At 42.7% G+C, this 69,953-nt stretch overlaps 2 protein-coding genes across 4 annotated transcripts in view; one reads left to right on the top strand and one right to left on the bottom strand.

Annotated features, from left to right (window-relative positions):
* Nucleotides 1–15,311: 15,311 nt before the first annotated feature.
* Nucleotides 15,312–40,960, top strand: LOC124545410 (fatty acid-binding protein, muscle-like). Of its 2 annotated transcripts, XM_047124327.1 has the most exons (3): nt 15,312–15,395; nt 26,538–26,809; nt 40,663–40,960. In XM_047124327.1, the coding sequence occupies exons 1-3, from the start codon at nt 15,317–15,319 to the stop codon at nt 40,774–40,776; spliced, it is 465 nt and encodes a 154-aa protein (XP_046980283.1). In that variant the 5' UTR covers nt 15,312–15,316; the 3' UTR covers nt 40,777–40,960. The 2 variants fall into 2 exon arrangements, with proteins under 2 accessions (XP_046980283.1, XP_046980281.1); XM_047124325.1 differs by lacking the exon at nt 15,312–15,395 and having other exon boundaries at nt 25,644–26,809.
* An 11,393-nt stretch (nt 40,961–52,353) lies between these two features.
* Nucleotides 52,354–69,953, bottom strand: part of LOC124544982 (fatty acid-binding protein, muscle-like) — a 98,905-nt gene continuing 81,305 nt past the window's right edge. For both annotated transcript variants that reach the window (XM_047123731.1, XM_047123730.1), the window contains exon 3: nt 52,354–53,015. In XM_047123731.1, coding sequence (XP_046979687.1) covers nt 52,970–53,015 — 46 coding nt within the window. In that variant the 3' untranslated portion in view covers nt 52,354–52,969. The remainder of the gene's footprint in view (nt 53,016–69,953) is intronic.

Here is a 69,953-nt window from a genome sequence, read left to right as displayed (position 1 = left end):
CGGTGGCGCGGTTCCAGACTGTAGCGCCTAGAACCACTCGGCCACTCCGGCCGGCCGAATGACTTCCCAACCCACATCTTGTATGGCGTTTTTGTCAGTCTAGATTCTAAAAATAACCCCAAATGTTTTTGGCCCCTACGTAAAATCTATGAACGCTACAAATAATTGAATAGCTTCTCCTGCTGACAGTACGGGTAATGTAACGGATGATGATAAACAGAAGGCCGAAATTCTAAACCTAGCTTACAAAAACTCGTTTACGGTACAGGGCTGCTGACCATTCCCCATTTCAATTATCGAACAAACGCAAGGATGACTGACGCAGAGTTTAGTGTATCTGGGATTGTAAAACAGTTAAGATCCTTAGACGCCAGGAAGGCATCTGGCCCAGACGGTATCCCCGTAATATTATATGTTGACTATGCTACAAACATAGCAGTACTCTTCTCCATCATCTATCACAGATCATCGGAACAGCGGGAAGTTCTACGGGACTGGAAGAAGGCCCAGGTCATAGCAATCTTTAAAAAGGGTAGAAAATCGGATGCACATAATTACCGGCCATTTTCACTGACATCGATTTATTGTAGAATCATGGAACATATTTTATGTTCAGACATAATGATCTTTTTAGACTCTGAGAAGCTCATCTGCAGAAAGCAGCACTGTTTTAGGCCTTCTTTGTGCATGATATACAACAGGACCTAGATACCGGCTCCCGGGTTGATGCCATATTTCTCGTCTTTCGAAAGGCGTTCTACTCAGTTCCGCACTGTCGCTTGCTCCAAAAAGTGCGCGCTTATGGTCTATCCGATGACATATGCGGCTGGATAAAAAGTTTTCTAACAGACAGAGAGCAGTGTGTCGTCCTGAATGGAGTGACTTCAACGGAAACAAGCGTAACTTCAGATGTGCCCCAGGGCAGCGTAATAGGTCCTCTGCTTTTTACGATTTACATGTACGATCTGGTTGATGGTATTGACAGCGGCATTAGACTGCCGATAATGCTTTAGTCTACGGGAAAGTAGTATCACACGAAAGTTGTGAACAAATCAATGAGGATTTGCTGAAAACAAATGCGTGGTGTACTGACAGGCAGTTATTTCTCAATATTAGTAAGTGTAACCTACTGCGTATAACAAGGCGAAAATCCCCATTAAAATAAATGCCCAGTCTTTGGAAGCGATAACATCCGTGATGTGTCTGGGTGTGACTATGCGAAATGATCTCGAATGGAATGATCAGATTACACAAGTAACGTGCAAGGCCAACTCTAGATTGCGGTTTATTGGTAGAATCCTGAAGCGATGCAGTTCTTCAACAAAGGAAATTGCTTGCAATACGTTAGTTGGCCCAGTCTTACAGTATGTATGGGGTCTGTTGGGTCTCATTCAAGAGATTGAAGAGGTCCAAAGAAGAGCGGCAAGATTCGTGACTGGTAAATTTAGCCATCGCGAGAGCGTTACAGATCTCATAGAAAGTTTGAAGTGGGATACACTTGCAGATGGACGACGCGCTAAACGGAAGGGGCTCCTCACTAAATTCCTAAATCCGAACATCGCCGAGGATGTAGAGCATATATTATTTCCCCCAACTTTCAAATCGTGCAGTTATCACCATTCAGAGATAAGGGAAATTAGAGGTCGTACGGAGGAGTTCAGACAGTCGTTTTCCTTTGTGCGATCCGCGAGTGGAACAGAGGGGGTGGAAATATGACTTTGACGCGAATTGTGCCCTTCGCCACATATCGCTTGGTGGCTAGCGGAGTATATATGTAGATGTACACCACTGGACATTAAAATTGGTACACCACGAAGATGACGTGCTACAGACGCGAAATTTAACCGACAGGAAGAAGATGCTGTGATATGCAAATGATTAGCTTTTCAGAGCATTCACACAAGGTTGGCACCGATGGCGACACCTAAGACTTGCTGACATGAGGAAAGTTTCCAACCGATTTCTCATACACAAACAGCAGTTGACCGGCGTTGCCTGGTGAAACGTTGTTGTGATGCCTCGTGTAAGAATGAGAAATGCTTACCAACACGTTTCCGACTTTGATAAAGGTCGGATTGTAGCCTATCGACGTTGCGGTTTATCGTATCGCGACACTGTTGCTCGCGTTGTTCGAGATCCAATGACATAGCAGAATATGGAATCGGTGGGTACAGGAGGGTAATACGGAACGCCGTGCTGGACCCCAACGGCCTCGTATCACTAGCAGTCGAGATGACAGGCATCTTATCCGCATGGCTGTAACGGATCTTGCAGCCACGTCTCGATCCCTGAGTTAACAGATGGGGACGTTTGCAAGGCAACAACTATCTGCACCAACAGTTTGACGACGTTTGCAGCAGCATGGACTATCAGCTTGGAGACCATGGTTGCGGTTATCCTTGACGCTGCATCACAGACAGGAGCACCTGAGATGGTGTACTCAACGACGAACCTGGGTGCACGAATGGCAAAACGTCATTTTTTCTGATGAATCCAGGTTCTGGTTACAGCATCATGATGGTCGCATCTGCGTTTGGCGGTGAACGCACATTGGAAGCGTGTATTCGTCATCGCCATACTGGCGTATCACCCGGTATGGAGTGCCATCGGGTACACATCTCGGTCACCTCTCGTTCGCATTGACGGCACTCTGAACAGTGGACGTTACATTTCAGATGTGTAGGGTTTCGCAGGGATCGAATTAAGGGTAAAGCCACGGGTCATAACACATCTGAAATGTAACGTCCACTGTTCAGAGTACCGTCAATGCGATCGAGAGGTGACCGAGACGTGTAACCAATGGCACCCCATACCATCACGCCGGGTGATACGCCAGTATGGCAATGACGAATGCACGCTTCCAATGTGCGTTCGCCGCGATGTAGCCAACCACGGATGCGACCATCATGATGCTGTAATCAGAACCTGGATTCATCCGAAAAAAATGAAGTTTTGCCATTCGTGCACGCAGGTTCTTCGTGGAGTACACCATCGCAGGGGCTCCTGTCTGTGATGCAGCGTCATGGGTAACCGCAGCCACGGTCTCCGAGCTGATAGTCCATTCTGCTGCAAACGTCGTCGAACTGTTCGTGCAGATGCAAACGTCCCCATCTGTTGACTCAGGGATCGAGTCGTGGTTGCACATTCCGTTACAGCCACTGTCATCTCGACTGTTAGTGATACGAAGCCGTTGGGATCCAGCATGGCGTTCCGTATTACCCTCCTGAACCCACCGATTCCATATTGTGCTAACAGTCATTGGATCTCGACCAACGCGAGTAACAATGTCGCGATACGATAAGCCGCAATCGAAATAGGCTACAAACCGACCTTTATCAAAATCGGAAACGTGATGGTACGCATTTCTCCTCTTTACACGAGGCGTCACAACAACGTTTCACCAGGCAATGCCGGTCAACTGCTGTTTGTGTATAAGAAATCGGTTGGAAACTTTCCTCATGTCAGCACGTTGTAGGTGTCGCCACCGGCGCCAACCTTGTGTGAATGCTCTGCGAAGCTAATCATTTGCATATCACAGCATCTTCTTCCTGTCGGTTAAAATTCGCGTCTGTAGCACGTCATGTTCGTGGTGTAGCAATTGTAATGGCTAGTAGTGTATCTACGTCGTGTGGTTGTGGTGGAATCTAGTAGTTTGTACGAGTATATCCAGACATGGAGCAGACATCATGGCTGCTTGACGTTTAGTGGATAATGTCTTCAAACGCTGCTGCAGTTTTAAGGTCAGCAGTGTAGATAAGAATGACAACATCATTTTCACAGACACCATCGTGGATAATACATCCATTTAGACTTATTTTAGGTGTTACTTAACTTGTCGCAGTATAAATGTCAGTTTCTCTATAGAGGCTCATCACTCAATTTATTTTGTGCTTTTCATCTACAAATACATCTTTATGCCTAAACTGCAATTCACATTTAAGTGCATGGTATATGGTTCACAGAACTACCTCTCCATCTACACACATACTCAGCAATCCACTGTACCTTGCGGCACGGAGGGTGCCTCGTACTACTACCAGCTATTTGCTGTCCTGCTCCATTCACAAGTAGAACGAGGGAAAAACGACAGTCTATGAGCTTCCATACGAGCCTTAGTTTCTCTAATCTTAATCCCTCCGTCAAATGTACACCGTCGGCTGTAGAGTCGTTCTGCTGTCAGTTTCATATGGCGGTTTCCTAAACTTTCTCAAGAGTGTTCCTCGAAAAGAATGTCGCGTTCCCTGAAGGTAGTCACGTTTGAATTCCCAAAATATCTCCGTAATATCTGCCTGTAAAACATTATTAGAATCTCAATTTGAGATTAATTCCAGCATTTCTTCTACATACACATCAATTGTTGATACCTTCCTTCCAAATATATCGACATCATTAAGTGTGTGGAATGCACCATAATCAGTCGTCTTGCTGTTTATGTAGTCCATCCTACTGCACCGATAGCTCCATGCGTACCAAGTATACTGCACTCTAGCACGAACAAACCGAAAATTCTCTTTTTTAATTACTACATCAAAGTCACTGTCTAGTGCTAGAGTGGGCCATTCACACGCTTAGATCTGCTGGCCCCAGATTGCAGAGTGAAAATCGCATTCTAAAAATATTTAATGATTAATACTTACTTTGAAATCTAACAATTTCCTCTTTATTCTGCTTAGGCGTGCTTGCTGATAACTGCTGCTGCTGCTAATGCTTCATGGCAATCATTTCACCATGTAAAGCACACCTTGAATGATGGTGCTCACGCAGTCGGATTTTTGTCATAAAAATGGGGAGCGAAGGGGGAACTAGAGTCCTATTGGTCCAGAGGTGACTGACTTTTCTTAAGCATTCTTATTGGTTCGGGGATAAAGGAGGGTGAGGAGGACAGGGGGGTGACCTTGAATGTACCACATAGAACTGCCTCATGCCAGGGAGCCCCAGTCACCTTTGGGTGGGAAGGGTGTTGAGGGGGGGGGGGGAAGGGGGAGAGGGGGCTGATCTTAGGCAGCTCTAACATGATTCCTTTATCTTATCACCGGAATTCTGATTTCAAGGCTAAGGTCATCTTCCGCAGTGCTCTGCTACTAATGAATTGAAAAGAAAGAAGAAAAGAAACGTTGATACCAGAAACGAGCTATGTAACAGAAAATTTAAAAGAAGATAAAGTGAGAAAACATCTGCAATGAATGGATTTTGAAAGATTGCTACAAGTAAAGAAATGCAAACCATAAGGGAAACGAATTGCTGGAAGAACAAGGAAAGATCGGAACTGTAACAGGTGACAAGTATAAGGGCTGTACAATACCTGCTTAAGTTAGGATTGAAGACACCAGTTCTTTTAAAATACTATTTACATTCTTAACTCTGGAAACTTCCTTTTGGTCACATAAGAAGCGTGAGGTAGTGCTGGAGTTTTGCCGAATATTATTTTATTCTCTTTAGAAATTAAATGACATTCGAAGCTATATAGTTTGTTTGCTCGTCTCATTTTAAGTTTGAACTGCAACTGCTCGCATCATTACATCTTAGTTGGACACGTTGGGTGACCAGCGCTGTCCAAGTTTAACGGGCCGGTAAAGCTGCTCTCCCGCATTATCGCTCAGTCTTGGTGTGTGCATCCTTTCGTACTTGACTGTACCGGACACAGCTCCACGTGAAACGAAATCCAATGAGATTCAGGCGCAACGATACATGGCGTTAATGTTTACACCAGATTTATTTTTATGATGAACAGAGTATAGTCATAGGGTGAAGCCGCGCACGTCTGCCTTCACGGCCAGCAGTTAACTCGCTGCAGATAATAATCTGTACCTGTGATCTGTAGTCAAATAGCCTGTATATTGGCTGAAATTGCTACTTAATGAAATACACAGGAACAGTAAATAATAGATAAATGTATAATAAATAAAAATATTATGTTCTAACGCAGGAAAGTGGTCCTACGATATTCAATTAAAATACGGACAGAAAATAACCTTATCGAATGCAATAAAGTTGTGAGAACGTTTTGACAATGGTAGCAGGATAGCCAAGCTAGGTAGAGCGTGTTTTGATGAACAAATTAAGGCTAAAGCTCCATGTATGTGAAGGTCATCCAGCGACGCTGCCACACGGCCAGCGTATGCCACTAACCACCCCTTCAGCAGTAAACATGGATTTGTACGCTGACGGACCGTGCTCGGAACTTCTCTTGTTTGCTATTCAGTGATCGCGACTGAATGCCACGATCGCCAATGGAGAAGTGCTCAAGAATAGGTCGCCCAAGTGTTTTGTAAGTGGTCTGCTTTACCGATGAACCAGCAGAGAAACCTGGCGCCGCGTTTTCCAGGTATTTATTTATCTCTGTGCATACCACGCAGCGTCTCACCTATGTGTCGTACAACGATATAATTTTGTAGGTACATTCAGCGGCATATGTGAATACTATCTTCACAGTGTGTTGCGGATGGAGTTAGTAGCAACGAAATAATAAATTTAAAAAGTCGTGCATGATGACTGAGCGAGGTGACGCAGTGGTTAGCACACTGGACTCGGGAGGACGACGGTTCAAACCCGCCTCCGGCCATCACGATTTAGGTTTTCCGTGATTTCCCTAAATCGCTTCAGGCAAACGCCGGGTTGGTTCCTTTGAAAGAGTACGGCCGACTTCCTTTCCCATTCTTGTCTAACCCGATGGGACCGATGACCTCGCTGTTTGGTCCCCTCCCCAAAATCAACCAACCACGTATAATGTGACAGTTTTCCACGCATCTCATTGTTTATAACATCATATGTCCCGAACTATGTGTAGCGCAATGGTGTATATTATACGTACATTCGGAGACCCATGTGGATACTGTCTGCAGAATTTATTGCGAACAGAGTTAGTATCGAAGAAGAAATAAATTTCAACGTCATTCACGATGCAGCTGTTTTTCACGCAGCTCATTGTTTATGACGTCATGTCTACTAAACTCTGTCGTATTATGATATAACCTTGCAGTTCCCTTCAGTGGTCTATGTGCATTCTGTTTGCAGAATATAGCATTAATAGTGTGAGTAGCAAAGAAGCAATAAATTATAACTTCATGCCTCATGCGATACGTTTACTCCTTTACAAATACACTAAGTACACGTTACACACTTTTCACATTACTTCCGATTCATATTCTGCCACTGTATCACTTGGCTGTTTGGTTTCATTCACTCACTGCACTATTTCTTTGGTTCCTCCGTTCGTCATTGATAAGAAACTGACGTTCGAACCCATGACTTGTCTTGCTTTATATACCCCTATACCAGTGGCTAGTCCCATCAGTCGTGAATTCCAGAACATATTAAAAAGGCTTACAATGGTCCATAATGTTCCGGAACATCGTACAACATTCTAGAGTATTTGGGAATGTCCCACAATGATCTGGGATGTTCCAGGATGTTCCACAACATTCTGGAATCTTTCCGAATGTTCTAGACTGTTCCCGAATGGTCCAGACTGTCTCGGATCATTGCGGAACATTCCGTAACAATCTGGAATGCTGTGGAATACTCTCGAATACTCTTCAATGTTCTGGAATGTATTCGAATACTCTTGAATGTTCCAGAAATTTCTAGAGGGCAAAACTTCCCAGCCGTTGTATTTCCAAAATCACGTCCTTCAGGTAAAAGCGGGAACCTTCTTCATGGGTGGGGGTTGAGGACTACCACACCGTATAACGGCCTTGATCGTACCGGGACCCATTTCTGAATTTTAGTGGCTCACGCAATGTGCACTTACTTTTATAATATGTATTATTACACTTTCCTAGAATTCTCCTAATAGACTGAAGTCGGTCACTCGCCTTCCATACTGCTCTGTTCATTTCATATCGCTTTGCGACGTTACGACTAGATGTTTAATCGGCGTCATATCAAGTAAAACACCTCTAGTACTCCATCTTCACTTTATAGAATTGTTTTTCGTACTCATGATACTCTTGTCTCTGATGAATACTAGCCATGTAGATCAAGGAACTGGGTTCTATTATTTAAGGATTCGATCCATTGACGTATTTGAGCCGTGGCTGGATCGAGTTATGATTGTCTTCGGTTAAACCTTGGTTGCAGTCTTGTGGTTTTATATCTCCTGCGGATATCGCGATAATGTTGCTGTCCTCTCCGTGAGTGGCAGCAGCAGCGTGTACCGCTACTAGTACTGCTGCACGGTCTTTGGAGTGGCGGATATAGTTTCTGGCAGGGTGGTGTGTGGCCAGTCGGTCGGTTGGTGTGGAGCAGCGAGGAAGTCTCCGTCGCGTGGATTCGAGCTGGAGCTGCTGGTGGCGTGCACACGGGGTTGGAGTGTGAGGTGCTGCCTGCGGGTGTTAGGAAGTTCGTCGCCCACCGATCTTGGACATGAGAGTTGAGTCCTCACTTAAGCTACTATCGAGCCTCAGCTGTTTACATTTCTTCGTTTGATCCTGGTTGCCGCTTTTGGGACATTCCCTCGACCAACAAATGGTTCAAATGGCTCTGAGCACTATGGGACTTAACTGCTGAGGTCATCAGTCCCCTAGAACTTAGAACTACTTAAACCTAACTAACCTAAGGGCAACACACACATCCATGCCCGAGGCAGGATTCGAACCTGCGACCGTAGCGGTCGCGCGGCTCCAGACCGTAGGGCCTAGAACCACTCGGCCACTTCGGCCGGTGCGAGCAACAACGTGTGTGTTTTCAAGTCGGTTAAGATTCCAGCCGTCTTTCTGTGGAGTTGAAATTATTCCCTATTATTGAAGTTGACCAGCGGTATCTTCTACCTTGTGGCCGTTGACGTTCCGGTTACCTGCCCTGGTCGTTGACGTAATTTTAGGCAGTGTCTTTTCCTCGTCGTGTTGTTGCTGTCCAGCTCGGCGTGTAGTTCGACAGCTGAGGTGTAGTTGGATGTTGTGGGCGCCAATATTCTGGGTGTCGTGTATTGAAATCTTGTGGTCGTTTTGCTAGTTGCGTGGAGCGGAACTGATCTTGTTCATCGGTGAGTCGGCTGTCTGTCGGTTGGGTTGCCTCCAGATTAAGAGGTCGTTGCACAGGCTGCCTGTCCCACCTAAATGAGCGTTAGTGTTACAATCCCAGGCCGACCCTTGGAAACTTCTGAGCGCCATTCCTTGTGTGTTATGTAGCAATTTCCCTGTTTGGGTTTTAGTTATTTGGTTGATATGTGGCCTTCAGCCGAGTATCAGTATCTCTTAAATTAATGTTCTTGTCTTGCCCTTAAGGCATGAGATTGTTTTTCTTTTATATGGGGCCTTTAGCCCAATTTTACATGAGATGTTTTAAGATAAGGCTTTCTGCCTTTTAAATTGAAACTCTTTTCTAGGCCTTAAGCCGTTAAACATATTTTGTCGGTATGTGGCCATCAGCCGAGTATTAATATCTCTTAAATTAAAATTCTTGTCTTCCCATAAGGCATGAGATTGTTATTCTTTATAGAGGCCTTCAACCGAATTTAATATGAAATGTTTTAAGATATGGCCTCCTGCCTTAAAATTGAAACTTTTCTTTCCAGGTCTTATGCCGTTAAATTATTTGTTGATGTGCGGCTTTTAGCCGAGTTTTACTGTCTCTTAAATTAATGTTCTTGTCTTGCCCCTAAGGCATAAGATTGTCATGCTTTTGCTGTAAGATAAGGCCTTCTGCCTTTTGATTGAAACTCTTCATATTGCTTAATATGCGGCCTCCTGCCGAGTTCCATTAAAATTAAATTGCTGAGGCCTTCAGCCTGTTTAGATTGAAGATTTAGAAAATATTCTAGGGTGAAACCTCCAGAAGAACCTTGTATTTCAATTTCTTGCTTAGGCCTTGTGGCTTGGATTTTGAATGTGGCCTTCAGCCGATATAAGGTTAATCAAAGGAGGTCGATTAAAGTTTCGAGTGTTTTGCATTCTTGTTGTAATATTGTGTGTTGATGAATAAAGTTTGTATGTTGAGAGAAACTGACAGTAACTTATTTTGGCCCCTTTCCACAACCCAATGCGCTCTATCCTTCCATCCAAGGCATTTCTGTATCTGACACCCTGTTCCGTATGATAGATTTTGCGTTAACAGTCTACCGTGGGACCCTGTGTCGAGCACTTTCCAGAAATCCGAGCGCTTCGTCCATTCTTATTGTTCTCTGTGGAGTCTTGTACAGTCATACTCAAAAGTATCCGAACGACCTGAATTGCATTTCGCCTGATTCGCATGCAACCGGCATAACGCAGCTGTCTAGCAGGTCCTCTAATCGCTCCTTGGTGCAGTCGTTTGGCTATTGAAAATGGTTCCAACAAGTCACCACTAGAAAACACTGCTCTCTATCGCAGTAACTCATGATGTAAAGTAATACCACGATGCTACAAATATCAGGGAACGCCTTATCACAGATAAGACTGTCCTTAAGGCTTGTAAGCTCACATTTATTACAATAAATGACATACCTGCAATGTTACCACTCTCATTATTACGACAGATAGGTAGTGCACGTAGTAAGTTCGCCGTATTCATGATTTCCTCTTCAAAGTAACATACAGTACTTATTATTTAACACAAAATGATGTTAAAAATTTAAGTTATCCACGACCAGCTAGTTGAGAATATGTACGAACTTCAAATGACACGACGAACCGTCTCGTTCTTCATATGGATTAAAACCCAGGTCAGGCAGACAAAGCAAAGATTTCGTGACTGACGCAAACTAACAGTCATTCCTGATTAGGCATACAGAGAGTGATATACCTCGATTTTAGACAGTATCAGTTAGCAAATATCAACTTTAAATTACATAACAAAAACATTTTAAACGGACGCGAATTCCTCCCCAGCATCTCTTGTCCCTGTTAATGAACTACGAGAGATGTTAAATATTGCTTCTTCACAAGTAACTTACTTGGAATGCCGTGAGGTAAAGCTTTGTGTTGGACAGGGATTCGAACCCAGAACCTAATCGGATTGATATTGAAACACAACCAACTGTGACATATCGGATTTCCTTGCCAGTAGTTAGATGTTTTAACTGATTTTTTCCTTCCCAGGACTCCAACCCGGCACCTATCGCTGTTATATTCTAGAGAAAACGAACGTTAAATATGGGTTTGTTGCACCAGCAGCGACATGTGAGCATGTTTGAACTAGAAATAATATGACGAAGAGTTCAGTGCTCACTGAACATATCGTTGTTGACTACACACAAAGAGGAGTCAGCTACCGAATTTTTCTCCACCAGCAGCCCGGAATAACATCTTGAACTTACAGTGATCTCACAAATAGTTCTGTGTCCCACTTGGAGTCAAAAACGTCAGATATCGTTAGTGTTGACAACGAATGAAAAAACATTAAAAATCAAAATTATTATCCACCTGCAGATAGGTGTTCTCATGCTAGAGCTTGATAATACATAATGAAATCTTTAGTGATGGGCCAGGATTCGAACCCATTCACACGTAATCTGCAGTTTTGAACAAACAACAAATTGTAGCCGAGCTATATTACCACGAAGGGATCAGATTCCGCATTAAGGGCGGTCTGGTTCGAGTAAAATCAAGGAAGTACTTGTCAGTGGAACGGATAGAAGACAGATGAAAGGTAAAATGTTTTCCGTGTAGATAGCTATACAGACTCATTTTCTATTAGGCTTACGAACCACGGATCTGCTATCAAGAGGAGACTGTTTGTTAGAGACAAAGCAGAACCGATACCATTTACACGTTTCGCTTCAACATTCCATAGTTATTCAGAAAGTGTGCGTAGAATTTGTTTGTGCAGACTGAGCCCTCGTGCCCCACTTTAACTGTAAGTTATTTTTCATGATATATAAATGAATATTTTGTGCCGAATTGGCCTGAAAAATCAACCAGGTAGTAATCTGTTTTTTATTTACGAGAAATTCTGTTTCCGACTTCGTGGTTAAGTATAACTAGGTTCAAGAATCTAATTGAGCTTAGGTTCTACTTCCATCGAAGTTGTTCGTGGTGCAACGTTATATGGTCTGTATCTGACCCTATCTATCTGTGAGTCAACAAATACTGGCAAAGACAGTTATGTCCTGTTTCTCAGACTGGGTATGGTAATGCGCAAATAGTAGTTAACGCAGCTGATATCAATTTTAGTCGGATTAACAACATTGTCATTACGAAAGCCACACTGCGGCTCAGTTGTTGTTGAATTCCGGATTTTCATGTCCCGTGTGCTAACATTAACATAACTGATTACATTTAAATGAAACGAAACACATGAACTTAGAGGGCAGTTAGCTGCACCGTAGTACACACTTTGACTGTCTTCGTCGCAAACAGAACGACAAAGTAGATACTGTAAATTTAGAAGAACCGACGATTTCAATAAGACATTCTTCTGTTGAAGCACTTCATTATTTTCTTTTTCTTACTTTTTTGTTACTTCACCGATAGTAGCTATTACACAAGAAGTCACATAAATATTGACAAAATCGCTAATATAAAACAACAGTTTTCCATAGAGGCAATTATTTTTGAAAATATTAACATTAATTTTATAACAGTTGAATGATCAAGAAGGTGACATATATCTTACTAATATGTTTCTTACATTTTTCATGCAAAATTATTGTTTTATTGTCATTGCTTCCTGAACAGAAGCTACAGCGAGCTCACATAGTAGGCTTCTTTTGTTGTTACTGATTCTGACACACTTGCCACACCTTGTGTTCTGCTGCCGGTGGTTTTCCTTGTAGTGAATTTTCTAACTTTCCAATTCGGGTCAATCGAAGTCCACAAGATACATGTATTATGAGCAGAAACGACAAAAATACTGTCGGAAACAATCGTGGGGCACCTATTGGTTTTTCGTTTTCACGTATATGTGCCTGTTAGTTGATCAGCCTTTTGACGGCGCAGGAAGGTGCGTTCGTAATAGTTTCGACAGACAACTATCATTTGCGAAAGCACCGTCTCTGACCTATTGCCACGAACGCCGTATTCGTTTCGATAGGCTGATTGTTTGCTATCAGTTTCCGCGATAATGTCCTTTATGGACAATTACCTGCAGTTACCTACTAAAAAAACAGTCATGGTCATTGGTTGATCTTTCTGAAATGTTTCCAAGACTAAATTCCTATTGACTTCCATTATTTTAATTCTGTTCTGATAGATAAAGTGTGTAAGAAAAACAAAGAAGAGTAACTTTCATTTTTGATGTATCTGAATGTTTTCACCAGAGGCGAAATAAATTTTTTGTGCCAATTAAATAGACACAAACAGTCTAACGGATCAACTGAACTTAGGAATGGTAGTGATACACCTGACCACACAGAAGTGCAAACATTTGCGAATATAAAGATAGGTTACTCCAGTTGTGCTGTGTTCGGCACTACAATTGTGTTGGCTCTACTCTCTGTCAATGCTAAGGTGACCTCTGACTGGAGTGAGGTTTTATCTGTGCCAGCATAGCGGTAGAAGGAAGGGGGTGACTTCGTACAGTGACGGCGAATAAGCAACAAGTGCGTGTCTCGATGCATCCACGGTCAGCGTGCACAACTTGTTTACTTGGCTATAGATGGAAGGCGTCAGGAACTGTGTTATTGGATATCGTCATTGAGTGTATTGGTCACGAGCATTCTGAGCACTGAAGTTTGTGAATGAGTAAGACGTGTAGATATTGTCTGCCTTAACTGTGTTACAGACTCAGTGTTTTTAGGGACTGTGTAAGTTACGCTTCTTGCTGTCAAATACTGTAATTGTTCTTGAAATAGCTGCTAGATTCGAAGCCCCTCATGAGACATGGATGTACACTTGAATTGCAGACATATTCTTTTTCTTAATGTGCTGTAGTCGTAATCACCTCCGGCTTGTGTTGCTAATCTAATTGAAATCGATAAACATTGCGTTAACTTGACTACTGTGGTCTTTTTTTCCTATTTATTCAGTGGTAGCCATTGCCAGTATCACATTAAAAATATGTACTATGTATTTACTTGATTCCGCTGTTTTATGCTAAACTTGCCCTGGGTTTGTATTGCCCATTCTAACACTGCGTTGCTTCAGGTGTACTACAAAATATTTTGTATACTGTATGAAGGACTTTGAAACAGATCATATGAGTATATGTATGTAACGAATGGCGCCTGGAAACTGAAAGAGCATTGCAAAAAGAAAGAAATCGTATCTGATAATTTCTGTGGATAATAATTTCTTGCTGCCAGATGATGTAGGCAGAATTTACTCAATGTACGATTCTGCTCATTGTTGGTTAGTGTTCTGAGTAGAACCAGTGTAAGATACTGATGGTTGAAATCTGTTTTGTGATATCATTGCCTACGTTTATGGTGGAGTCTTTCTTTTAAAACTGCAACCTTACTAGAATTATCAGGTGTACAGTACGTTACCCAAAGGCTGGGACTTGTGAACATTCCGACATTTATAATGTAATTTCAATTCAGACGAATTACTTGATGCTCTTGTTTATTGATTTCATTCGATTTTTAATTTGGTCAACTTCTTTGTTGTTAAGAGCGGTTTCAGAATTTTTAAGCTAACGCTGGTTTGAATAATTATCATGTTTCCGTATAATAATTTGTTCTTATGAGATGTTTGGCAATGAAATACAATTGTTCCATGCAACACACAATTGCAATTTGCTGATCTGTGAGATTTTTACAAATCTGCCTTATGTAATGTATCTGTGGCTCAATCAATCATTTTCACCTTTTCATTCTTTATGAGAACCAATGCTTCTGCATATTTCTTTCAAATGTATCCCCACCGTTAAGGTAGACATTTCTGCACGTCCTGTTAGGTTCAGTGCTCAGTATGCTCGCAACCAATATACAAAATGACGGCGTCCAGTAAGACATGCACGACGTCTTCCGTCTAGAACCAAGTAAACAAGTTGTCTACGTTGACCGTGAATGCATCGAGACGCGCACTTTTTGCTCACCCGAATTACTCTCCTCCTTCCACCGCCTCGCTGGGATAGGTAAAACCTCAGCCTCGATGGAGACTACAACCAACGTAATTATTGGCCATCTTATACGCATTCTCATTTAGTGGGAAAGATGCTGACGTCCAAACGTCGCTTCGATAGTACGCCACTGAAAAGTAAATACGAATGAACTGGCCACGCGAGTAATATCTCATGAAGGTGTTTGGCGTCAAACCGTGTAGCCGAACTGATAACGTCTCTTACGACGATAAAATTCACATGCTATCATTCAGCGTATCAGATCGCTTCCTGTGCACGCTATCACGGGAAAGTTGCAGGACCAGCGTCCGTAAGCATCCGCATTCAGTCACCGTAGCGTTGTGTTTGTACACCGTGGACTTTTGCAGCTCGTCTTCAAAGTGTATATACCATAACAGCGATGTCTCTGGAAGAATGTCTGGGTCGCAGGTACAAGTTAGTGAAGAGTGAAAACTTCAACGAATACATGAAAGCAGTCGGTAAATAACGAAATTTGTTTTTTATCTGTGAGAGGAGAACCAATTGCTTGCACAGCTGTTTTGAAATAACTGATTTTTGTTGTTTGACTTTTTATTGGTTTGTCCTTGCAAATCTATTCACATAAATTAAATGCCTGTTTCGAGCTCGTTGGTGACGCTTGCACACGCAGTTACCAAGCTTTACCTGTATACAGAGTTAGACAGCTAAGAAAGAATACCCAGAAAAAGTAATTATATCGAGGTGCGATTTTAACCAAGTTATCTACCTTCTCTTTAATCTTTCTCTCTACAATATCACATGAACGCTTTAATTTGTTTGGTTTCTTTTTTTCACTGCTGTATCCAACACCTTCTGAGGTTTCTTACGCTATTGTAGTTTTCATGTTGCCCAGTTGTTGTTGTGATTCTTTACTCTCTTTTATTTCGTCATCATACTTATTTTGTCGGCGGTCGTATAATTTTCTAACGGAGGTTTCTTTAACGAGGTGGGTTTCTCACTGCTTCTTGTACCTTATTTCTTAAACATCTAGCTTTCATACCTGCTATTCTCATTAGCACATACGTACAAATCAACATCAACGAAAGCTTTGCATCTCTTCTTTACTTCGAGATTCATTGCATACGCCAAAAAAGCCTCTAAGACAATCTTATATATTTGTTTGAAATGTGACAGTATAAAAACTACAAAATCGTCTGTTTTCCATGTGAGGTTTTCCACAACAGTCCTGAGCAACGTCAGTATGTGGTGGAACCCAGGCTTGAATCGATCGCGTCATAGAATCGATGAGATGATCAAGCCAGTCCTGGTCCAATTTTTCCCACTCTTCAATGGCGATTCTGCGTAAGGCACGCGGAGTATGTATCGTTGTCGACGTCCAACAACAGCTCGTTTCAATCGGTCCCACACAACTGCAAATGGATTCATGCCCGTGAAGCAGGTAACCCACTCCATTCATGTAATGTTAGCAGTCTGAAGGAAAGCGTCCACAGGAGGAGCACTATGAGCAGTCGAGTTATTATTCATCAGTGTGGCACTGTAACCAAAATGTTGGCGTTACAGCCCCACTATTCAGGCAGAGTCCCGTCCTTTTGCCATGAGAACAGTGAGGCTGTGCTCAATAACCACGAGAGGTGTGCGGTGGTTACGTGTAACGCTAACCAGAACTTCACTCCACCACCTCCTTGCTGCTCATGTAGGACATAGTGCTGGAGGCGTTTCATATTATTGTGGTGTCTCCAAACACGTTGCCTGCGGTTATCAGGAAACAAACAGATATGAATTTCGTCTGTAAACAACAGCCGATGCCAAATCTAGGGTATCCATTCTGTATGATTTGTTGCCCATTCGTAACAGAGTCAATGGAATCCTGGTGTAGGACCTCGTGTTTACCACGGTCGTCGGGAATGGAAGCTCGCATCGTACAATCGTATCCTGACAGTATGATGCGAAACAAATAGCTTCTTAGAAGGCAGAATATAGTTCAGGAGCACTGAGCCCGCCGTGCCTTTGACTCAAAAGTCGTAGATATCGATGTTGTGGCCAGAAAAAAAACTACAGTCATCCGGCGACGACTGTGCGTTCTTTGATTGCTTGGTGAGGTGACACATTGAACTAGAACACGCGAAATTTTAATTCACTTTATTACTGTTATTGACAGAGCACCACTTGATGCATAGATTAACAAACTGTTCTGCTGCAGTACAGTATTCCACATTTCAAAGAACAAGTACGTCAGAAGCTTTAACTGTCGTGTTGGTCCTCTTCCATAATATTTGACTCCTTCAGATGGTGTCACGAACTGGGCCTGGGCTCTTGCATGTTCGACACTACTTTGACTTGAGTGCGACGGGCTACGGTCGCAGGTTCGAATCCTGCCTCGGGCATGGGTGTGTGTGATGTCCTTAGGTTAGTTAGGTTTAAGTAGTTCTAAGTTCTAGGGGACTTATGACCTAAGATGTTGAGTCCCATAGTGCTCAGAGCCATTTGAACCATTTTAGTGCGAGGGCTGTCGTTACTGACAAGGGAACCTCCCATCGCATCTCCCTCAGATTTAGTGGTAAGATGACCCAGAGGACAGCCCATCAAAAACTGAACACAGATCAAGCATGAGAACAGGAAGAAGGTACATTGAACTATGAAAAAAAAAGCAAAATAGAAACAATGGACGGTCGAAGCTCGACAAGTGCAACATTGAGTAGAGGAGTAACAGCTGTGGTGTCGTGTTTAAGTGGTCGTGGTCTTGGGCTACAAAGCGGGCGAGCCGTTGTAAACCCTCTGGTGTCTTTCTTATTTGTTTCAGAACTTTGTGGAAGACCGTTCGGTCACAGGAATGTTTGTTTTCTTTCTGTAGTCTTGGCAGTTGTCATACTATATATTGGTTATAGAATGTAAGTCATGTGGTAAGAATACATTACCGTCGCAAGTAAATGTGACGAAGAGTGAGAGCAGGCGAGATACCACGTAGTCGTCTCACAGAAATGAAAACAACAAACAAACGGACGTGAACTATTTTACAACAAAGAAATTCAAGAGTCAAAATTTCCCAAACGAGACGAAACGAGACGCATCGTCAAAAACCTTAAAAATCATATGTTCTGACAGAGCGCAGAGAAACTGTGTGATTGTGAAACTGTTACGTTCATTTGTTGCAGCTTGTGTGACAAACTGCTATGTTTTCATTATTTCCTTGGGAGTGATCACATTCACATTCACATTCAAACGAACTCCTAAATCGGGCAAGGAGGTATATCTCACTTACTCACTAGGCGTACAAATTAGGTCCGGTCATATAGCACACCTACTGTAACTAATGCCGCGTATGACACACCAGAACGTGTTTACCAGAGGAAGATTCGGTTGACTTACCGCCCTGTCATCCCACTTCCTTTCTTTTTCTAACAGACTAGTTGTGCAGAATCAATTTTCATTACAGGTCCCTTCTTTACGGCTCGCTGTTGCAAACGGACGTTACACCACGACACAGACACAGATCTGAATACAGCGAACAACGAAAAACAAATAAAATAAGGGTACGAGGGAGCTTTGAACACTGCTCACCCGCTTGACAGTCAAACCACAACTTCGTCACTTCCGTTTTTCGCTTGGTGTTGCACTTGTTGAGCTTGGACAGTTCACTGCCGCGCGGGAGCAGCCGAGCGGTTTAAGGCGCTGCAGACATGGACTGTGCGGCTGGTCCAGGCGGAGGTTCGAGCTCTCCCTCGGGCATGGGTGTGTGTGTTTGTCCCTAGGATAACTTAGGTTAAGTAGTGTGTAAGATTAGGGAGCTGCGAAGAAACCATGGGTAACAGAAGAAATACTTCAGTTCATTGATGAAAGGAGGAAGTACAAACATGTTCCGGGAAAATCAGGAATACAGAAACACAAGTCGCTGAGGCATGAAATAAATAGGAAGTGCAGTGAAGCTAAGACGAAATGGCTGCAGGAAAAATGTGAAGACATCGAAAAAGATTTGATTGTCGGAAGGACAGAATCAGCATACAGGAAAGTCAAAGCAACCTTTGGTGACATTAAAAGCAACGGTGGTAACATTAACAGTGCAACGGAAATTGCACTGTTAAATGCAGAGGAGAGAGCAGATAGGTGGAAAGAATACATTGAAAGCCTCTATGAGGGTGAAGATTTGTCTGATGTGATAGAAGAAGAAACAGGAGTCGATTTAGAAGAGATAGGGGATCCAGTATTGGAATCGGAATTTAAAAGAGCTTTGGAGGACTTATGGTCAAATAAGGCAGAAGGGATAGATAACATTCCATCAGAATTTCTAAAATCATTGGGGGAAGTGGCAACAAAACGACTATTCACGTTGGTGTGTAGAATATATGACTCTGACGACATACCATATGACTTTCGGAAATGCATCATCCACACAATTCCGAAGACGGCAAGAGCTGACAAGTGCGAGAATTATCGCACAATCAGCTTAACAGCTCATGCATCGAAGCTGCTTACAAGAATAATATACAGAAGAATGGAAAAGAAAATTGAGAATGCGCTAGGTGACAATCAGTTTGGCTTTAGGAAACGTAAAGGCACGATAGAGGCAATTCTGACGTTACGGCTAGTAATGAAAGCAAGGCTAAAGAAAAATCAAGACACTTTCATAGGATTTGTCGACCTGGAAAAAGCGTTCGACAATATAAAATGGTGCAAACTGTTCGAGATTCTGAAAAAAGTAGGGGTAAGCTATAGGGAGAGACGGGTCATATACGATATGCACAGCAACCAAGAGGGAATAATAAGAGTGGACGATCAAGAACGAAGTGCTCGTATTAAGAAGGGTGTAAGACAAGGCTGTAACCTTTCGCCCCTACTCTTCAATCTGTACATCGAGGAAGCAATGATGGAAATAAAAGAAAGGTTCAGGAGTGGAATAAAAATACAAGGTGAAAGGATATCAATGATACGATTCGCTGATGACATTGCTATCCTGAGTGAATGTGAAGAAGAATTAAATGACCTGCTGAACGGAATGAACAGTCTAATGAGTACACAGTATGGTTTGAGAGTAAATCGGAGAAAGACGAAGGTAATGAGGAGTAGTAGAAATGAGAACAGCGAGAAACTTAACATCATGATTGATGTTCACGAAGTCAATGAAGTTAAGGAATTCTGCTACCTAGGCAGTAAAATAACCAATGACGGACGGAGCAAGGAGGACATCAAAAGCAGACTCGCTATGGCAAAAAAGGCATTTCTGGCCAAGAGAAGTCTACTAATATCAAATACCGGCCTTAATTTGAGGAAGAAATTTCTGAGGATGTACGTGTGGAGTACAGCATTGTATGGTAGTGAAACATGGACTGTGGGAAAACCGGAACAGAAGAGAATCGAAGCATTTGAGATGTGGTGCTATAGACGAATGTTGAAAATTAGGTGGACTGATGAGGTAAGGAATGAGGAGGTTCTACGCAGAATCGGAGAGGAATATGTGGAAAACACTGATTAGGAGAAGGGACAGGATGATAGGACATCTGCTAAGACATGAGGGAATGACTTCCATGGTACTAGAGGGAGCTGTAGAGGGCAAAAACTGTAGAGGAAGACAGAGTTTGGAATACGTCAAGCAAATAATTGAGGACGTAGGTTGCAAGTGCTACTCTGAGATGAAGAGGTTAGCACAGGAAAGGAATTTGTGGCGGGCCGCGTCAATCCAGTCAGTAGACTGATGACCAAAAAAAAAAAAAAGCTTAGGGACTGATGACCTTAGCAGTAAAGTCCCATACGACTTCACATACATTTGAACATTTTTTTGACAGTTCACTGTTTCGATTTGCTTTTTTTTCACAATTCAGTACACTTTCTTCCAGTTTTCATGCTTGATCTGCGATCAATTTTGACGGACTATCCACTGAGACCTCTTATTACTAAATCTGAGAAAGTTGGAATGGGGAGTTTCCCTTGTGAGAGTGGAGTCGTGGTCTTCTGGAGCGCCTCCTATACGGCGCTGCGGATTGCAGCGAGGCCTCGCTAATTACTCTGCTATCGATTCGCGTTGCTGACTGGCGTGGCACCGCGATCTCCGTATGACGGAACTATCGATTATCCTGTGCACTTGTCGAACGTGGTCGACCTGTGCGGTGTAAGTCCTGAACAGTATTTGTTAATTGAAACCATTTCCATGTGTGCACCATATTACCTAGACTCCAGTGCAGACGGCGAATATCTTTCCTCGTTGACAAGCATTATGTTCATAACGTGATGACATGGACCTAGTCATTGCTTCGATCGTCCTTCGTGTCATGATGGAAGTTAACTCCGCTGTTCCACAGAAGTCCCTAATCCGTCCATACTGCTGCTTCGCCTTCAACTGAAATATCTGCAATCCATTCGAGTTCAGCGTTCCAACCGCAGGTAGCGCTCGTGGTTACTGTGCGTATTGTATATTTACGAACAACGCCAGGGGTGGCCGCCTAATTGATACAGGAACAGTCACAATAGCATAACACATGCACGATATATGGGGATGTTCAACACATTTGTTGATGTATGTAAGTCTGTATTTTGTTGTGCTACTTTTTATACTGTTCCATCCGCAAACATTAAGGCTGTTTATGATTGACCAGAAAGAACTCTGATTGCCACACTCTCTCTACTTAGGTTATTTTGTGTGTTTCTGTTTGCCTTAAATATGTATTAATGATGCGTAAGTTACTGAAGTATGCAAAATCTCTCAGGATTTTCCCGTTGTTATTTATACGAGTAATATTCTCGATTATTCCCCATAATGTTATCTAGTGCCACATTTCCCACTCTCCCAGTCATGTCGCTCCAATGACGATAATTTAAAATAATATGTACATTAATTCAAAGAATGAAATATTCATGGTAGATTACGTCTACGAATACACTTCGCAGGCCCTTCTACAGTTCTCTCGAAACACTTTTTGCTAAATTTAGAGAATGGAAAGGACAGAAAAAGGATTATTTTTCTCTCCGCGTATTGTACGATGGGAAACATGACTTTCTGAATGCCTCTGTACTCACCCTAATCCCTCTTATGATCTCTGGACGCAATATACAACAGTGTCAGTAGAATGGTCGTAAAATCAGGCGAACACATGTTGTCTAAATTTGTGCAACAGGCTTTCTAAAAAACTTCGTCGCCTTTCTTCCACTGACTCTCATTCAGTTTCCTCCGATATTTCTGTTAAACTTCCGTACAGCCGACAGATCTGATCATACCAGCGCATCTATGAATACTTTAGACGTCTGTTTCCATACATCTCAGACAAGTATTCCAAATACAGAACAGTTCTTTAGAATTGGTTGCACTGGTGCCTTGTATGCGACTACATTTACACACACACACACACACACACACACACACACACACACACACACACACACACTATTTCGCCAGAACCCATCCCAAAAATCCAAATCTTCCATTCACTTTTTATAATACTCATTTTACGTGTTCGTAGCATTTCACAGCTCTCCTTAGTATAGCTACACGATATTATGTACTTGGAGTGTACATCACGAATGTTGTAATCGGATACTTTCAGATTTTTTTTTTTTTTTTTTATAGAAAGTACCTTACATTTACCCAGATTTAAAGAGAGCTGGAATTCGTTCCACCAATTGGAAGTTTTGTCCAAGGTTTTCTGCAGTTCCATGCAATCATCCAACAACGATACTTTGCTCAACGCAACAGCATCGTCAGCGCAGAGTCTAATAGGGCTGCTGATTGTATCTAATAAATCGTTCATTTGTATATACGCACATTTTGTCACCACTCACGATGACGCGCATGTCATCATTTGCCTTAACTGATTCAGCAGGGCTACGGATAAACTGAATCTGGACGGCCCGACGTAGTTTCGAGTCCCATGCTACCGGAGAGTGAATCCAGTAAATCTTAGGCCACATCGTATTGTTTTTCAAAAAGCATTGATTGTGTTCAAGCGTGGCGCCAGGGTGAAATAACCGTTGAGCAGAAAACAAGCTCCTTTTAAGCCATACCAGTAAACGCAGGCTCTGCTTCCACAAGTTATCTACTACTGTGTTTGCCACGAGCTAAATTTTGTTTGTCGGGACTGTCTTACGTCTTACTTAACAAAATACTGTGCAGCCTCCCTTTGAGTTCGCTGAAACCATAGACCATATTGTGGGAGGGTATTCTATCTTTAGTTTAACTGCGTTCGTCCATCTTTAGTTTGCGATAAATCTCAATGCGAAAGATCGTAAGTGGCGAAGAAATAGATCAATATACATCCAAAATGGTTTTAGACCCAGCAGAAACTCACGTAAAGCAACATAGAATCAAATATTCTGCTACTCTTCTGTAATACAAATTAATGAAAATGCCTTGTTACCTGCGGGAAATGGACGGTTTTCAAATGAACAATAGTTTACTGCATAAATAAATAAATCGATTTACATAAAAACAGAGGTTAACATCTTCTATTTGATCTATGCGGTGATTACAAATATTATCATCCGAGTGTTGGCCATTCTCTCAAATTCAATTTTCAACCTCCTGCCGTAAGTTGCTCCGAATTCGGGGAAACAATCGTTGTCAATAAAACAATATTCTTCTGTAATGACAGTTTTGCAGTTTAACATACAAGCTCATCTACATCACACTCCGCAAACCACCTAACAGAGTGTGGCGAAGGATACTTTTGGTACCACTAACTGATCTCCATTACCCTGTTCCACTCGCTAATGGCGCGTAGGAAGAATTACTGCACTAGCTCTATTTTCTTTTCGATTTTTCTAGTAGTGGTCATTTCGAGAGAAGTACCTGGGTGGAAGTAACATGCCGTCAGACTCCTCCAGGCAAGCGTTCTCTCGAAGTTTTAGTAGCAAACCTCTCCGTCATGCGCAACACCTACCTTGTAACATATGCCACCGGAGTTCGTTGAGCGTCCCTGTGACGCTCTCGCATCGACTAAACGATTCCGTGACAAACTGCGCCGCTCTTCTTTGGATCCTCTCTGTTCTTCGAGACCTACTTGGTAAGTATCCCAGACTGATAAACAATGCTCAAGAGTTGGGCAAACAAGCCCCTTATAAAACACTTCCTTCGTGGATGAGTTACATTTCCCTATGATTCTTTCTATAAATTTTAGTCTGGTATCTGCTTTCTCTAAGATTTTTTTACGTGGTCTTTCCACTAACGTCGCTCTGGATAGTTGAGCCTACATATTTTACGGTAGATACTGTTTGCAGCAATTTGTCAAAAATACACTCCTGGAAATTGAAATAAGAACACCGTGAATTCATTGTCCCAGGAAGGGGAAACTTTATTGACACATTCCTGGGGTCAGATACATCACATGATCACACTGACAGAACCACAGGCACATAGACACAGGCAACAGAGCATGCACAATGTCGGCACTAGTACAGTGTATATCCACCTTTCGCAGCAATGCAGGCTGCTAGTCTCCCATGGAGATGATCGTAGAGATGCTGGATGTAGTCCTGTGGAACGGCTTGCCATGCCATTTCCACCTGGCGCCTCAGTTGGACCAGCGTTCGTGCTGGACGTGCAGACCGCGTGAGACGACGCTTCATCCAGTCCCAAACATGCTCAATGGGGGACAGATCCGGAGATCTTGCTGGCCAGGGTAGTTGACTTACACCTTCTAGAGCACGTTGGGTGGTACGGGATACATGCGGACGTGCATTGTCCTGTTGGAACAGCAAGTTCCCTTGCCGGTCTAGGAATGGTAGAACGATGGGTTCGATGACGGTTTGGATGTACCGTGCACTATTCAGTGTCCCCTCGACGATCACCAGTGGTGTACGGCCAGTGTAGGAGATCGCTCCCCACACCATGATGCCGGGTGTTGGCCCTGTGTGCCTCGGTCGTATGCAGTCCTGATTGTGGCGCTCACCTGCACGGCGCCAAACACGCATACGACCATCGTTGGCACCAAGGCAGAAGCGACTCTCATCGCTGAAGACGACACGTCTCCATTCGTCCCTCCATTCACGCCTGTCGCGACACCACTGGAGGCGGGCTGCACGCTGTTGGGGCGTGAGCAGAAGACGGCGTAACGGTGTGCAGGACCGTAGCCCAGCTTCATGGAGACGGTTGCGAATGGTCCTCGCCGATACCCCAGGAGCAACAGTGTCTCTAATTTGCTGGGAAGTGGCGGTGCGGTCCCCTACGGCACTGCGTAGGATCCTACGGTCTTGGCGTGCATCCGTTCGTCGCTGCGGTCCGGTCCCAGGTCGACGGGCACGTGCACCTTCCGCCGACCACTGGCGACAACATCGATGTACTGTGGAGACCTCACGCCCCACGTGTTGAGCAATTCGGCGGTACGTCCACCCGGCCTCCCGCATGCCCACTATACGTCCTCGCTCAAAGCCCGTCAACTGCACATACGGTTCACGTCCACGCTGTCGCGGCATGCTACCAGTGTTAAAGATTGCGATGGAGCTCCGTATGCCACGGCAAACTGGCTGACACTGACGGCGGCGGTGCACAAATGCTGCGCAGCTAGCGCCATTCGACGGCCAACACCGCGGTTCCTGGTGTGTCCGCTGTGCCGTGCGTGTGATCATTGCTTGTACAGCCCTCTCGCAGTGTTCGGAGCAAGTATGGTGGGTCTGACACCCCGGTGTCAATGTGTTCTTTTTTCCATTTCCAGGAGTGTAGTTTAGTTGTACAGTACGGATTTCTTTTCCTATGAACACGCAACATGCTAGACTTATTCGCATTCACTGTGTCTACTGCTAGAGCTTGTAGGTTCATCAATCCTCTGGAGGTCATTCTGCAACATCGATGCTGCCTTCTGGCGTTGCTACTTTGTTATGGGGAACTGCGTCGTCTGCAAACAGCTCCTAAAGAGCTACAGATTCTTTCTACTAGAGCACACACTCCTTCAAATACACCACAAGGAAAAGTCAAGAGCGGTGAAGTTTGCCGATTTGGTGGCCACAGCACGTCACCTACACGATAAATGAGGCATTCAGGGGAAATGTTCCTCACAACAGAAACGGATACTTTTGCACGGTGAGATGTTGCAGCATCTTGTCAAAAATGAAACTCCTCGTGTTTATCCGTCGTCTCCACGATTCTGGCAGAAAAATCGTGTTCTGCAAATTTACGTAATATGGGGCGTTCACTGTTACTGTTAAGCCAGACTCCTAAAACAAAAAAAAAGGTCCAATTACACCGTCGCACCACGCAGTCACACGTGAGGAATGAAGAGATGTTTCAAGAAGCAGAAAAGGCTTTTAATGGCCCAAAAACAACAGCTGTTAACTGATCATTTAAGTGAAAATACGCATCATAGACCATAAATATTATTGCATTTGGGTCACCTTTGAAGATCAATTGCATACAAACAACAAAGAGCTTTCATTGTCTGAAGTCCCTGTCTTTGGTATGCTGAGCCACCAGCATTTTATATGGTTGGAATTTTAAATCCAAGAGTAACATGTTTCTCAGAGACTCCAAGCTCATCTGTAGACAATGTCAATATTTCCAGGTGACCTCTCTCTTTCATCAGTATTTGAGAACTTCTTAAGGCTGTTTCGTGTTGTTATAAAAGCTTTATCCTATCGTATGATCGTATTGGAACTTGGAACTGTTCGATTAAAATGGTGTAATATCTGCTGTGTTGTGTGTTCGATACGACGATACCATTCTCTTTCAGGCATTGGCTTCTTGTCGCGGAAGATCGGCAACAGTGTGCGTCCTGCCATGATCCTGACGAGGGCTGGAAACGAGTACACGATGATATCGGCGACGGGCATCTTCACGACGTCCAACACATTCCGGCTGGGTGAAGAGAAGTGGGTGAAGACCGAGGACGGCCGGCGAGTCATCCGTACCTGTACGCTAGAGGGCAACACTCTTACCTGGGTGGAGAGGGGGCACAAACTCGTCACTTACGTGTTCGAGTTCACTACAGAAGAGCTCAAGATGGTGAGTGAAGTGCACATCTGTCTCAACTAAGAACAGCAGATACGGATCAGATATATCGCTCGTAAAAGGCGAGTACAAAGGTTGATAGGGAGGGGACAGACAGAGATAGGAGAATGAGGAGAGAGTGGGAGCCACGAGAGGGGTTGGAGCGGAGGAGGACGAGATGTATAGGGAGGGAGGAGATTATGAGAGAGACAGGAAGAGATAGAAGGAGTAGATGAATAGGGTCCGGTGGGAAGAAGAATTAAGGAGAGGAGGGAGAGCAGGCTCTAAGAAATTCCTGGCTTTCACTTCAAGAATAAATTCTCCCTTCCCCGCAGCTACCTGACTGATTTTTTTTTTTTTTTGTCATCAATCTACTGACTGGTTTGATGCGGCCCGCCACGAATTCCTTTCCTGTGCTAACCTCTTCATCTCAGAGTAGCACTTGACCCGTACGTCCTCAATTATTTGCTTGACGTATTCCAATCTCTGTCTTCCTCTACAGTTTTTTCCCTCTACAGCTCCCTCTAGTACCATGGAAGTCATTCCTTCATGTCTTAGCAGATGTCCTATCATCCTGTCCCTTCTCCTTATCAGTGTTTTCCACATATTCCTTTCCTCTCCGATTCTGCGTAGAACTTCCTCATTCCTTACCTTATCAGTCCACCTAATTATCAACATTCGTCTATAGCACCACATCTCAAATGCTTCGCTTCTCTTCTGTTCCGGTTTTCCCACAGTCCATGTTTCACTACCATACAATGCTGTACTCCACACGTACATCCTCAGAAATTTCTTCCTCAAATTAAGGCCGGTATTTGATATTAGTAGACTTCTCTTGGCCAGAAATGCCTTTTTTGCCATAGCGAGTCTGCTTTTGATGTCCTCCTTTCCCCGTCCGTCATCGGTTATTTTACTGCCTAGGTAGCAGAATCCTTAACTTCATTGACTTCGTGACCATCAATTGCCTCTCTCGTCCCTTTGCTTTTCCTAAAGCCAAACTGATCGTCACCTAGCGCATTCTCAATTTTCTTTTCCATTCTTCTGTATATTATTCTCGTAAGCAGCTTCGATGCATGAGCTGTTAAGCTGACTGTGCGATAATTCTCGCACCTGTCAGCTCTTGCCGTTTTCAGAATTGTGTGGATGATGCTTTTCCCAAAGTCAGATGGTATGTCGCCAGACTCGTATATTCTACACACCAACGTGAATAGTCGTTTTGTTGCCACTTCCCCCAATGATTTTAGAAATTATGATGGAATGTTATCTATCCCTTCTGCCTTATTTGACCGTAAGTCCTCCAAAGCTCTTTTAAATTCCGATTCTAATTCTGGATCCCCTATCTCTTCTAAATCGACTCCTGTTTCTTCTTCTATCGCATCAGACAAATCTTCACTCTCATAGAGGCTTTCAATGTATTCTTTCCACCTATCTGCTCTCTCCTCTGCATTTAACAGTGGAATTCCCGTTGCACTGTTATTGTTACCACCGTTGCTTTTAATGCCACCAAAGGTTGTTTTGACTTTCCTGTATGCTGATTCTGTCCTTCCGACAATCATATCTTTTTCGATGTCTTCACATTTTTCCTGCAGCCATTTCGTCTTAGCTTTACTGCACTTCCTATTTATTTCATTCCTCAGCGACTTGTATTTCTGTATTCCTGATTTTCCCGGAACATGTTTGTACTTCCTCCTTTCATCAATGAACTGAAGTATTTCTTCTGTTACCCATGGTTTCTTCGCAGCTACCTTCTTTGTACCTATGTTTTCCTTCCCAACTTCTGTGATGGCCCTTTTTAGAGATGTCCATTCCTTTTCAACTGTACTGCCTACTGCGCTATTCCTTATTGCTGTATCCATAGCGTTAGAGAACTTCAAACGTACCTCGTCATTCCTTAGTTCTTCCGTATCCCACTTATTTGCGTATTGATTCTTCCTGACTAATGTCTTGAACTTCAGCCTACTCTTCATCACTACTATATTGTGATCTGAGTCTATATCTGCTCCTGGGTACGCCTTATAATCCAGTATCTGATTTCGAAATCTCTGTCTGACCATGATGTAATCTAATTGAAATCTTCCCGTCTCTCCCGGCCTTTTCCAAGTATACCTCCTCCTCTTGTGATTCTTGAACTGGGTATTCGCTATTACTAGCTGAAACTTGTTACAGAACTCAATTAGTCTTTCTTCTCTTTCACTCCTTGTCCCAAGCCCATATTCTCCTGTAACCTTTTCTTCTACTCCTTCCCCTACAACAGCATTCCAGTCGCCCATGACTATTAGATTTTCGTCCCCCTTTACATACTGCATTACCCTTTCAATATCCTCATACACTTTCTCTATCTGTTCATCTTCAGCTTGGGACGTCGTCATGTATACCTGAACTATCGTTGTCGGTGTTGGTCTGCTGTCGATTCTGATTAGAACAACCCGGTCACTGAACTGTTCACAGTAACACACCCTCTGCCCTACCTTCCTATTCATAACGAATCCTACACCTGTTATACCATTTTCTGCTGCTGTTGATATTACCCGATACTCATCTAACCAGAAATCTTTGTCTTCCTTCCACTTCACTTCACTGACCCCTACTATATCTAGATTGAGCCTTTGCATTTCCCTTTTCAGATTTTTTAGTTTCCCTACCACGTTCAAGCTTCTGACATTCCACGCCACGACTCGTAGAACGTTATCCTTTCGTTGATTATTCAACCTCCCCCTTGGCAGTCCCCTCCCGGAGATCCGAATGGGGGACTATTCCGGAATCTTTTGCCAATGGAGAGATCATCATGACACTTCTTCAATTACAGGCCACATGTCCTGTGGATATACGTTACGTGTCTTTAATGCAGTGGTTTCCATTGCCTTCTGCATCCTCATGTCGTTGATCATTGCTGATTCTTCCGCCTTTAGGGGCAATTTCCCACCCCTAGGACAAGAGAGTGCCCTGAACCTCTATCCGCTCCTCCGCCCTCTTTGACAAGGCTGTTGGCAGAATGAGGCTGACTTCTTATGCCGGAAGTCTTCGGCCGCCAATGCTGATTATTTATCAAAATTTAGGCAGTGGCGGGGATCGAACCCGGGACCGAAGACGTTTTGATTATCAGTGTTGCAGTTTTTAGAATCCATTAAAGATTATTCTTTATTTTCCTGTCTCCTTTAAATCTAAGCACACATACTTTCGCAAATATACAAAAAGTGTAAAACTTTTTTTCAGTGGTTTTATAACTTCCTGCTATCAGAGCTTCAAGTTTGTAGGCGAAGAGGCAAAGAACTGTTTAACTGTGCTGTCTACAGTGACTGCAAATGGTCAAATGAAATGATTCCTTTGCAAAAATGAATCATTCCGAGTTACATCAATATTCTAAGTTCAGTATGAGGGCTATTGGAGTGACAAAATGAAAGTTTTTTTTTCCGCCATCTTTAATCACCATTTTGATTCAGTACATGTAAATTAGGTTCTGTAATGACCTGTATGAACAGGCATCCAAATGCAGTACTCTAACTCTCATAACTGTAGATCCTAATGTGAAAATAATCAAATCAGTGAGCGTTATCCAATACAAACCTGGAACTTTATCAAAAACTTAATGACTGCCAAGTCGATTTGTGTTCTTGAGCTGCGATATTATGCTGATCGGATATTCTCTGTGCACATGCCCCACATCTCATGGACTCATACACTGACACCTTACTGTACGTGCCGAAAGTGGATACATTCCTGAAACTCTGTGTGCAATGGATACATGTTGTAATAAAGGGACATGGGACATTGTTACCTTGGCAACGATAGGGCAGGAAATATGGAAATTAGATTTCCAGTCTTTTCCCTGTGGTTTCATCTGTGAATGTCTTCGATATACATATTACACACATTACGTCCTCCTCCCGCTCTTGATCCATCTTCTCTTGCCCTCACTCTGTATATCTCCTTCTCCCTGTCTCTCTCCCTGACCATCTCCTCCCTCCCAAATCTCTATTCATCTCTTTCTGCCCCCTCTCTAGCTGACTGTCTCCTCCTCGCCACCTCCCTGCTTTTCTCCTTCTCCCCATCTCTGCTCGCTTCCTCCTGCCCCTCTCCCCCCCTTCCTCTCCCACCCCCTCTCTCTATCACTTTCCTCCTGCCTTCCTCACCTTACACATTCTTCTCCCCACCTGACCCTATTCTTCTGCCTCTCCCTATCTCTCTCCTATTCTCCTCTCTCCCTATGCATTTCCTCCTCCCCTTGTCCAACCCATCTCTTGCCTCTCACACTCTCCCTCTCCTCATTCCCTCAGTCTGTCTCCTCCCCCCTACCTTTTGGTTCACCATCTCCTGCCCCCTCTCTCCATCCCCTCTCTATCCATCTCAAATTTCCTCCAGCCATACCCAACTGCACATATAGCTTCTGCAAAACAGGTCGATAAAGCAGGTCAACACTACTGTCACAACATACCTCTCATGTTCGGCAACCCATATGGCAGAGGCTGAAAAAACGTGTGTGTGCCTGTATCTCCACTCCTACTGGAGCTGAGCAGTTATAAACACCATAGTGTTGATACATGTGAAGTTTCCTGTCTCTGTGCTAAATTTGGTTGAAACTGATCAACGGATTTTGGAGGAGATCCTGGACATATATCCACATGCGCAGTCTGCTATGTATATGTATATATACTGGTCTTTTAGGTGCAGGCTTGCCTACATATGTATGTGTCACATATAATGCACATGTATATCATACAACGCTGTGTTACTTCAGTTTAAAAAATCATAAGTTCAAAATGGCCAAGCCAAATATCATACCACATCATGTTATTTCAGTTCAAAAACCAGAGTTCATATTTCATCATCCCTTGGACCATTTCCTCTTGTCACCTCTTTGTTCATCATCTCCTCGCCACCTATCTGTCCATTTCACCTTTCAGCCCATCTCTTTTGTCTTTCTGTCCATCTCCTCCACCCCCTCGCACTGTTCATCTCATCCTCCCCTCTCTTTCTCCCCCTCTCTGTCTGTCAGTCTTCTCCTCTCCCCTTACAGTCTTTGGTCTCCTGTCCCTCTCTCTGTACCCACCGTCTCCAGCCACCTCTTTATCTGTGCCTGTAGCTCCTGCAAAACAGGCCCCTAAAGCAGGCTGGTACCTCTACTACAGGCTGGTACTACTACTACTAGTACTACTACTACTACTACTGCTACCACTACCATACAAATTTCATGTAGGACAACTTATATGCCAAGGGCCTGAAAACTCTTTTTTTTCCTATTATGTGCAGGCTGCAAAACAAACCAATAAAGCAGGCCAAGACTACTCCAAAACAATATGTCTGTTGTGGTGGGCAGTCTACATGTTGGGGCCTGAAAAACTGTTTCCTGAACCTGATGTGTAGGCTGCACTGCAAATCAGGTCGATAATGCAGGTCGATACTGTTCTCATACAACACATCTGTCGTGCAGGGGACTCTATAGGCAGTGTCTTAAAAAGCACACCACAAATATTAGAGCAAGAGCATTATAAGCCACTGTCTGTTTGTCCTCTCAGCAAGGAGTTTGTGTGTAAGATTTGTCACACTTTGGTCCAGGGAAATGGAAGGAGATCATACATGTATATTCATATGCTCTCTCTCTCTCTCTCTCTCTCTCTCTCCTCCTCCTCCTCCTCCTCCTCCTCCTCCTCCCCCTTCTCACCATCCTTTTATGTCTTTACATTCCCTCTTGCCCACACTCTCCACACACATCCTATCCCAGACATAACACATGGGCACCTCCAGTTAAAAGAGGGTGACACAAATCGATCTGTAAGAGAAGTAGCATCTGTGGTCTAGGGGTAGCGACTTCGATTAGTAATCAAAATGTTCTGGTTCCCTGGCACGAAACCTGCCACCAATTAAATTTTGATTAATAATCAACATTGGTAGCTGAAGACTTTGGACACAAAAAGTACCCTCATTCTGCCAACAGCTTTGTCGAAGAGGGTGGAGTAGTGGTCAGAGGTTCAGGGCACTCTCTTGTCCTTGGGGTGGGAAAATGCCCTTAAAGGTGGAACAATCAGCAATGATCAACGGTATCAAGATGCAGAAGGCCATGGGAACCACTGCATTAAAGACACATGATATATACACACAGGATATGTGGCTTGTAAGTAAAAAAATATCATGATGATCACTCAATTGGCGAAAGATTGCGGAATGGTCACCCATTCTGATCTCTGGGAGGAGACTGCCAAGGGGGAGGTGACCACAAAAAAGAGATTGAATAATGAACGAGAGACAACCTCCTACGAGTCAGGCCATGGAATACCAAAAGCTTGAATGTGGTAGGGAAAAGTTAGGCCATGGAATGCCAGAAACATGAACGTGGTAGAGAAAATAGAAAATCTGAAAAGGGAAATTCAAAGGCTCAATCTAGATGTAATAGGGGTTAGTGAAGTGAAATGGAAAGAAGACAAGGATTTCTGGTCAGATGAGTGTAGGGTGATATCAACAGCAGCAGAAAATTGTATAATGGGGGTAGGATTCGTTATGAATAGGAAGGTAAGGCAGAGAGTGTGTTACTGTGAACAGTTCAGTGATACGGTGGTTCTCATCAGAATCGACAGAAAAACAAATACCGACAACAATAGTTCAGGTATACATGCTGACGTCACAAGCTGAAGATGGAGAGACAGAGAAAGAATATGAGAATACTGATAATGTGATACAGTACATGAGGAGAAACGAAAATCTGATATTCATGGGGGATTGGAATGCAGTTGTAGCAGAAAGAGTAGAAGAAAAGGTCACAGGAGAATGTGGGCTTGGGACAAGGAATGATAGAGAAGAAAGACTAATTGAGTTCTGTAATAAACTTCAGCTAGTAATAGCTAATACTCTGTTCAAGGATCACAAGAGGAGGAGGTACACTTGGAAAATGCCAGGTGACACAGGAAGATTGGAGCTAGAGTGCTCTTTCACAGAACCCAAAGAAATTGTGGTCACATGAAAATGCTGTTAGGGCACACAATTTAGTGAGCAGTCCCTAGCGAATGAGACTGGAACTGAAATTAAGGAGTAACAAAACAAAAGCTGAAATGCTTAACTCCGTTTTCAAATGTTACTTTACAAAGGGAAACCCCAGAGATTTGCCTTATTTAATCATCATACCACTGAAAAGATCACTGAAACAAGTATTAGTGTCAACGCCATCGAGAAACAGCTGAAATCGTTAAAACTGAACAAAGCTCTAGGCCCTGATGGAATCCCTGTCAGATTCTCTACTGAATTTGTGGCTGAGAGATCCCCTCTTCTAACTGTAATCCATAATAGAGCCCTCGAGCGAAAAACTGTGCCCAGTTCTTAGGAAAAGGCATGTCACATCCACCTACAAGAAAGGTATTAGACACGATCCACAGGACTACCGACCAATATCACTGACATCAATTTGTTGTAGAATCTTAGAACATATTCTGATCTCAAATACAGGGAGGTATCTAGAACAGAATGACCTCGGTTTTAACCAGAATGTATTTCAAAACATCGATTATCTGAAGCCTAACTCGCACTTTTCTCTCATGATATATTGAAAGCTTTGGATCAAAGTTTTGACTCAGTACTGCACCTACGCTTATTGTCAAAAGTGCGATGAAATGGAATATCAAGTGAAATTTCTTATTGGATTGAAGGCTTTTTGGTAGGGAGGACATAGCATGCTATCTTGGAGGATCATCGTCAGATGTAGAAACAACTTCGAGTGTGCCCAGGGACCTTTCAGAGAATATAAATAGTAAAATCAGGCTTCTTGCAGATACTGCAGTTATATACAATAAACCACTAACTGAAAGAAACTGCATATATATATTCAGTCAGATCTTGATAAGATTTCAGCGTGATGCAGAGATTGACAATTTGCCCTAAATGTTCAGAAATGTAAAATTTTGCACTTCACCAAACGAAAAAAACCTAGCATTCTATGACTATAAAAACAATGAGTCAATGTTGGAATCGGCCAGCTCATACAAATACCTGAGTGTAACACTTTGCAGGGATATGAAATGAAGTTATCGGATATGTTCAGTCATGGGTAAAGCAGGTGGCAGACTGCTGTTTATTGGTAGAATACTGGGGAAGTGCAATTAGTCTGCAAGCGACATTGCTTACAAATCACTCATGTGACTGGTTCTAGAATATTGTTCAAGTGTGTGGCATCCGTACTAGGAATGACAGGGGATACTGACTGTATACAGAGAAGAGCAGCACGAATGGTCACAGGTCTATTTGAACCATGGGAGAGTGTCACAGAGATATTGAAGAAACTGAGCTGGAAGATTCTTGAAGAGCGACATCACTGTTCTATGGAAGTCTGTTAACAAAGTTTCAAGAACTCCCTTCAAATGATTACTCTAGAAATATACTACAATCCCCAACATATCACTCACATAGGGATCATGAGGATTAGATTACAATAATCACTGCATGCACACAGGAATTCAAACAATCATTCTTTCTGCACTCTATACATGATGGCACAGGAAGAAACCCTAACAATTGGTACAAAGGGACATATCCTCTGCTGTGCACCTTATGGTGGTTTGCAGAGTACAGATGTAGATATAGACATAGAAACCTCTCTCTCTGTCCATTCTCTCCTGCTCCCTCTCCCATTACCCATCACCTCTCTCTTTATTTATTCTTTCCGGCCCCCCTCTCTATCAATCTCTTCTATCCATTTCTTCCCCCAGGCTATAGCGATCTGCATGTGTAGTCTCATTAAAGAGGATGCTAAAGCAGGCCTGTAATACTCCAAAACAATACATGTGTTGTGCGGGTTAGCCTACATGTTGGGGCTGGAAAATTGTTTTGTGCCCCTGACATGTAGGCGGCCCTGCAGAGTGAGTCTATAATGCAAGGTCAATACTACACCCACACAACACACTTGCCAGGAAGGGCAGCCTATATGGCTGTGGCTTAAAACATATTGCATGTCTGTATCTCCAAGAAAATTAGAGTTACACTGCTGTAAATCACCTACCTGAATTGTCTCAGGACAAGGAGTCTGTGTGCCAAATATGATCCACTCCAGTTGAGGGATCTAGACAGATATGCTTATACTCAGCTTTATATACACAGATATACCAGCCTTTTCCCCATGGCTTCACCCACATATGTATTTGACACATATATTGAACACATCTTTTCTTCCTTCCCCTCTTGGTTGATCACCTTCTCGTGACACCTGCCCATCTCCTCCCCCCTTCCTTTGTTCATTTCCTCATTTCTTCCAATCTGCTCCTCATCCTCCTCTCTGTCTCCTCCCTATCTCTCTCTCCCCATTTCTTCCTGCCCAACTTTCTGCACATCTGCTCCTCTCACGTTCTCTTCCCCCATTGTCAGTCCATTCATCATTCTCACTTCCCTTTCCATCTCATTCTTCTACCCTTCTCTCTTTATTCATCTCCTCCTATCCCCTTCTCCCAAGAACTCCTCCTTCCTCACTTCATTCTACATCTACATCCATATTCCGCAAGCCACATGACGGTGTGTGGCAGATGGTACCCTGAGTACCTCTATCAGTTCTCCCTTCTATTCCAGTCTCGTATTGTTCGTGGAAAGAAGGATTGTCGGTATGCTTCTGTGTGGGCTCTAATCTCTCTGATTTTATCCTCATGGTCTCTTCGCGAGATATACGTAGGAGGGAGCAATATACTGCTTGATTCTTCGGTGAAGGTATGTTCTCGAAACTTTAACAAAAGCCAGTACCGAGCTAATGAGCGTCTCTCCTACCGAGTCTTCCACTGGAGTTTATCTATTATCTCCGTAACGCTTTCGCGATTACTAAATGACCCTGTAACGAAGCGCGCTACTCTCCGTTGGATCTTCTCTATCACTTCTATCAACCCTATCTGGTACGGATCCCACACTGGTGAGCAGTATTCAAGCAGTGGGCGAACAAGTGAACTGTAACCTACTTCCTTTGTTTTCGGATTGCATTTCCTTAGGATTCTTCCAATGAATCTGTCTGGCATCTGCTTTACCGACGATCAACTTTATATGATCATTCCATTTTAAATCACTCCTAATGCGTACTCCCAGATAATTTACGGAATTAACTGCATCCAGTTGCTGACCTGCTATTTTGTAGCTAAATGATAAGGGAACTATCTTTCTATGTATTCGCAGCACATTACACTTGTCTACATTGAGATTCAATTGCCATTCCCTGCACCATGTGTCAATTCGCTGCAGATCCTCCTGCATTTCAGTACAATTTTCCATTGTTACAACCTCTCCATATACCACAGCATCATCTGCAAAAAGCCTCAGTGAACTTCCGATGTCATCCACGAGGTCATTTATGTATATTGTGAATAGCAACGGTCCTATGACACTCCCCTGCGGCACACCTGAAATCACTCTTACTTCGGAAGACTTCTCTCCATTGAGAATGACATTCTGCGTTCTGTTATCTAGGAACTCTTCAATCCAATCACACGATTGGTCTGATAGTCCATATGCTCTTACTTTGTTCATGAAACGACTGTGGGGAACTGTATCGAACGCCTTGCGGAAGCCAAGAAACACGGCATCTACCTGTGAACCCGTGTCTATGGCTTTCTGAGTGTCGTGGACGAATAGGGCGAGCTGGGTTTCACACGACCGTCTTTTTCGAAACCCATGTTAATTCCTACAGAGTAGATTTCTAGTCTCCAGAAAAGTCATTATACTCGAACATAATACGTGTTCCAAAATTCTACAACTGATCGACGTTAGAGATACAGGTCTATAGTTCTGCACATCTGTTCGACGTCCCTTCTTGAAAACGGGGATGACCTGTGCCCTTTTCCAATCCTATGGAACGCTATGCTCTTCTAGAGACCTACGGTACACCCCTGCAAGAAGTGGGGGGGGGGGGGGGGGGGGAGGGGGCAAGTTCCTTCGCGTACTCTGTGTAAAATCGAACTGGTATCCCATCAGGTCCAGCGGCCTTTCCTCTTTTGAGCGATTTTAATTGTTTCTCTATCCCTCTGTCGTCTATTTCGATATCTACCATTTTGTCATCTGTGCGACAATGTAGAGAAGAAACTACAGTGCAGTATTGCTCTGTGAAACAGCTTTGGAAAAAGACAATTAGTATTTCGGCCTTTAGTCTGTCATCCTCTGTTTCAGTACCATTTTGGTCACAGAGTGTCTGTACATTTTGTTTTGATCCACCTACCGCTTTGACATAAGACCAAAATTTCTTAGGATTTTCTGCCAAATCAGTACATAGAACTTTACTTTCGAATTCATTGAACGCCTCTCGCATAGCCCTCCTCACACTACATTTCGCTTCGCGTAATTTTTGTTTGTCTGCACGGCTTTGGCTATGTTTATGTTTGCTGTGAAGTTCCCTTTGCTTCCGCTGCGGTTTCCTAACTCGATTGTTGTACTACGGTGGCTCTTTTCCATCTCTTACGATCTTGCTTGGCACATACTCATCTAACGCATATTGTACGATGGTTTTGAACTTTGTTCACTGATCCTCAACACTATCTGTACTTGAGACAAAACTTTTGTGTTGAGTCGTCAGGTACTCTGTAATCTGCCTTTTGTCACTTCTGCTAAACAGAAAAATCTTCCTACCTTTTTTAATATTTCTATTTACGGCTGAAATCATCGATGCAGTAACCGCTTTATGATCGCTGATTCCCTGTTCTGCGTTAACTGTTTCAAATAGTTCGGGTCTGTTTGTCACCAGAGGGTCTAATATGTTATCGCCACGAGTCGATTCTCTGTTTAACTGCTCAAAGTAGTTTTCAGATAAAGCACTTTAAAAAATTTCACTGGATTCTTTGTCCCTGCCACCCGTTGTGAACGTTTGAGTCTCCCAGTCTATATCCGGCAAATTAAAATCTCCACCCAGAACTATAACATGGTGGGGAAACCTACGCGAAATATTAACCAAATTATCCTTCAGGTGCTCAGCCACAACAGCTGCTGAGCCAGGGGGCCTATAGAGACGTCCAATTACCATGTCTGAGCCTGCTTTAACCGTGACCTTCACCCAAATTATTTCACATTTCGGATCTCCGTCAATTTCCTTCGATACTATTGCACTTCTTATCGCTACAAACACGCCTCCCCCTTCACTGTCCAGCCTGTCTCTGCGGTATACATTCCAATCTGAGTTTAGGATTTCATTAGTGTTTACGTCTGGTTTCAGCCAACTTTCTGTCCCTAGTACTATATGGGCGTTGTGACCGTTTATTAATGAGAGCAGTTCTGGGACCTTTCTGTAGACGCTCCTGTTCAACCCCTTCTCCCCTCTCTCCCTATCCATCTACTCCTGTCCACCTCTTCCTGTCCATCTTCTCCTCCCCCTCTTGCTATCTATCTCTCTGTTCTCCCTCTTCTCCTGCCCCTCCCTGTCCATCCAATCCTCCCCCCTTTCAGTCCATCCTCTGCTGCTCCCCTCTGTTCATACCTTTCTGCTTCCTCTCTTGCTATCCATTCTTCCCTGCCTATGGTGCTGGGTAGCTTGCACATCAGAGGCTTGAAAACTGTTTTGTCCCTGATGGATGGGCTAAAAATCAGGTCGATAAAGCTAGCCAATAACACTACCAAAAAAACACCCCCCATGTAGTGTATCCTACGCACAGATGTGACACAGATGCTGGAAAACCGTTTTTGCCCTTGACATGTAGCCTACCTGCAAATTGGATTGATAAAGCAGGTGACACTACTCCAAAACAATACCTGTCATGCAGGAAGGTCTATGTCTTGGGACCTAGCAATCCTTTTCGTGCCTCTGCCATTTAGATTCCTCTGAAAGAATGTCGATAAAGGAGGCTGATGGTATTTTCACACAACACACCTGTCCTTCAGGGCAGACTATATGCCAGGCCTGAAAAGGCAGATGTATCTCGTATCTCCGACCCTACTTGAGCTAGGAGCTTATAAATCCCACAGTGCTGGCACCCATGAAGCTTTTTATTTGTGTAGAAAATTTGGTTGAAATGGATCCTGGGGCATTATAGGAGACCTCAGATGTACATACTTTCTCTGCATTAAAAATGTCAGTTACCATTTTCCTTGTGCTCATCAGCATTTATGTATTAATTTTCCTTTTGGGGTTTCGCACTTTTTTTGAAAGGTGTATGGTAAAACATGAAATGTTATCTCTGCTGCATTTCAAAACAGTTAAAGACCGTAAATGTACTGAAGAATTTTGTAAGTAAATAATTTTAACTTTCTAAAGTGACGATAATTTCTTTTTAAAACCACTATGGAGCCCGCCGCTGTGACCGAGCAGTTCTAGGCGCTTCAGTCCGCTGCTACGGTCGCAGGTTCGAATCCAGCCTCGGGCATGGATGTGTGTGATGTCCTTAGGTTAGTTAGGTTTAAGTAGTTCTCAGTCTAGGAGACTGATGACCTCAAATGTTAAGTCCCATAGTGCTTAGAGCCATTTGAACCATTTTTACACTGTGGACTTGCATTCTTGCACACAACAAATAATTGCACACTGTTTATACGTGTAAACTTCCTCATAAGGAGTGAGATTGAATACAATTACACCTGAATTGTGAGAAACAATAGTGTAAAATAACCATAACTTTCGGTCATGTTACTGAAATACTGAAATATTTTACACTGTGATATGGTCTCATATCAAGGCTAAGTTTACTGAAATTGATATTTATGTTACTGTAACCTATGTGTATTATATGTCTCAATCATATTTAGAGTTCAACGTAAAGAATATCATTCGCTAGTATTAGCAAATGGCAACTCATATCGACATATGACTATTTTCGTATTTTGCTTATTTTGAAACAATTTCGTTACCTTTGAAGAAATTTACTTGTTCGTATTCAATGTATTGTTCTGGGTTTTCTTTTGTGGTGGCACTGCTGGAAACTATAGTTATTTCTGTTCATTTCCAGACGATTATGGTGGACGACGTTGTTTGCACAAGGATATTTGAAGCCTTACGAGGCATGGAAGTGGGGGCCTACGGTGCCACGCCGCACCACATCCCTCAAGTCGACAAGAAGTGAGCGGTGCCTCGGTTTCCTAGGGACTGTACGCGCCAGAAACCACTTGCGTCGCTCATTACACTGATGGTCTTCGCATTTTTGGAAAGTCTTCCATGTCTTTCCGTCGTGAACCAATGTTTCATTGAAACTTTTGTCTAGTCATAATTTTAACTTTACTATCTTATATATTTATAGTTTACTTGGTTTGTGTCCTATTTCGTTTCACAAAAAAGTACGATCTCTGTCATCAGTACTGTGTGGCATAATGCACAATGCAAGTTTTGTGAGATTCAATTGTGATTAAATGGCAAAATATATTGTTTTGCGCTTTGTACAATACTAATAAATAAGTCTGTTAACGCTCACTTAGAACGTGTTTGCTGAAGAAATTCAGAAAACATTTCTGTAGCTCTTCGGATTCATGTTAATATTCTAAAAACCTCTCTTCAGAAACAATGTCCCAGTTGTTGTCCTGTAAGAGCTGGATTAGCAGGTGGCCAAAAAAGTTAATCAAACTTACCCTAAAAGTACTCTAATTATAAAGGTATTCTCGCAATGCCAAAAAGTCATTAATATTAGTAGTCCTGGGAGAAAGTTGCTTAATGTTATTTGATGCAAACAGTGCATCGCAATTAAATGCACATGTTTCATACTGGGAAATTGTGTAGAAAAGAAAAGAAAATACCAGTTTGACACCAGATGAATTATAATTTAATCCAAAAAACACTCGATATGCTTTGCAGGCCTACCAGTCTAACTATACACAGACGGTTTCACTAACATCTGTCCACTTCACTGTCTTTAGTACTATAAGTTTTATTTTTATGTGCACATTTAACAAAGAAATGATACTTCAACAAATGGAAGCCGCTATTTCGTAACAGACTATTGACATTATAACTGCAAAACATCAAATAAGAAAATATCAGTTATTGTATATGTAGTGATAACAATTCATTATTTAATTTGTAGGTCATTTGGGTGTATACAGAATGGGCAATTTAGTACAGAGGGGTGCCACATCTGGCAGCAACTATGGTCTTAACCTGGATGAGTGTCGAACTGAGAGTGGATGACAGACACGGGTACGTCTTTCCATACTGCCAGACTCCATCAGTCGTAATCGCTGTCCGGTAGTATATGCCAGTCTCTCAGTAATTCATGACCAGATGTTCTCAGTGGGTAGGAGATCTATACATGCTGGTCAGGGTAACTGTGTAGCATATTTTAATCAAGATAAATAGTCTTCCTGTTGGGTTAGTAGTATCTTCATATTTGCACAATTTAGCTCTGTATACATACAAACATGTAGAGTGATTCAGCTTCCCCTACCACTGTCGTTTTATGCAACCAGCAATATTATAAGTGCCCTTCATAAACCACGCGCGAGATTTTCATATTGTCTCTCTCGCTACGCGCCAACTATTAATCCTGCAGCAATGAGCAAGACCTTTTTGCAGAAAATTTAATGTAGTTAAATTTTGCACTGGTATGCGTTTCTCTTACAAACTGTAGTTTTGATTTACTCAAAGGAAACATACAAAAGTGACCTTCAAACGCACCCCTATTCCCACTCAGCCCACACCGATCAGTGTATCTACTATGCTGTTCATGGTACTCGTTGCTATTTGCGACTGTACGAATTATTTCTCACATTCGACCTTTTTTGGTCTTCATTGACTGACCTCATTACAACACCGGTTTACAGCAATAATAGGTTGAAAAATTGACGTTAGTTTAAATTCTACCTAACAATTTTGCGAATTTTAACAGCATAAAATGAACGATTACATTAATGTATTCGTCAGGCCTTCTGGCTATGAAACTACTGTGCTTGTAAGGGTTAAGTTAGGATTTAACTGTCAACGTAATTAGTTTTCACTTAATGTTTATAAATGTAGTTATTCTTTGCTTTGCCCTCACAGGTAAGTTTCAATTACTAATGTTAACGAAATACTCGACTCTGTTAGTGGCGTAATAGGCCAATCAATAGAGTCCAAAAGAGGTCGAATATCGGGAATAGCTCATGTTGTCGGAAATTTTTGTACAGTGCTAGCTAGGGGCTCAGCGTACGTGTGAGGGTACATTTGAAGGTCACTTATTTACATTTTTCTTCAATACCACGAAAGCCGTGGCCATCAACGGAAACATGTCCCAGTGCTATTATATTTCCTACCAAAAGGTTCTATCACTTTTTTCTTTAGCGATAATAATAGATAGTGGATAGCGAGTGTTAAAATATTAAAATCTCGCGCGTGGCTTGTGAATGCTAATTAGAACATTGCTGGCTGCAGAAAATTGCAGTGGTAGGAGAAACTGAATCACCATTTGTATTTCTATGTCAAACTCCATTTTGCATGAATATAAAAAACAATGGAGAAATATTAGAGTTTACTTTGACCCTTTCTTTTTTTTTTTTTTTTTTGTTTTTTTTTTTTTTGAAATCCCATCATAAACTAGCTTTTAATGTACATAGGCATTTTACATATTTAAAATTCTGTTAGCATTTATTAGGTGTGCCTTTTATCCCTTCCCCTTTTGCTGATACCGGTATTCTACTAGCATAAACGTAAGTTCATCAAAGTAATTGGATTTTAACTTAATTTTTATAATAGTGTTTTGTTGACGATGCAGTTTCCGTCCTGTTTTACAGTTTTAAATAAATGTAGATCTGTGTTTAAAGTTAAGCCTTTGTAGAAGCGCTCCTTTTTGGGAGATTTCTTATTTGTTACATGTGTTTCATTTTTACTGGTTTTTAACTGAAAATAGTTTGTTACGGCTAAACCACATAAAGTGAGCATCAAAACTACTTAAAAGTTACTCGTGTCAACAAGATATTTGCTGTAAAAAATGGGAATGGTATTCTGTGCGATGTAGTGGGTACTGAATTCGAAAATGAAGTTTTGGCCCAACTGGATAAGAGTTTTCGTGACATGCTACCCGCAACTTTCGAAAAGATAGAAAATGCTGTAGATTAATTGTTTTTCTGCCGCTTAAGTTAAATGTTCTGCAGATTTAATTGTTGAAAAATAATCGAAGTACTTACAAGGAAAAATCACACAAGAATCAGCCTCATGGATATCAGGTTGGTTTGGCAGCACTTCCGATGAGTCATTCTTGAACACACAGAATCACTTTGTACTTGTTGCTACTTCCATCCCAGAACTGAGACGTCTAACAGTCTCTGTAAGTGGCAGCTTGTTGTTTCGAGTCCGTAAGAGTTGGTGCTCTAGGCTAATTCAGAAGAAGAAATGCCTTGAACGTTTGTAAACAGCACTAATTCTTTTGTTAACTCTGAAATCGCAAAAAGCGGAACTTCATCGTCTTGCAAAGAAGTGTTACCAATTTTATTATGAGTACAAAGTTGGTGCCCAAGACAAGAATCCCCACACCCAGACGAAATGCTGTTAATCATTTTCGATGCTACTTATAGACTGAAAGGATCACGTGTCATGTCATTTGTTGTTCCCGTGATTTGGAAGGAAGCAACGTATAACACAACGTTCTATTATTTTTGTCTGACAAAAATGGATGGAATCACCTTGAAAACAAAGAAAACTGTGGAGTATCGTAACATTTCAAGGTTACTGTGGTTCAAACAAGCCACACATTCCTCTCTCGAGATTTAAATTTGCCGGAGCAGTAGGCTGATTTTTTAGTTCTGCAGATGAAACGATGTAGTCTTCTTTTTCGAGATATGAAAGTCACGTTTATCGTTGCCATCATTTTGTTTCTTCGGATAATTTCCAAAGAAGGTGACATGGTTGTTGGTAATGATACCGAATCCGTTGTGGAGACTCTTGGTCGTGATTACAGCGTAAATGAAAACGGACTTGTGCATAGATCCCATGGAAGTTACAATAGTCTGAAAATAGTACCTCTCCACAACAGAAACGAATTTCATTCCCTTCCGACTGATCGTGCATTTAATTTGAAGAAGACGTTTGAGAACTATAAACTGTTTCGCATACTTATCCTGTATGTCAAAATACAAATACCATATGCGTGGAGATATCGAGGCAATTACAGTTCTTCACGATAAAAGCCATTACTAGGCCTGCATCAAAACTGAGGCCAGTACTTTAATTCTGAAATCAGATCTGGATTCAGGCGACATGTATCTTACAGGTACAGTGTATATTGTTCTCCGTACTGACAGATTTATTTCTTTATTTGCTTACTTAGTCACATTCGAGTTGAGCCTCTATGGACTACGAGTTGACAGCCAACGTCATTTTCCATTTTTAGATCCTGTTAGTGTGTCAGCGTTGATGCCCTCTCACTACCTCTTGTGTGCATCACTCCGAGCATTCTTTTAGTTTTCTCACAGAGGCCACCCTCGTCTTTCGAGTGCTTCTCCCATGTTAAAAACCCAATAGTTTTACACTAGTTTTAAAATTAGGTTGTATCCATGATTCTTTGCTCTGGAATATCTGTCTCTTCGAGATCTTTGTCAGCCTTGGAACCATTGCAATCTTTTTGCGATTCGCCTTACGAAATTCCAGATTCTCTTTGTTTGACGTTCACCGGTCATTCTGAAGACGTTCCCATAGAACAACAGGTTTTTTTAATCGCTGATTCTACCGGTTGTATATTCATGCAGAGTTCCTCATTTGATCTCAAACATAAATGCCCATTAATCCATCTTTTGCCTAAAACCTTCCTTAATACCCCTCGTTGTCTTCTGATTAACATATTGACTAGTCCCTATCTATTCACAGTCAGAGTCTCTGAGGAATATAATGCTTCCGTTTTGACAGCCTTACTGCAGTATCTTAACTTGGTTCCAGTGCTCAGCGATATCTTACTATAGAATCTTTTCGTCGGATGATATGCTTGGCCCCATTAGCAAATTCTGAGATTCATTGCTTCCTATTCTAGACCATTCTGTTGGATGGCCTCACGTAGGTATCTAAATGTCTTCACACTGTTAATCCTCCCTTGATGTAAAATTATCCGTTCTGGTCCATCGCCGATGTTTGTTAATTACTTTATCTTCTCAGAGCAGATCCGTATCCTACTTTCTCAGATATCTCGGTCAATCAATTACTGATGCAAATGGCCAGGTCATCCGCAAAGACCAAGAGGCCAAGCACCCAGGCTTACAGCCTGGGCTCTACTACTAAGGAAGAAGCAGACCTGCGATCGTCTTTCCAAACAATCTGCCTGGATAGTCGCGCAAATTTAATTTCTGTATTTCCTTGGATTTTTTAAATTAAAAATCTGTTTAGTACAACACTACAATGATACTTTAAGTCCTGTTACACAGAGTTGGTAGCCTGACAGAGAGAAAGTCTGAATGGCTTTGTGATCTGGACGAGTGCCTCACTCTGCTGGCGGAGCAGGAGCGGTCAATGGTTCTCCTCGCTGGACTCCCACGAGAACAGGCGGGCCAATCGGCCATACGTGGGTGCCATGGGACACTAAGAGGTCAGCACGAAGGTCGGTGGGTTACGCGTGATTGAAGAGTAGACGAGTGACAGCCAGACGTCCGCTACCTATGCCCTTTAGTAGCCAGGCCTGGATGTTTCTCAGTGTAAAGACCGGTCTACAAGGGGGCGAACGCTAGGAAAAGAAAATCAGCGACCGAGAACTCTGTCCGGTGTAGACGGTAGACGAACGAGAGCGAACTGCATTCCATCGCGTTCGGTTCGCATTTACTAGTGCTCCGCTGTTTGCTGGTATTTTAGCGGACCATCAAAGGAAGTTCCCGTCCTCTTCGCCTCGACGCTAGTGAAAAGAATTAGTGTTAGTGCTAGAAGAATACAGATACCATATGTACATCAGGGATCCAAGAGAGCCACAGCACAGATGCGGAAAGAAATGAAATATTTGGGTAGAAAATTGCTCAACCACTCTAAATGAGCAAATGAGAAAGACGATAAACTCAGTAGAGGCTTGCATCAGACGGGAATGTAGTGAAGAAGCTCAAGCTTTGTATTGCTTCTTATTAAAAAAGTAAAACACAACAAATTTCGTAGAAAGTAATCAAGTACGAATATGTAACCATTAAGCCAATTAAAATTCAAAATATACGAAAAACGTGATCTTTCTAGTTGCTTACGTTTATGGTAGTTGCAGTTACATAGCTGATGTACCACTGGTACGTTGGAAAAAAATAGTTCAAATGGCTCTGAGCACTATGGAACTTAACTTCTGAGGTCATCAGTCCCCTAGAACTTAGAACTACTTAAACCTAACCTAACCTATGGACACCACACACATCCATGCCCGAGGCAGGATTCGAACCTGCGACCGTAGCGGTCGCGCGGTTCCAGACTGTAGCGCGTAGAACCGCTCGGCCACCCCGGCCGGTTGTACGTTAGAGATTTTTGACGATAAGTGAAAATATTTTGCCCGGGAGCACGATATCTGCCTTGTAACTCACTGTACAGCAGATTTTTATCTGGTAGTCTACATGAGAGGTCGTATGTACAGTCATCAAAACAAAACTGTTCGCACAGAAAACGCCCACATCCGACATCTGCGTATACAACCTCGTCGTAAATTGTGGCAACTCTTTCGCCACATTAATGGCCGTGTTGGGTTTTAGTGGCAATATAACATACCAGCGAGACGTACCATACACAGAAGCAGAAATTAATTCCAATTAAACATTATACGCGGTGTTTCAATTGCTCCTACCGCTGTCGTTTTATGCAATCCGCAATATTATATTTGGCCTTCAAAAAACACGCAAACAGAACGAGATTTTTATATTCTCTCGTCCACTACGCTCAAACTATTAGTCCTACAGAAGAAAATGAATGGGGCCCTTTCGTAGGAAATTTAATATACTTAAATTTTGTACTGAGATACGTTTTCGCTTGAGATCGTAGATTTCGAGTTATTCAAGAAAAAAAAAGTGTCCTACAAACGCATCCCTACTCCCTCGGTCAGGCCCCACCGGTTAGGATTTCTAGCATGCCGTTCATGGCCTTCCCTCCTACAACTGCACAAGAATTTGCGACTGCACGAATTTTTTCCCACATTCGACCTTTTTGGTCCTCAATGATTGGCCTAATGCAGCAACTGGCTAAATAGAGATAAATTGTGAAATCGACGTTTGTGTAAACTTTATTTAAAAATGTTTTGAATTTTGACAGCGTAAAATTTCGTCATGCCTTGTGACTATGAAACTACTGCGCTTCTAATGGTTACGTGTGTGAGGGAGAGAAATTGCGTTTAACGTCCCGTCGACGTTGACGTCATTAGTGACGAAGCACAAGCTCAGATTGTGTCAAGAATGGGCAAGGAAATATCCCGTTCCCTTTCAAAGGAACCGTCCCTCCATTTGCATGGAGCTATTTCGGGAAATCACGGGAAACCTAAATCTGGATGGCAGCACGCGGGTTTGAACGGTCGTCCTCCCGAATGCGAGTCCAGTGTGCTAACCACTGCACCACGTCGCTCGGTGTTAAGTTTGGATCGAACTGTCAGCGTAATTAGTTTTAGCGTAATGTTTGCAAAAGTCGTTTTTCTTTAGTGCTCCCACGCGCAAGTTTAAATTAATAATGTTAAAGAAGTAGCCGACTATGCTGGTGGCGTAACGGCCCAATTAATAGAGACCAAAAAAGGTCGAATAACGGGTTAGTTCGTGTAGTCGAAAATTTTCGCACAGTGGTAGCAGGGAGTGCCGCGAGTAACACTCGTAGTAGGAGTACTGACTGGTGAGGGATGGGTGTGTGGTTGGAGGTGTATTTTTGTACGTTTTTCTTGAATAACTCAAAGATTGTGTCCTCCAGCTTTGATGTATCCCAGTACAAAATTTAAGAACGCCCCGTTCATTTTTTCTGAAGGCCTAATACACTTCTGGCCTCTAAAATTGCTACACCAAGAACAAATGCAGATGATAAACGGGTATTCATTGGACAAATATATTATATTAGAACTGACATGTGATTACATTTTCACGCAATTTGGGTGCATAGATCCTGAGAAATCAGTACCCAGAACAACCACCTCTGGCTGTAATAACGGCCTTGATACGCCTGGGCATTGAGTCAAACAGAGCTTGGATGGCGTGTACAGGTACAGCTGCCCATGCAGCTTCAACACAATACCACAGTTCATCAAGAGTAGTGACTGGCGTATTGTGACGAGCCAGTTGCTCGGCCACCATTGACCAGACGTTTTCAATTGGTGAGAGATCTGGAGAATGTGCTGGCCAGGGCAGCAGTCGAACATTTTCTGTATCCAGAAAGGCCCGTACAGGACCTGCAACATGCGGTCGTGCATTATCCGGCTAAAATGCAGGGTTTCACAGGGATCGAATGAAGGGTAGAGCCACGGGTTGAAACACATCTGAAATGTAACGTCGACTGTTCAAAGTGCCGACAATGCGAACAAGAGGTGACCGAGACATGTAACCAATGGCACCCCATACCATCACGCCGGGTGATACGCCAATATTGCGATAACGAATACATGCTTCCAATGTGCGTTCACCGCGTCGTCGTCAAACACGGATGCGACCGTCATGATGCCGTGCCGGCCGCGGTGGCCTAGCGGTTCTAGGCGCTCAGTCCGGAACCGCGCGACTGCTACGGTCGCAGGTTCGAATCCTGCCTCGGGCATGGATGTGTGTGATGTCCTTAGGTTAGTTAGGTTTAATTAGTTCTAAGTTCTAGGGGACTGATGACCACAGATGTTAGGTCCCATAGTGCTCAGAGCCATTTGAACCATTTGAGCCATGATGCTGTAAACAGAACCTGGATTCATCCGAAAAAATGACGTTTTCCCATTCGTGCACCCAGGTTCGTCGTTGAGTACACCGTCGTAGGCGCTCCTGTCTGTGATGCAGCTTCAAGGGTAACCGCAGCCATGGTCTCCGAGCTGATAGTCCATGCTGCTGCAAACGTCGTCGAACTGTTCGTGCAGATGGTTGTTGTCTTGCAAACGTCCCCATGTGTTGACTCAGGGAGTGAGACGTGGCTGCACGATCCGTTTCAGCCATGCGGATAAGATGCCTGTTATCTCGACTGCTAGTCATACGAGGGCGTTGGGATCCAGCACGGCGTTTCGTATTACCCTACTGAACCCACCGATTCCATATTCTGCTAACAGTCATTGGATCTCGACCAACGCGAGCAGCAATGTCGCGATACGATAAATCGCAACCGCGATAGGCTGCAATCAGACCTTTGTCAAAGTCATAAACGTTTTGGTACGCATTTCTCCTCCTTACACGAGGCACCACAACAACGTTTCACCAGGCAACGCCTGTCAACTGCTGTTTGTGTATGAGAAGTCGGTTGGAAACTTTGTGTGAATGCTTTGAAAAGCTAATCATTTGCATATCACAGCATCTTCTTCTTGGCGGTTAAATTTCGCGTCTGTAGCACGTCATCTTCGTGGTGTAGCAATTTTAATAGTCAGTAGTATACTTTGCGCGTAGCGAGCGATAGAGCATGAAAATCTCGCGCGTAATTTGAGGACCAGTTGTAACATTACTGATTGGCTAAAAGGACACTGGTAGTGACAGCTGCCTCACTCTGTATGTGTAAGTATAGGATGTCGACAGGAATTCCGAAAAATGTAGTGATTTGAACGGAAGCACTAGATGGGATCCGAAGAAGGATTTAATGTCCTAGTGCGAGTAGCTCATGGTCAAAGAGTCTGGTCGTCCCTCACTGAACGAGAATTCGATTCCGTAATCTGGCCAATATATTTTTTTTTATGTCGCCGTCATGGCATGGTAGGTGCGAACGGCCTTTCTGTGGCATCTTTTCTTGCTTTCGATGAGTACAACACTGGTGCCATTATTTACAATCTTTAAGAGAACTACTGCATTATGAGCTAAAACAACTATACCGAAGTACTTACAATATTTTAAACAAAATTTATCCAAATTATTTTAAGGGCAGCCGTGTTATAGGAATGAGGGGATATTGTTATTATGAGGAGGAAGTGATTTTAGATCAGTCAGATCTCTTGTAACATTTTACCTTTCACAATGGTAGTATTCAAAATGTAAGAGAGAGTCACTTATCGAATAATTATTTAATTCTTTGGCATGAATGGAACTGTTAATGATATACTGTCTGTAAAATTATGCACTCAAATGTAACCGCCAATCTCAGCGGCAATCGTTCTGCCCTTTTACTCGGGAACACTAAAATCCAGTATCACACTTAATTTCAAAAAATCAGGTCCAGATTAAGATGGCAACAATGTAATTTTGTCTGTACACGCGAAACTATTCACGGAAGTAGAACACACAACGGGAAAACTGATATAGCACAAAAATCATTAAGATGAAATTAAGTAAGAGAGAATAAATGAGCTCATAAATTTTGTCTCGAAGAAAAGTACGCTGAGAAAAATAATTTCAACTATTCGACGTAATGGGTCTGAATAATTTATATTCTGTGAGATAATATTTAACGAAATTCGCTTGGACGAGGTTAACGATCCAGAATAGATTAAAGATTATGATAGTATGTTAACTTTTTCATGAAACTGTCCCATAATATGTGCAAAACCCGTAAGAGATAGTCAAGTTACACTGAAATAAGTTAATCACCACTGGTAAATAAACTATGAATTAGGACCAGTGGTTGCCAATAGATAACTACGCTTGGATTTTGATTTTCCTATATTAAATTGCGTACATAGCTAAATGAAAGGCCACTGGGAAAGGAAGCTAAACACACCAAAGAACAAGCACCACGGTCAGTTCGTAAAACTCCCAGAGAGTGTGGCGTTTGCAGAAACGCCCTTTCTCGCACCACTCCACAACACGTCACTTTCAAACAAATGCTGAGCTGGAGCAAGCTGTGCGATTAGTCTTGGCATCGCAGGGCTCCGAGTTTTACCAGAGTGGTTTCTTCAAACTGATTGCACGCTAGTACAAATGTCTCAATGTCGGTGGCGACTATGTGCAAAGTGTATAGTTCATGATGGTATGTGTATTTGTTTTGGAAGTGGAGTTCCCGTGTGAAAAACAGTGACGAAACTTACTTTCAGAACGTCCCTCGTACAACCAAGTGCTACATCTATCCATCATGAGTGTCTCGGGCTTACCCCTCTTTTTTTTTCTTCTTTTTTTTTTTTTTTGGCGTTCCTAATTCGTCTCTATGGACCACATATGCCCTATTCTGGCAAAACTGTAAAGAATTTCTCACATACGTTTTCTGATATTCTGAATAATGTCCAGACCCCCTTCTGGACATCTTTACCTTTTTATTAACACAAATGCACTTTGTCAACTACGTTCCCAGTATTTTTTCTCTTAATACCTAGTTTCCTGTTTTTAACCACTTAGAAATGAGTATACATGGCTACAAAAACAAACTATTTCCGCTCTCTTTCTGACATATTATATTGGGTTTCACTACTGATATTATCAGAAAGCGAGAAATTTTAATTAAATCAGTTCATTCCAGTGTCTTGTATTTTATTTTGAAGATACACATATGCCTATAAGCTGATGAGAATTGTATTAATGAAGGGCTGATACATAAATTTAGAGATGTGTGAAGCATTTTGAGTAATAAGTGGATGATGGAGTCCTGAGATAATGAAGACAATGCTTGAAATACGTAACACAGTTTGAATAAGTTACTAATCTGATGCACAACAGTAAAAATAAAGTTGTTGTAAAAGTGATGTTTAATTTTCCATACATAACGCAAAACATGAAAAAAATTGCTATGTTCTTCTCATTCTTGGAAATTTTCCCGAACTGTTACTCAATGTAATATATTAATTTACTCAGTTATTATAATGTCACGCCTCAGCGTCAATTTAATTAAAACGATTGGTTGACACCCATCACTATGGGTTTTCCTCGAAGACATTTCATTTAAATGAATCAAGAAATTTAAGGTTGCTGATGTCAGAGATGGCACGAAAGATAAAAATTGGCTTCCTTTCCATTTACGTCTTCAGTACTTCACAGCGTTACTGAATGTTAGCACTTGCATAGGACTTCATGACTTAAAACGCTGGTTAATATAAAGTATACGACATACTATTATATGTTTCAACACACAGTATTTTAAAATAAACGTATCACCACTGCCTTAAACGAATGTTTTTAAATTCTTTAACATTAGCAACCAAAGTTATTTCGCAGCGAAGGCATGATGAACGAAGGATGAAGTACTGTCCCAAGTCTTCAATTGGCAGGTGCCTCAAATATCATCTTGGTCCTGATACCCATCGTTCGGTAGTAGCTTTCTGTGCTGCAGAGTCTGTATCCGTCACTTTATTACCTTGTAGCGCCTTCTGCAAACGATGTTATCCAGTTCTCCAACCTGAAAAAAAGCAACATGAAAATATTAAATTTCAAATTATGATCCAAAAGATTGTAGCTACTTCTTGTCACCACAAGAAATCCGACATTGCTATGTCAACAAGGAATAATAACAAATTTCACTACAGATTATCAAACAGGTATTTATAATTTTAGATAACATTATTGGGATTTAATACCGATATTTCAGTTATGTATAATTAATGAAAAATGTTCTTGCTCGCACAGCCATTTATTAAAAATGTTACCGATTTCGGCCTCTGGTAATGGGTCATCTTTGAATAATGCACCATCCGGCTGACGATGGAACAGCTGTGATGATCCCAGCCGCATAACTTGATAGTCCGTTGTCTGAAGATGGCCAAATACTAGAGGCCGAAACCGGACATATTTTTTTACTAACTAAACAGGAATTTGTTTGGTTGACAGATACTAGTTGCGATCCCTTGATGTTGTAGTCAAAGTATGCTATGTTTGTTTGTTTCGTTAAGTGCACGATTTTACATTCCTGAATATCAAAAGCAAACTGCCATTCCTTGAACCACTTTGGAATCTCACCGAGATACACTAAGGTGACAAAAGTCATGAGGTACCTCCTAATGTAGCGTCGGACCTCCTTTTGCCCGTCGTAGGGCGGCAACTCGACTTGGTTTTGCCACTTCGTTGGAAGTCCTCTGCAGAAATATTGAGCCATGCTGCCTATACAGCCGTCCATAACAGAAAGTGTTGCCGGAGGTAGTTTTGTGCACGAAGTGACCACTGGGTTATGTCCCACAAATGTTCGAATTGTCCAGAATGTTCTCCAAACCAATAGCGAACAATTGTGTCCGGGTGACATGGTGAATTATCATCCATGAGCATTCATTCGTTGTTTGGCAACATTATGAATGGCTGCAAATGGTCTCCAAGTAATCGAATATAACGATTTCCAGTCAAAGATTGGTTCAGTTGGATTAGAGGCCTCAGTCCATTCCACGTAAACACAGCCACTACCAGCTTGCACAGTGCCTTGTTGACAACCTAGGTCCATGGCTCCCTGGCGTCTGGGCCACACTCGAACCCTAGCATCGGCTCTTACCAACTTGTGGCCGACCGATATGGTCACGAGCCCAGGGGAGGCGCTGCAGGGGATGTCGCGCTGCTAACCAAGTCACTGGTGTCAGTCGTCTGCTGACGTAGCCCATAACACCTAATTCTGTCACACTGACCTACATTGTCCCACACTAATTTCTGTGGTTACTTCAAGCAGTGTTTCTTGTCTGTTACTTCTGACAACTTTACGCTAACGCCGCAGCTCTCGGTCGTTAAGTGAAGCTCGTCGGCCACTGCTTTGTACATGGTGAGAGGCAAGGCATGAAATTTGATATTCTCGGCACATTCTTGACAGTGTGGATCTCGGAATATAGAATTCCCTAACGATTTCCGAAATGGAAGTCGCATGTGTATGGCTCAAAGTGGTTCAAATTACTCTAAGCATCTGAGGTCATCAGTCCCGTAGAACTACTGAAACCTGCTATCGACAGGGGATCTCAAGTTGATTCCGTATTTCTAGATTTCCGGAAAGCTTTTGACACCGTTCCTCACAAGCGACTTCTAATCAAGCTGTGGGCCTATGGGGTATCGTCTCAGTTGTGCGACTGGATTCGTGATTTCCTGTCAGCAAGGTCGCAGTTCGTAGTAATAGACGGCAAATCATCGAGTAGAACTGATCAGGTGTTCCCCAGGGAAGCGTCCTGGGACCTCTGCTGTTCCTGATCTATATAAATGACCTGGGTGACAATCTGAGCAGTTCTCTTAGGTTGTTCGCAGATGATGCTGTAATTTACCGTCTAGTAAGGTCATCCGAAGAACAGTATCAGTTGCAAAGCGATTTAGAAAAGATTGCTGCATGGTGTGGCAGGTGGCAGTTGACGCTAAATAACGAAAAGTGTGAGGTCATCCACATGAGTTCCAAAAGAAATCCGATTACTCGATAAATAGTACAATTCTCAAGGCTGTCAATTCAACTAGGTACCGGGGTGTTCAAATTACGAACAACTTCAATTGGAAAGACCACACAGATAATACTGTGGGGAAGGCGAGCCAAAGGTTGCGTTTAATTGGCAGGACACTTAGAAGATGCAACAAGTCCACTAAAGAGACAGCTTACACTACACTCGTTCGTCCTCTGTTAGAATATGGCTGCGCGGTGTGGGATCCTTACCAGGTGGGATTGACGGAGGACATCGAAAGGGTGCAAAAAAGGGCAGCTCGTTTTGTATTATCACGTAATAGGGGAGAGAGTGTGGCAGATATGATACGCGAGTTGGGATGGAAGTCATTAAAGCAAAGACGTTTTTCGTCGCGGCGAGATCTATTTACGAAATTTCAGTCACCAACTTTCTCTTCCGAATGCGAAAATATTTTGTTGAGCCCACCCTACATAGGTAGGAATGATCATCAAAATAAAATAAGAGAAATCAGAGCCCGAACAGAAAGGTTTAGGTGTTCGTTTTTCCCGCGCGCTGTTCGGGAGTGGAATGGTAGAGAGATAGTATAATTGTGGTTCGATGAACCCTCTGCCAAGCACTTAAATGTGAATTGCAGAGTAATCATGTAGATGTAGATGTAGATGTAGAACTAACCTAAGGACATCACACACTTCCATGCCCGAGGCAGGACTCGAACCTGCGACCGTAGCATCAGCGCGGTTCCGCACTGAAGCGCCTAGAACCCTCGGCCACAGCGGCCGGCTTCTCTGGCTCCAACTACCATTCCGCATTCAGTTAATTCCCACACAGCGGCGATAATCACATCACAAACTTCTTCACATGAATCACCCGAGTACAAATGCCGGCTAAACCAATGCTCTGCCCTTTTATAACTTGCGTACGGGGTACTATCGCCGTCTGTACATGTGCATATCGCTAGCCGAAGACCTTTGTCGCCACAGTGTATGACCTAACACATACGGAGCGTCTTTTAGATAGTACTTGATTACAGATAACTTCATAATCTCCAAAAATCTGAGGTTATTATTTAAAGTTTCTATCAGATAATTAGTATACAACATTAACAGCAAGATGCCAAAACACTTCCCTGGGGCAAGTCTGAACTTCCTTTTGCACCTGTGAATGACTCCTCATCCAAGATATCATGTTGCAACCTCGATTTCAAAATATTCGCAAGTTAGTCAGGAATTTTGTTTCACACACCTTATGGATGCACTTTAGTTAACACACGTTGGTGTGCCACTGAGTCAAATACTCCACTGACGACTGCAGACTTATGGACATATGTATATATGTATATTCCGCCAGCAGTCACATTTGTGGCGAACCCACGACCTGGCAACCAAATTCCCTTAATAGCACTACCCCAATTTGTATTTTCCGTTTGTGCTGTATCAGAGAAAGAATGAGTTAAAGTAACTCCTTGTATTTATTCTCGCTACATATCGGAGGTATATTATCAACCTCGCTATGGATTACACATAAAGATTCTGTCTAAGAAAAATTGTTGATTCTGTTTCCCAACTTAAGGCGTTTCTTCTTCCATTTCTTTTTATATCCACGTTTTTGGGCAAGTTTTTGACAAGATACAGTCTCCAAACGTTAGTATTGGTATTCGCAGACGCCTAAGAGCTGTATAGTAGTGGAATGTGGTTATGTTAATGGGAAGTAGAGTAGCAGATATGGGGTGCCCAGGAGGAATGGTCAGTATTGAGGAACATGATAAGAACAATCATTCGAAGCAAAAAAGTGCAGCAAACATGAGCTGCAAAATGCATACCTATGAGCACTTCTTCAACTTCGATACAGTGAAAAAAATCTCTTCCATTGCAGGCTTTTTGATTTCCACATTTCGGAAGGAGTTAGTGTGAACCAAAACAAGAAAAACTTGTGTAGTAAACATGAGCTCTAAGATGCGTACCCTAACATCTATGAACATTTGTTCTATAGAAGATGTGTATTTGACAGGATCGAAGATGAACAAGCGCTCATACTCTTAAAGTATGCGTTTTAGAGCCCATGTTTATTGCCGGAATACTGACTATTCCTCCTGGGACAGAGCTGCCCAATGGCGATTACGTAAGCTGCCCAACAGAGATCATGTTTATTTATTTATTTTTTGTCAAAACAGTATCGGATCCATGCACACCCAATATCTGCGGCATCTGCATTACGGAGGATAAAATAGGATTCAAAATATGTTTATCTCCAGAGTATAGTATTTCGAACGTATTAACGTGTCCGCTATTTTTCATATAATTTACTTGTCTTATATACCGTCTTCCGAGCACCTGACAAAGATGTCTGCCAATAAGACATATAATTATCTAATTATATGTCAGTTTTAATCAGCATACCAATTTCTTACATTATGTACTTATTATCGACGATGTCCTTAGCATTCAATGATATTGCTTAAGTTGTTTATTTCATAGCTGATATAATGAACAAAAGTTTTTTAGAAAAGGAATGTGTTTCAGCACTATAGATCTATGAGAATATTGGTGATATTTTCGGTGATTTTTTCTTTTCAGGTAGGTCAGTTCGTTCAAAAGATGTCTCGTCGAATACGTGAAAATGTCGGCTTCTTCCAAAGTATTTATCATGCTTCCTTTTCGGCGTTGTGCATCATTGACAGGCGTTGTGTTATGTGATTTAGAAATTCTTTCCTCTGTATCCTATGTACTTTTTCTCACAGCTACGACATTAAACTTATAAAAACCTGAGCAGGTAAATTTACACGACCGTTCTAGGGAGTAAAAAATTCGTCATCGTACTGTATTATGTGTCCTGAAGATTATTCTAAGATTAGTTTTTTTGAAACACAAGTTTAAATTTGTCCGAAAATTTTCGCTAGAATAATGAACTCATCTTTTTACCTGTCATGTGGTGTATGTAATTTTTTTTCGTTGGTGTATACCTGTGTTGTTGAAGACAGATGTTTCAGACGTACAGAATATTGTCCAAAAGATTACCTATCTATTTTAAGTCAATTTATTTTTATTGTTTCAAGTAGTAACTTTCTATACTTTATCTCACCCAAAGCCGCCCTTCAGTCAGCCCAAAACATTTATGCTAGGAGTTCTATAAGCCAGTATCGAACAGAGGCTCATGATTAAGGGTCTATGAATGAAGATACACTTGCATGACTATTACACTGCGATATATTGCTATCTGCGTCACTCTTACTGGAAAAGTCCAAGGATGGCTCTGAGCACTATGGGACTTAACATCTATTGTCATCAGTGCCCTAGAACTTAGAACTACTTAAACCTAACTAACTTAAGGACATCCAAGGATCTCCCTCGAACGGAAATAGCTAAGGTTCATAAGCCAATACGCCTAGTGAGTATAACCTAAGTCTCAGATACTAGCAGGCGAGTTGCGACACGTTTCCTGTGTATCAGCCGCCAACTAAAGGCGTCTCCGCGGCGGTAAGCAAGAAGTCGCTCGCGACGGTATTATCTGCCGCGGCGCGATAACATTTGGCTTCTGTGGCCATGGAGCTGTCACGGAGTCATCGCTCGCAGCCAACACGCGCTCCAAAGCCGGCATCTCTTCGGTCAACTGCGCCGGCGGAGCGTTTCAGTTAAATGTGCTGTCGACGACGATATGTTAGAGTCGAAACACTACCTAAGTTGGTAAGTGATGTATAAAAAAAAAATTAAAAGAAAAAAAGAACACCCGGGCAGTCCCTATAAGTAATATTATGGAACTACGGAAAATTTTAGGCGCGATGACCGGAGTGGAATTTAGGGCCATTCCCCCCCCCCCCCCCCCCCCCCATCACGACTGTAATATTTACACTTTTGTGTCACCTCCATAATGACTTTCGGCTCTTATGAAGCCTTGTTTGTCATCATGCAAGTGCCTGTCGCTGTAAGCTCAACCAATGGCTCCACCATGGACCCAAGCCATCGATTCCAATCATAAACTCTAATCATTGACTCGGATTACTGACTCGACTACCATGGACTCAAATTATTAGCTTCCGTCAAACTATGAATGAAACGTGACATGGAGAAGCAATAAAGCAATAACAGACTGAAACGGGGAAAGAAATACAATAGAAGTCAAATGGGTGGCTTAGAGAGATGAAACAATGACAGCAGCAGACGACTAAATAGGGAAAAGACAAGACGCAGTGTAAATCTTTGGATAATATACGAGATATTCAATTTGACTGACGAAGGGAAAAAATATGAAAATGCAGCAAGTGAAGCAGTTAAAGGGGAACAGGGACGCCTAAAACTGAAATTGACAGAAAGTGCAAAACGTTTAAGCAGGGGCGGCTGGAGGAAAAATTCAGGGCTGCAAAAGCAGAAACGACAAGAGGAGAAGTGGGTGCCACTGATAGGAAAATGAAAGAGACCTTCGGAAAACAGGAGAAGCATCTGCATGGACCTCAAGGGTTCAAATGACAAGCAATAAAGGAAAAGTAGAAAGGTGGAAAAATATGTACAAAGGTAAAGAACTTGAACTCTATGTTGTATATACAAAAGAAACAGCAAGTAAAGTAGATGAAATGGGAGGTATGATGATGCAAGAATAATCTGATAAAGAAATGGAAGACCTGAGCGGAACAAGGTCTCTGGAACAGACGACAGTCCCTCAGCATTATTGAGACCCTTTTCCAACTGTTATGAAACAGCTGAAATACGCTCAGACTTCAAGAACAGTGTAATAGTTCATTTTGCAAAGAAGGTGGGTTCTACGTATGTGAATATTATCGAACAGTCATTTTCATAAATCATGGTTGCAAAATACTGAGGCAAATTATTTACAGAATAATAGAAAAACTGGTAGAAGCTGACCTCGGAGAAAATAAGTTAAGAAAAATATCCGCTACCAGTCACAATAAAAGGTTATTTATTTTTCACACGACCGGTTTCGGGCTTGCGCCCATTCACATGTTTTTATACATTCATGTACATGTTTATGCTGCTTTAGATCACTGCACAAATACAAAAAAATTGTTTGCTGGCGACTAAACAGATACAGGTGGGACAATTGTAAGTGGCAAGAAGCATTTGACGAAAATATATCTGTACTTACATAAAGATGAAGCACCATTATTAGAGTTACGTTGTGCTGACAGTTTTGCTACTTAGTTACACACGTATTATGTGCATCCGACGTCGACCAGTAGAGTGGTATCATGCGGGCATAAAGGCCCTCCCAGTAAGGTGGCGTAAGGCCGTCGCATTGAACTGAGTTTATGTTGAAAGATACGATTTTGCAGGCAAAAGAATGGGGAATAATATGATGTATCGGAATCCTGAATAAAACCAACATGCATTCATAAAAAAAAATGCGTTGGGTTACTTATTGAACGTCCCCCGTAAAACTGTGCTTCGGACCTGTAATGGTACTTGGGTTTACGCAACCATCACGGCACCTAAACTTAACCTCTCGATACCAGCAATATTCTAGTGTGTTTCTGTAAAGTAGTTAACATATTTCTGAGACAACATTCAGATTTGATTTCATTTTTGATACATCGATATATTTATATTGCAATGATATTATTCTTATGTGTATTCTTTCTTTTGTCACTATGATCTTTTACGTACATGTAACTCTGATTTTTGGGCGCGTAAGCGATTATTAGTTAGGGAGTTAGAGAGTCGGACCTAGAGAAGGTCAAGTCTTGGACGTCATGTTGGAAAGACGCATATTGTAGTTAGCTTATAAAATGTGAGGAAGATGTTTTCATGTATGTTTTGTATTGTGAAGTGATGTTTTGTGTGTTACGTGATATTGCAGCAAAAGTAATAAAAAGGAAGTGTAACTTAAATTCGGAGTGCCGATTATTTTTTTTATATATCACCATTGTGCTAACTTTGAAAGGTTTAATCTTCAAGAATGGTTTGTGAAGCGCATCTTCAAAACTTTTGAATATAGTGGAATAAAACCTAGGCCTCTTTGCAACCGCCCTTGGAATCATCACCACCTAGATTTTCGACGATGGAGCCATGATTTTACAACGAGACCAGCGTGGGAAACACAAAAAGATGAGTGCCTAGTTTATTCATTATTACATGAAATGAATGAAATGACTTTATTAACTGTGCTCTAATGACATCTGCCACATAATAATTTTGTTGTTGCCCGAAAATGCAGTATTTAGCAGCGTGAGCAACACCACAATCATTATTAAATTTTGACCTCTGTTGTGGCAGGGTTGTTAGAGATCGAAACTCGATTCTGGTCCCTCCCGCAAGCAATGCCCGTGTCGGCTGTCGCATCACGAAACTCTTCACGAATTGAGTGGAAGATTCACTTCTGACCGTACCTCTCTTCTAAATTCCGAATTTCACAGAACCTGTCCTGCATACTTTGGTGTACAAAAACTTCAAACATACACTACAAAACCTGTCTGGGAATAATAAAAGAGGAAGACCAAAGAGAGACAGTGTAACGCAGACTGAAACTTACGATCCCTGTTTTTCAACGTGTACGTCGAACAAACATATAGGTGAAATGAAAGAAAATTACGGAACATAATAGTAAGTGCCAGGGGAACGGGCAGCTGTGCTACGGTTCCCAGGCGACACAGCTCTTCTGGCTGGATGTAATAAGGGAGACGTACAACACACGTACGTGGCACGTAAAATGAAGGTGATGAATCAAAGACACTGGCGGAGTTAGACAGGAAGAAGGGAGGAAACTTCCTTCAGTAAAACAATTCTACTGATATCAGATACCGATACGAAAATTCTTGAAATTGTACGTGTGAGGCTCACCAGTGTGTGGAAGTCAAACGTGGGCCATCGGAATCAAGAGCAGAAGAATGTTAAAAATTAAGTGAGCATAAAAGAAGAAATGTTAAATAGGAAAAAGGTGAGGAATAAAGACTGTCGGGGACGTTTACCACAAGAATAGATGAGTTAACGGGGCATCTTCCACGACATTCAGATGTTCAGATATGTGTGAAATATTAAGGGACTTAACTGCTAAGGTCATCAGTCCCTAAGCGTAGACACTACTTTACCTAAACTATCCTAAGGACGAACACACACTCCCATGCATGAGGGAGGACTCGAATCTCCGCCGGAATCAGCCGCACAGTCCATGATTGCAGCGCCGTAGACCGCTCGGCTAATCCCGCGCGGCCACGACATTCAGGAATAGTGTATCGTTAAGTTTTGAAACATGTTTCATGGATTTTCTCATTATGAGAGTATTCTTAGAAACCATTAAAAAGCCAAGATCGCACAAAATATTTTTTTTCATTCAAGACAACCGGTTTCAACAATCTTAGCTGTCACCTTCAGGTCTTAAAAATTTTTTTTGTTAGTAAAGTGTGCTCATTTTCGCTGAACCTCATGCACAAGATATCGAGTGGATAAAAGTCAGCACATTATAAACGTTTGTCATCGATAAAATATTTAGAAACACACAGCACCTTGTCCAAAAGGCCGTGTCTATATACATATTGCTCACGGATGCTTCTTACATGATACAAGTACGGTACATAATAGCATATCTGTTTACATATTCTGGAGACATGCTAAACAGTGCAAATCTACTTTAAATGGCAAAAAAAGTACAAGATACCTTGTAAGCCTTGTAAAGTGGATTTGCACTGTTTAGTATGTGTCCAGCATATGTAAAAAAATATGCTATTACGTACCGTATTTGTATATTGTAAGAAGCATCTGTGAGCAATATGTATATAGACATGGCCTTTTTGACAAGGTGCTGTGTGTTTTTAAGTATTTTATCTATGACATATGTTTATAATGTGCTGACTTTTATCCATTTGACATCTTGTGCATGAGGTTCAGCAAAAATGAGCATGCTTTGCTAACAACAAAATTTTTAGGACCTGAAGGTGACAGCTAAGACTGTTGAAACCGGTTGTCTTGAATGAAAAAAATATTTTGTGCGATACTGGTTTTTGAATGGTTTTTAACATGTTTAATGCTTGTGTATTACGACATTTCAGAAGACCGAGAATCTCGTCTGTAGAATGAACATGGACACCGAACAGCAGGAATCGTGTGAAACCGAGCTCACTCCGTCAGTCCACCTGATCCGCAAAGCAGCTGTGTTCGTTCCAAAAGGCGTTCGATGGAGTTCCGCGCTGCCGCACTGCCATCTAATGAACAAAACACGAGCGTACGGAATGTCAGAGCAGCCGCGAGAGCTGGAGAGATTCTAGCGAGCAGACCACAAGATGTCATTCTCAAAGGAGAGAAATCTTAACAAGTTGAAGTACTGATCCTCAAAATAAGCAAATGTAACGTACACTGCATAAATAGGAGGAGGTACCTTATAAAATCCTCGTTCGACGAATACTTGAATTTTGCTAGTGTGTCTGGGATCCATATAAGATAATATTGATGGAAGAAATGGAGAAGAGCCGAAGACGAGCAGTGCGTTTCGTTATAGGTTCGGTTATTAAGCGCGATAGCATCACAGATATGCTCAACCGATTCCAGAGGCAGATGCAGCAAGAGACGCGTTCCGCATCGCAATGTGGTGTACTTTTCAAGTTCCAAGAGCCTACATTTCTAGAACAGTCATGCAGTATCGTCGTTCCTCCTACATATATCTCGTGAAAAGACCAGAAAAGATCAGAGAGGTTCGAGCCCACACGGATGCTTACCAGTAGTCGCCCATCCCGCGAACTATTCGCAAGTGGCGCAGGAGAATAGTGACAGTGGTTCGCAAAGTACCCTCCGCCACACGCCATGAGGTGGCTTGCGGGGCATGGTTGTAGATGTAGATGTAGATGTAGAAGCTGGCGCTACAAGGAGCGGAAGGGGGGGGGGGGCGGAGGACATTAGAGGTAGGATAAAACTAGAACCTCCAAAACAGACAACAAAGGATATTAGCTGTAATGGTTAGGATGAAAAAGTTTGGAGAAGATATGGAAAGATGGAGAGGACAGCATCAAAGCAGTCGGGAGACTGACTTCTTAATAAGCGGATTGGCACACTTGGGAGAACAGATGTGCCTGAGACTGCCACATCCACAGCCCATGTGTCGTTTGCAGAAGTAATCGTTGACTATGCAACATGAATACGTTGTTATGAACCTCGTTTCTCACAGCTTCGTAAGTCTGCGAAGCTAGAAAGACTGTCACATTTCTTAATCTCCGAATGTTCTGAAGAAATAATTTAACGTTACTGATATCTTGCACAATTTTAGGGGTCGTAAATAAAGCAAATTCTCAGCATCAAGACTGTGACCTAAGAAAAGTAACCCTCTGACTTCCAATAACTACAAGGGTCACAGTTTGTGTGAAAGCGTCGCAACAGAAGACACGGCTAACCTTCACTTCCCTGTCTTATTCAGACATAATCCTCGCTAGCTCATTTCCATCTTGCAATAGTGGACCGGCCGCTGTGGCCGAGCGGTTCTAGGCGCTACAGTCTGGAACCGCGTGACCGCTACGGTCGCATTTTCGAATCCTGCCTCGGGCATGGATGTGTGTGATGTCCTTAGGTTAGTTAGGTGTAAGTAGTTCTAAGTTCTAGGGGACTGATGAAAACAGATGTTAAGTCCCATAGTGCTCAGAGCCATTTGAACCTTTTTTTTTTTTTTTTTGCAATGGCGGCAGAAGCGACAGCACTTTTGTCACACGATCAAATCAGCTTTCAGGTCTCCGACAAAAATCCGTCAATTACTGAGACCAGTTAAAGAGGCAGCAGGTCTCAGAACACCTGACGTCTATAAGATACCTTGCGAGTGTGGCCAGTCTTACACGGGCAAACAGTACGCACTGTGGAACAACGCAGGAAGAAGCATGAGAGGTTCAAAATGGTTCAAATGGCTCTGAGCACTATGGGACTTAACATCTGAGATCACCAGTCCCCTAGAACGTAGAACTACTTAAACCTAACTAACCTAAGCACATCACACACATCCATGGCCGATGCAGGATTCGAACCTGCGACCGTAGCATTCGCGCGGTTCCGGACTGAAGCGCCTAGAACCGCTCGGCCACCGCGGCCGGCAAGCATGAGAGGTTTTACCGCCCACACTACCCCGGGAAATCTGCTTTAGTTGAGCATGCTTTAGAAAAAGGACACCGGATGAAATCTGACGGGGAACGTCAGTCGTGGCTCGCACAAACGACTTCTGGGATTCAGTGATTGAAGAAGCTATTTAAATGAAAATCACCGATGACCTCCTAAATAGAAACGGTGGCCTGTTACTCAGCACGGAGTAGAATCCAGCGATCACGCTGTTGAAACAGGCGCATCGAACGCCGACTCAGAGTATGCACTTACATGGCAATGCAGAGGCGCCAGTGACGTCACAGCCTGCAGCTAGGGTATGTAAGGCGCCTACCGCGGAGCACACTGATAATCATACCACTTGACAGTGACCAAGGAATACTTGGCCTAAAGCTCGTGTAATTTTAATCACTAGGCGCGGCTATAAACTCGAAAACTTTTTATTGGTGTTTAGTCATGCCGCTTTCTTTGCCTGTTTTCCTATTTTGGAAGATGTGTAGATCTTCTTTGTTGTTCTGTCTCCCTTCATTCTCTCAAGATGTCCATAGCGCGTAACACATCTTTGGCTTTCCTCATATGTAGCTTTAGGGCAGAATGAGTATATTTCTTTATTTGGTCTAAGAACCTAAGTTCTATCGTCGTTCTTGATTGGAACTTCTTTCTATCATTTCCAAATCTTCTAATTCCAATTTGCATCCTGATGAGAATAGCGTTTCTGACCTGTAGAAGACCGGATCTTATAACTGTTTTACAGTGTCCAGTCACATTAATCTGACCATCTATCAAAAGCCTGATGAACCACCCTTTGCAGCTCAAACCGCTACGAGACGTGCTGGAAAAGTCAGTGAGGCTCCGACAGCAATGTGGAGCCATGCCGACTCCACTGCCGTGGCTAGATGCACCAGATTTCTCACTTGAGGATCCATGGTACGAATAGGCTGGCTCTGAGCACTATGCGACTCAACTGCTGAGGTCATCAGTCGCCTAGAACTTAGAACTAATTAAACCTAACTAACCTAAGGACAGCACACAACACCCAGCCATCACGAGGCAGAGAAAATCCCTGACCCCGCCGGGAATCGAACCCGGGAACCCGGGCGTGGGAAGCGAGAACGCTACCGCACGACCACGAGATGCGGGCGGTACGAATAGGTTGTTGTGGATTGGCAGGAGCCAACCCACGGAGTTTGGAGGAAGCCGAAAGGCACGCGTTTAAGCTCACGCAGGCTGGCGTGAGGTCTGGAACAGGACAAGGAATTCAGGCTTCAGAAAAAAGGTGGTACTTGGTGGAATACTTTAATCCATTAATGTTGAACGTAGCTCTTGTCTGTACATTATTTACAATATCAATAGCAACTGAACATGGCGCCTTGCTAGGTCGTAGCAAATGACGTAGCTGAAGGATATGCTAACTATCGTCTCGGCAAATGAGAGCGTATTTTGTCAGTGAACCATCGCTAGCAAAGTCGGCTGTACAACTGGGGCGAGTGCTAGGAAGTCTCTCTAGACCTGCCGTATGGCGGCGCTTGGTCTGCAATCACTGATAGTGGCGACACGCGGGTCCGACGTATACTAACGGACCGCGGCCGTTTTAAAGGCTACCACCTAGCAAGTGTGGTGTCTGGCGGTGACACCACATTGGCCGATGAAAGTGGTTCCCAGATTCTCGATTAAGTTCAAATCGAGGAATTCTGTTGTCAAGGAGTGTGCAGTAAAGTGATAGCGGTACTACTAACATTACGAGTTGTGTGACACGTTCGAATCCTGCCTCGAGCATGGATGTGTGTGATGTCCCTAGGTTAGTTAGGTTTAAGTAGTTCTAAGCTCCAGGGGACTGATGACCTCAGAAGTTAAGTCCCATAGTGCTCAGAGCCATTTGAACCTTTTTCTGTGTGACACGCTGCATTGTCATGTCGGTAGATGCCATCGTTACAAGGAAAAACAAACTGCCTCTAGACATGTTCCCGAAGGATAGGTGTAAACTTGTGATGATCCACTGTGCTTTTCAGTATAGTGAGATCACCATAGCACTCCCTCCTCCGATGTGAACCCACCCTACGATTGTTGCAGGATATTTGCTTTTAGATGTGTCACGCGGTACACGCCGACACCCATCTCTCATCTGAAAAGGCCGCCCATGGCCACTCACTGGACTCTAGTTGCGGTATTGGAACGGAAATTCTAGCCTTCATTGCCAATGAGCAGCAGTCAGCATGGGTGCACAAACCAGGCGCCTGCTACGGAGGCACATACGCAGCAACGCTGTCTGAAAGACTGTTGAACGCTTTGATTCATATGGGCAGTCAGTTGGTCAACAGTTGCACATTTGTTCGCCGTACACATCTCTGCAGCCGCCGTTCACCCCTGTCATCTATGGTTCATAGTGCACCACATTTGCCTCGCTGTTGGTTTTTAATAGTGCCATTTTGCCATGCATGGTATACTTTAACCACGGCGGCACTAGAACAGTTTATAACCTTAGCCGTTTCGGAAATGCTTCCATCCTTGGAGTCGATGATCCTCCTGTTTTGACATCAAGAATCATTCTGTTTTGTTTCCGCATAACACTGCCAGAGCTGTTTCCTCTCCCCCCCCTCTTCGCACCCCTCACGCGCCCGCACCCTCCCCCCCCCCCCAACTATTTTCACCCAGATATTTAAAGTTGTCTGTTTTCTTTCTCCTGCCATACTTGTTGTTTTTTTTTCATTTCGTTGAGTATAGAAACACCTTAAGCAAAGAATTCCTTCCCATCCAGCTTTATGGATTCACTTTTTTTTCCTCCTCTCCTATCCAGTGTCTTATGAGCCGTCTCCTCATCTGGCTCCTGATACAATTTGATAGGGACAAGAAGTCCATCCAAGAAATTTAACTTCAGATAATCTGTTTCTAAGAATTTCCCTCCAGGGTAGCGGTGAGAGTGGGACAATTGTTGTCTTCAAAAATCTGACAGTTCAGATTTTTCAGAATTTGCGTGACGCCTTCCCATGGGTGAAACAACAAAAGTTCTCTGAAACCTGTTAGTCCTATTTGGTTTGAGTCCCACAGACTTGAGTAATATTCCATGATGTTTCGCGCAAATGTTTCGAAAGCAAATCTTCTTTGCGGATTGACAGCATTTTCTCAGTATCTTGCAAGTTAATCGAAGTATGCCGCCTACGTTAGCTGTGACTAAGCATATGTGATCATTCAATTTCATATCCCTGCAAATTGGTACATTCATGTATTTGAACTGAAAGATTCGCGTTGTGACTTATTGATATTGCAGTCACTGGATAAATTTCTGAGAACAGGTTCTGTCACCTCTTTTATCACTATAGGCCGAGTACATCATTTCATCGGGACAGATGGTCTTCGTAGTCTGGACCCTTCAGCCCTCACAAATGAGCCATTAATATCGCTTCCTGAATTAAACAATTCTTATGTAGACTTATGTTCAAAAATAAAAAAACAGAATGCCTTGAAGGACTGGAAATAGGACGTTCATATATATATATATATATATATATATATATATATATATATATATATATATATATATATATATAAGAAAAAATAGAGCGCTAACGCGCTGCTTCCCGGACTCGGGTAGGCGCACTGGCCCCGGATCGAATCCGCCCGTCGGACTAACGACAAGGGCCGATGTGCGACCAGCCTGAATGTGGTTTTTAAGCGGTTTTCCACATCCCGCCAGGTGAACACTGGGCTGGTCCCTACGTTCCGCCTCACTTACACGACTAGCAGACATTTGCCACACGTTAACACTGGATTACACTAGATGCAGAAAGTTGGGGCACACACATTCCGCCCTGGGGGGAGGGGGGGGGGGGGTACGGGGTGGCGGCAGGAAGGGCATCTGGCCACCCCTTAAAATTGACACGCCAAATCTGTCAGCAGACACCAAGGGATTAATGCTTGGAAAGAGAGAGAGACTCTTTTTCTGAGAATTAGTTTAGTTATTTCCAAAGTTTTCCTACCTTGTGCCCATCCCTTCAGGTTCTTGAGGACGACTCTGTATCGAATCATAAGCATTTTAAAACAACAAAAATTATCACGATATTTTTATTTGATATCTACATATATCTAATTAGTTGTTCAAGGTTTTAGAATTTGCACTGGACAGGGATCTGTTACCCCTACAGTCGAAAGTGTTATTCAGTGTTATCGTAAATGTGACTGTTACCTTTTTCCAGTGCCTACAATCTTCTCGCCCATGTCCGAGATATCATTCAGCCTGAGAGTGTGAGACAACAGACGGGAAGGAGCGCTCGCTTGCCCGGTGACGCGTCGCGGTGTGCCGCGAGTCCCGACACGGGATGGCATTGCCCGGCGTGTGGAGCTGTCTGTCTGACCTGTCACCCGCTGCTGCCAGAGAGACGGCTGCTGATCGGCTAACACTCAAGATGTCGCCAGAAAGACACAAAGACTCTCACAGCGCTTCCTGATGACACTGCCTAGAAAAGTCTCTATCGACATTCAGACTGTCCTACTAGGTCCCTCGCTAACCCCACCTTCGACGACCGCACGTATTCGGAAATAAACAGCCAAATATCTGTGAGAAGCCAATATAAAAATGCCATACCTCCTCGTTTCACTTGCAGCAATTTCGTCTTTCGTTTCTTCGTCAGATTGAAGCTACAAAAACAAAGGAACTCAGTCCTGGGACGGCGCGCTCTTACATGTAAGTAACATCGCGTATTGCAGAAAGCATTTGTATTAAATTAATAATGTCCCGTAATCTCTTACAAAAGAGAACATAAAAACATTACGCGTAGTGTGATGCAACCCAAATTTTATCGGCTCTGCAATCCTATACCTCCTCATCACCACGTGGTGAATTCACTAAAATGCCGCCTTTATCTTTGGCCTTAAAATGTCCTCCAAGCTTTTAGCACTAATGCTTCATTAAAAGACATTTAATTATAATAGATCGTAGCAAACTGACAAACCTTCAATGTTCCGTTGTCCTGAAACGGCAGA

Source organism: Schistocerca americana, chromosome 8, assembly GCF_021461395.2.
Source record: "Schistocerca americana isolate TAMUIC-IGC-003095 chromosome 8, iqSchAmer2.1, whole genome shotgun sequence".
Taxonomy (NCBI): Eukaryota; Metazoa; Arthropoda; class Insecta; order Orthoptera; family Acrididae; genus Schistocerca; species Schistocerca americana.
The sequence above is the reverse complement of the archived record's forward strand: the minus strand, read 5'-3'. Positions and strand labels throughout refer to the sequence as shown.

Coding starts and splice junctions, on each gene's coding strand:
- LOC124545410 (XM_047124325.1), top strand. CDS start 26,354: ATGTCAATATTTCCAGGTGACCTCTCTCTTTCATCAGTATTTGAGAAC. Junction 26,810..40,662: donor CTACAGAAGAGCTCAAGATG/GTGAGTGAAGTG, acceptor GTTCATTTCCAG/ACGATTATGGTGGACGACGT.